This window comes from Arachis hypogaea, chromosome 4 (assembly GCF_003086295.3).
Source record: "Arachis hypogaea cultivar Tifrunner chromosome 4, arahy.Tifrunner.gnm2.J5K5, whole genome shotgun sequence".
NCBI classification, from domain to species: Eukaryota; Viridiplantae; Streptophyta; class Magnoliopsida; order Fabales; family Fabaceae; genus Arachis; species Arachis hypogaea.
The window spans coordinates 40,679,163-40,751,251 of NC_092039.1; the positions used below are offsets into that span (position 1 = coordinate 40,679,163).

Consider the following 72,089-nt stretch of genomic DNA (forward strand, 5'->3'; position numbering starts at 1 on the left):
ATAAAATTTTACAAAACCCTAATAAAAAACCCTAAGAAACTTGAGAGAAAATCTAACCTAAAACTACTCCTAAGTGTATTCTATAATGTATGGTATGTAATGGTATGATTTGGTGTTGCTTCCCCCCTTCATATATGCTTCAAAGCCTTCATAAATGGGCCAAAAAGCCCCTCAAATCGCGAGCCATGTGACCTTTTAATGAAGTCGTGCGCAAGGACTTGTGCGTACTCACAAGTATGTGCGTATGATAAACTCCAATTTTGTGGTTTATCTTGTGTTGATTTTAAGGAGATTTTATCAACTTTTCTCACATTTATTCAATGAAATAGCATGGTTTTGTGAATTTCTCCTAATTTGTGCTTAAGAGTAAAAACATGCCTTTTAGGCCCTAAAATTGATAAATTTAATTCACTTTAATTCTATTTGATGCGTTGATATTTTTGTTAAGTGATTTCAGATTTAGAAGGCAAAGATTGGGTTGAAGGAATGAAGGAAAAGCATGCAAAAATGGAGAATTCATAAAGAAATGAGGATTTGTCGAACTCAAGACCACGCGCACGCGTCACCCACACGTACGCGGGAGAAGGAGATTCGCTAGAGACACGCACGTGTCACCCACGTGCACGTGTGGAAGAGAAAGTCGCCAGCGACGCATACGCATCACCCATGCGTACGCGTGACAAGCAGCACGTGACCAACATAACAGAAAATGCTGGGGGCGATTTCTGGACTTGCTGAAGCCTAATCCAACTAATTTCTAATGCTTTTGAACCCAAGGATTGCAAGGGATTGGGGGAGAAGCCATTAGTGTAGTTTTACATCATGTTGTAGGTTAGAATTCTAGAGAAAGAAGCTCTCCCTTCTCTCTAGAATTTAGAGTAGTTTAGGTTAATTTCTCTTAGATTCAATTTCTAATTCTTGTTTTGATTTAGTTTTCCTCTTTTAATTTCTTATTGTTATATCTTTACCTTTCTAGTTTTACTTGTTAATTTCCCTATTTTGCTCTCTTTTATATTCTTGCACTCTTGTTGATTTTAATAAACTTTTAATGCAATTTTGTGTTTCTATGTTCTTTTTATGTTTATCTTAATTGCTATTATTGATTCCTTGCTTGTATTAGTTGTAGTTTTTATTAATTCTTTCATTTTGTGATGTTTACTTTTATTGCACTCTAGGTGTTTGATAAAATGTTTTCACTAGTTTTTGAGTAGTTTTCTTTACTCTTGGCCTAGGCTAAGGGAATTGAGTGACCTTGAGTCATTGGATCTCAATAAATTGATGATTTGAGAATCCTTTGTGGTCAATTTGATACCCACTGATGAGTCCATATTTGACGATATATTTTAGCTTGAATTGGATGGATTTCATCATATAAACTCACACTTATTCACTAAAATAGCATACTTTGTGTTTCATCCCTAAATTGAACCTAAATGTGAAAACATGCGCTTTTGTGCTTAAATTGAGCAACCTAATTCCACTTTTATTCTATTCGATGTCGTGATATGTTTGTTGAGTGATTTCAAGTCCTAGAGGCAAGAATGGTTTGGTAGAAGTGGAAGAAAGCAAGTAAAAAGGGAGAAAAAATGAAGAAAATAAAGGAGAAAAGCATATCAGCCTGTGCCCACGCAAAGCTTCTGTGCCCACGCACAAGGATTAAAAATAGCACCTGTGCCCACACATAGGCTGTGACCATACTCAGAACAGAATGGAAATCAGCATCTGTGCCCACGCACAGATTTGTGCCCACACACAGGTTTGTGCCCACGCACAGGTACCAGCGCGTGCCTCCATTAAAATTTAACGTGGACTCACGTTTTGGGGGCTTTTTGGCCCATTTTTTAAGGCTTTGGAGCATATTTGAAGGGGGAAGCAACTATGTATCATACCATACACTACCATACTTCATACAACACATTTTAGGAATAGTTTTAATGTAGTTTAAGTTAGGTTTTCTCTCAACTCTCTCTTAGAGTTTTCATTAGGGTTTTGTAGAACTTTAGACTTTAAGTCTTGCTTTTGGATTTTGCATCTTACATTGTAAGTATTTCTTTAATTTCTCTTTTAATTACTACACTTGTTCTACACTTTCTTATATTTTCATTTCTCTTACCAATTTATATAGTTTTGCAATTTTGGATTTCTAGTTGTTGAATTTGATGTTTGATGGCTTTTATATGTTTGTTTGAGTTGCTTTTATGGATTTTGATCATTTATGGTTCATAGTTTTTATCATTTTCCCAATTTTTCCATGTTTTGTGTTTATGCCTTCTATGTGTTTGATAAAATGGCAATTTTAGTTATGGGGTAATTTCCACCCCTTGACTTGGAAAAAATGAGTTTATGGATTACTAGAGCCATAATATCCAACATTTAGTGATAATTCTTGGGTTGTTACTTGTTATTGTTTCCACTAACGCTAATTTTTTACCAATTAATTTGGTAAGTTAGCTAGGATTTATGGATTAATTATAATTATGCTCACTTAACTTATCCTCCAATCTTAAGGGTTGACTTAGTGAATTAATCCATCATAATTATCATAGTTGTGGTTATGGCAAGAAAGGGATTCCATAACTCATCCCAAGTCAAGGTTTCGTTTATGTTTTAAATCACATTTTCATCACTTTAAAGCTTTACTTGTTCATATTACATATATAGTTCTTTTATTCCTTTATTGCTTTATTAATTGCAATTTTAAATTGTTCTTTTAATTCCTTTATTTGTTTGCCTTCAATCATTGAAAACCCCCTTTGTTCTTGCAACCAAAATTGTATACACTTATTGTCACTGGTTCCTAGGGAAGACGACCCGAGGTTTCATTACTCTCGGTTTATTAGAAATTTTAAACTTTGATGTTTGGGATTTAAATTGTCGGTTTGGTCTATACTTACAACGGAAGTTATCTTAAGTGTGAAAATCCAAATCGGTGCAAATCTCAACTCATCACCCATTAATGCCAACCCACTACTAATCTAATTAGTAGGTAGGTTGAGACTTATAGGTTGATGTTGATCAACTCTATTTGACGTACTTCAAGCTTAGGAGTAGATATTGTACGTACTTAAAGCTTTTAGAAGTAGACTTAATGGGTTGGTCCCTCATAATTGTCAATATATGGTTTGTTGACAAGGATGGTGATCTCAATCTCCCATGTCTTAGCCAAAATTTTTTTCCTTCCTTTATTATTTCTTGTTATTGACTTCTCTTGCCCATTATAAATCAAACCCCTTTGCCCCTTTTATAGCCAATAATTGAGCACTTCATTGTAATTTCTTGTGAGACGACTCGAGGTTTGAATACTTCAGTAAACTTTCCATTGGGTTTGTACATGTGACAAAACCAAACACTAAAACTTTGATTTGAGCATTACTTGTCGGTTGGGAACTATACTACCAACGAGATTATATTTTGTGTGAAAATTCCTAACCATACGAAAATGCTCTTTCAGCGTACGCACACATGTTGATTTTCCTCCTATCCGTACGCACAGGAGTTGTGCATGGGCACACTTGATGATTTTTATTCCGTGCATACGCACAGGTCTGTGCGTGGGCACAGGTGCTGATTTTGACCCTTGTGCGTAGGCACAGACGGTGTGCATGAGCACACTTTGAAATGCTTATCTCCTTTGATTTCTTCATGTTTTCTCCCAATTCCATGCTTTTCTTCCACTCTCTTCAAGTCATTCCAACCTATTACACCTGAAATCACTCATCAAAAATATCAAGGCATCGAATAGAATAAAAGTGGAATAAAATTGGTTAAATTAAGCACAAAATAGCATGTTTTCACAATTAAGCTCAATTTAGGGAGAGAACACAAAAGGATGCTATTTGCATGAATAAATGTCAGTTTATATGATGAAATCCACTCAAATCAATCCAAAATATATCGTCAAATATGGATTCATCAATTCAAAATTGTGAGTAGTCAACCGACGCATGAGCTTATGGTCTGCGTAGGACTAGACATGCATCATAATTGGTTATTGTATTTTCTTGTATTTGTAATTTCCTACTTGTACCTGTGATTTTAATTATTCTATATACTTGTGCTTGTATTTGTTTGTGAGACTTCCAATTAACTTTGCGAATTACTAGACTTAGGCTGCAGACCTCCTAAGTTTCGTATGTCGTACCCTGGTAGAAACGTTAGGTTCTCATCCCCTTATTGTTCCCATCTACAAATGGGAACAAGCGTGATATTCTTTGAATACCCGACACTTGGACGATATGTGGAAGCTACGAGGGAGGCGCAGTGTTTTTGGGCATGCCACATACTCGTACATACTACCTTCCGGATCGCCCATTCTCTCATCCCTTGTTTAGCCCAGATTTCAATCCCGACATGTCGTATGACATGCTACTATCCCAGCTTCACTTTGGCGGAGGCCAGTACCCGTTCCCAACGTATCCTCTGAAGTACCAATACACCCCCAACCAAAGTATCCTCCAGGGTTCGAGCCTGCTTAGGAGCCAATGTTCCCAGATGTACCAATACTCATCACTCCACCACCATCTCCGACAGCCGAGCCATTTGACAGTCACTGGGAAGAGGCTAACGGATTGGCGGTTCTTAAGGGATTTGGATCGTCTTCATCCTCATCAAAGGAGAACTCTCAGATGATGACAGATCTATATTCTAGTTCGCTCGAGTTAGGAGAGGCAGGAGCCGTCGGGGAAGCAAGCAGCAGCAATATTACTGTCTTGTCAGAATGACTCCTTCTACCTCAGCATAATGTTCCTTATTCCGTTAGCTATGAATGACTTATGGCTAGTAGTAGTATTCTTTGCCCCTCATTTTGTATAGACTTTTTAGACTCGTATCTTTTATATATATAAGCTAGATAAGTTCCAGCGTAGGGTCACTCTTGTGTGAGGCGGAGCCTGATAATAAGCTACAAATTCTGTACATATAAATAAGTCCGTAGTATATGGATAGGTAGTCTTTAAAGTTCCATGATGTACTAAACTAAGCCTTCGGATAATGATATGACCTTTACATGCTTTTCTGTTTATAATTGTATACTACATGTTTTGAGTTTATACCTTATATAGTGGCTAACTCATGATCTCAATAAGCGATACAAACTCATAATGATATGCTTAGTATAACTTGTCTAGAGTCCCTAAGGTAAGTTAAATAGTAGCGCCTAGCAACTATCAATGATCATCGTGCTAGGAGTTGGGTCGTTACATTACCTTTTTAATTATAAACAAACTAACAAAATAAAAAATAGCAAGGATTAAGATATAGAAAAAGAATTAGAGAAAAAATATTATTTAATACTATCACATTTTTTATGTAACATAAATATAATTTTAATATAAAAACAATTTGAAATAACATACAATACAAAACAAAAAAAAACATTATTAGAAATAACAAATAAATTAGTTGAAAATTCACATGTAGTTATCTTCATATAAAATTAATAGTTGAAAATTATTAGATGACAATTTATTCAAACCTGTCAAATCATCTAATAGTTCTTAACTTTGAACTTCACGCGAAAACGACTACATACGAGTCTCCACGAATAAATTGACGAGTTTTGTGTTTTGCATTTTGTATATAACTAACTTATGCTTTGAAGACATATTTTAAAAATATAATAATATATTTTTTAAGTTTTTAATATATTTAATGTATTAACAATATTTCAAAAAATAAATAATTTTAATAAAATATTATTTGTAATTTTTTAACACACATCTTTAAAATACATATAAAAACATATATAAATTAAACAGAATAAGAGAAAAATATAGAAGGTCAACTATAGTATAAGCCAACTCATCTAACTCCCCTTTTTAACCAAATTTTGAAATTCGAAAAATTTAGTTTTGCGCCATTTCCATATCAACCCTATGATGAGCGGATATTTTATACGCTTTTTGGGGGTAATTTCATGTAGATTTTAGCATGTTTCAGTTAGTTTTTAGTAGAATATTATTAGTTTTTAGGCAAAAATCATATTTCTGGACTTTACTATGAGTGTGTGTATTTTTCTGTGATTTCAGGTATTTTCTGGCTGAAATTGAGGGAGTTGAGCAAAAATCTGAGTTAGGCTGAAAAAGGACTGCTGATGCTGTTGGATCCTGACCTCCCTGCACTCGAAATGGATTTTCTGAAGCTACAGGAGTCCAATTGGTGCGCTCTCAACGGCCTTGGAAAGTAGACATCCAGGGCTTTCCAGCAATATATAATAGTCCATACTTTGCGCGAAGATAGACGACGTAACTTGGCGTTGAACGCCAAGTTCATGCTGCTGTCTGGAGTTAAACGCCAGAAAAACGTCATGATCCGGAGTTGAACGCCCAAAACACGTCATAACCTGGAGTTTAACGCCAAGAAAGGCCTCTACTCGTGGATAGCTTTAGTCTCAGCCCCAGCACACACCAAGTGGGCCCCAGAAGTGGATTTCTGCACCAATTATCTTAGTTTACTCATTTTCTGTAAACCTAGGTTACTAGTTTACTATTTAAACAACTTTTAGAGACTTATCTTGTACCTCATGACATTTTCAGATCTGAATTACATACTTTGTGACGGCATGAGTCTCTAAACTCCATTGTTGGGGGTGAGGAGCTCTGCAGCGTCTCGATGAATTAATGCAATTGTTTCTATTTCACTCAAACGTGTGTATGGTCCGATCTAAGATGTTTATTCGCGCTTAACTGTGAAAGAGGTGATGATCCGTGACACTCATCACCTCCCTCAATCTATGAACGTGTGTCTGACAAACACCTCCGTTCTACATCAGACTGAATGAACTTCTCTTAGATTCCCCAACAGAATCTTCGTGGTATAAGCCGGATTGATGGCGGCATTCATGAGAATCCGGAAAGTCTAAACCTTGTCTGTGGTATTCCGAGTAGGATTCTGGGATTGAATGACTGTGACGAGCTTCAAACTCCTGAAGGCTGGGCGTTAGTGACAGACGCAAAAGAATCAATGGATTCTATTCCAACCTGATTGAGAACCGACAGATGATTAGCCGTGCTGTGACAGAGCATAAGAACGTTTTCACTGAGAGGATGGGAAGTAGCCACTGACAATGGTGACGCCCTACATGCAGCTTGCCGTAGACGTGCTTTACAAACAATTGAGTTAAATATTACATTGCAGGAATTCAGAGGACAAAGCATCTCCAAAACTCCAACATATTTCTCATTACTGCTTAACAAGTAACGCTATTATTCTCTCTTATTTTTCTTACGATTTTAAATATTTTGACTTCTTAAAATTAAATCCAAATAACCTTATTGACCTCCTGACTAAGATTAATAAAATAAACATTGATTGCTTCAAACCAATAATCTCCGTGGGATCGACCCTTACTCACGTAAGGTATTACTTGGACGACCCAGTGCACTTGCTGGTTAGTTGTGCGAATCACAAATTCGTGCACCAAGTTTTTGGCGCCGTTGCCGGGGATTATTGAGTTTGAACAATTGAAGGCATATTTTATTTCTTAGATTAAGAATAATTTATTTTTATAGAGTCATTAAATTCTGGTAGGATAATTTCTTTTCAAAAATATTATTTTTCTTAATTAATTGTTAATTTTTCGTGAGTTTAGTGTCTTGTTCTAAGTTTGGTGTTGATTGCATATTTTATATTTTCCTTTAAATTTTCGAACTTGTGTTCTTTGTTCTTCATTAATCTTCAAGTTGTTCTTGTTTATTTTCCTTGTTTGATCTTGAGTTTTTCTTGTTTTGTGTCTCTTCTTGTTTTTCTTATGCTTTTTCAAAACATTAACTTTCAAAAATTATACTTTTATCCACAAAAATAATACATCTTTAAAATACATTACATTTTTTGCTCAGTTGGTTATAGCGTTGGCTTATGTTCTTGGCAATTGGGCATCTTCTTTTAAAAATCTTTTTCAAAAATAATTTTTCTTTGATTGAATCTTGTGCCAAACTCTAAGTTTGGTGTTTTCTTGTTAATTTTTCTTTAATTTTCAAAAATTTGTCTTGGTTTTCTAAAAATTTTAAGTTTGGTGTTCTTTGGTGTTTGTTCTTGGTGTTCTTGTGAATCTTCAAGGTGTTCTTGAGTTTTTCTTGTGTTTTGATCTTAAAATTTTTAAGTTTGGTGTTCCTTGGTGTTTTCCCTCCAAAAATTTTCGAAAATAAGGAGCACTAGATCTAAAAATTTTAAGTCTTGTGTCTTTTGTGTGTTTTTCTCTTTCATCATAAAATTCAAAATTCAAAAAATTTTATATTTTCTAACTAATATTGAACTACTTTTTCGAAATTTTTTTTTACATAAAATTTTTTATTTTAATTTCAATTTTTTTTCGAAAAAAAAAATTTTAACTTCTTTTTATATATTTTGTTTTTACTTATTCCATTTTTTTTAAATCAACATATAAATTATCTCTTGTAATCCAATATGGAAGCAAGTAGGAATGAACAGTCCAAGAGGACTCTGGGGTCATATGCTAACCCCACTACTGCTTCATATGGGAGTAGTATCTGCATACCCTCCATTGGAGTTAGTAGCTTTGAGCTGAATCCTCAGCTCATTATCATGGTGCAGCAAAACTGCCAGTACTCTGGTCTTCCACATGAAGAACCTACAGAATTTCTGGCACAATTTCTGCAAATTGCTGATACAGTACATGATAAGGAAGTAGATCAGGATGTCTACAGATTATTACTGTTTCCATTTGCTGTAAAAGATCAAGCTAAGAGGTGGTTAAATAACCAGCCTAAGAACAGCATAAAAACATGGAAACAGCTGTCAGAAAAATTCCTGAATCACTATTTCCCTCCAAAACGGATGACACAGCTAAGGCTAAGTATCCAAGGCTTCAAACAAGGAGATAATGAATCCCTTTATGATGCCTGGGAGAGATACAGAGAGATGCTAAGAAAATGCCCCTCTGAAATGTTTTCAGAATGGGTGCAATTGGACATCTTCTATTATGGGCTTACAGAAAAAGCTCAGATTTCTCTAGACCACTCAGCTGGTGGATCTATACATATGAGAAAAACAATTGAAGAAGCTCAAGAGCTCATTGATACAGTTGCCAGAAATCAGCATCTGTACTTGAGCAGTGAATCTTCCATGAAAGAAGAAGCTAAAACAGTAACTGCAGAACTCAGTCCGGTGGATCAGGCTAATGAAATTAATCAACAATTGGACTTTCTAACTCAGCAGCTAGCCAAATTCAAGGAAATATTACAGGAAACAAGAATGGCTAACAGGAATATGGAAGTGCAATTAAAGCAGACAGAAAAACAACTGTCAAAACAAATAGCAGAAGAATGCCAAGCAGTTCAACTAAGAAGTGGGAAAACATTAAATAACTCACTTCAAAGCAACAGGAAGCCAAGAAATGAACAGATGTCTACTCAAAATCCCTCTGAGGACAATCAGAGCCCAGAGAGGAATGATGCTGGCGCTGAACGCCCAGACCATGCTCATTCCTGGCGTTCAACGCCAGAAACAAGCATGAATCCGGCGTTGAACGCCCAAAGGGAACATGGTTCTGGCGTTCAAACGCCAGTAACAAATAAGGAAGTGGCGTCTAACGCCACTCCAGCTTCCACCCCTGGCATTCAAATCCCAGTGGGTGATCAGTCACATACAAGTGCTGATAACAACCCTTCTAAAAAGGCTTCCCAACCCACTTTTGTAGGTAGTAAACCTGCAGCAACTAAGGTTGAGGAATACAAAGCCAAAATGCCTTATCCTCAAAAACTCCGCCAAGCGGAATAGGATAAGCAATTTGCCCGCTTTGCAGACTATCTCAGGACTCTTGAAATAAAGATTCCGTTTGCAGAAGCACTTGAGCAAATACCATCTTATGCTAAGTTTATGAAAGAGATCTTAAGTCATAAGAAGGATTGGAGGGAAACTGAAAAAGTTTACCTCACTGAAGAATGCAGTGCAGTCATTCTGAAAAGCTTACCTGAGAAGCTTAAAGATCCTGGGAGCTTTATGATACCATGCACATTAGAAGGTACTTGTGCCAAGCAAGCTTTATGTGATCTTGGGGCAAGTATCAACCTAATACCTGCATCTACTATCAGAAAGCTTGGTTTAGCTGAAGAAATCAAACCAACCAGGATATATCTTCAACTTGCTGATGGCTCCATTAAATACCCATCAGGAGTGATTGAAGACATGATTGTCAAGGTAGGGCCATTCGCCTTTCCTACTGACTTTGTGGTGCTGGAAATGGAGGAGCACAAGAGTGCAACTCTCATTCTAGGAAGACCTTTCCTAGCAACTGGCCGAACCCTCATTGATGTCCAAAAAGGGGAAGTAACCTTGAGAGTCAATGAGGAGGAGTTTAAGTTGAATGTTGTCAAAGCCATGCAACATCCAGACACCCCAAATGACTGCATGAGTGTTGATATTATTGACTCTCTGGTAAGAGAGGTCAATATGGCTGAGAGTCTCGAATCAGAGCTAGAGGACATCTTTAAAGATGTTCAGCCTGATTTGGAGGAATCGGAGAAGATAATAGAACCTCTGAAAATCCCTCAAGAAGAGGAGAAACCTCCAAAACCCGAACTCAAACCATTACCACCATCCCTGAAATATGCATTTCTGGGAGAAGGTGATACTTTTCCTGTAATTATAAGCTCTACCTTAGAGCCACAGGAAGAGGAAGCACTAATTCAAGTGCTAAGAATGCACAAGACAGCTCTTGGGTGGTCCATTAGTGATCTTAAGGGCATTAGCCCAGCCAGATGCATGCACAAAATCTTGCTGGAGGATGACGCCAAGCCAGTGGTTCAACCACAAAGGCGGCTGAATCCAGCTATGAAAGAAGTGGTGCAGAAAGAGGTCACTAAATTACTAGAGGCTAGGATTATTTATCCTATTTCTGACAGCCCCTGGGTGAGCCCTGTCCAAGTTGTCCCTAAGAAGGGCGGCATGACAGTGATTCATAATGAAAAAAATGAACTGGTTCCTACAAGAACAGTTACAGGGTGGCGTATGTGCATTGATTATAGAAGGCTCAATACAGCCACCAGAAAGGATCATTTTCCTTTACCATTCATAGACCAGATGCTAGAAAGACTAGCAGGTCATGAATACTACTGCTTCTTGGATGGATATTCAGGTTATAATCAAATTGCAGTAGATCCCCAGGATCAGGAGAAAACGGCATTCACATGCCCATCTGGAGTATTTGCTTACAGAAGGATGCCATTTGGCTTGTGCAATGCACCTGCAACCATTCAGAGGTGCATGCTCTCAATTTTCTCTGATATGGTGGAAAAATTCCTGGAAGTCTTCATGGATGACTTTTCAGTATTTGGAGACTCATTCAGCTCCTGCCTTAACCATTTAGCACTTGTTCTGAAAAGATGCCAAGAGACTAACCTGGTTTTAAACTGGGAAAAATGTCACTTTATGGTGACTGAAGGAATTGTCCTTGGGCACAAAATTTCGAACAAGGGAATAGAGGTGGATCAAGCTAAGGTAGAAGTAATTGAAAAATTACCACCACCTGCTAATGTTAAGGCAATCAGAAGCTTTCTGGGGCATGCAGGATTCTATAGGAGGTTCATAAAGGATTTTTCAATAATCGCCAAACCTCTGAGCAACCTGCTAGCTGCTGACACGCCATTTATCTTTGATAAAGAGTGTCTGCAGGCATTTGAGACTCTGAAAGCTAAATTGGTTACTGCACCAATCATCTCTGCACCAGACTGGACATTACCATTTGAATTGATGTGTGATGCCAGTGACCATGCCATTGGTGCAGTGTTGGGACAAAGGCATGACAAGCTTCTGCACGTCATTTACTATGCCAGCCGTGTTCTGAATGACGCACAGAAGAATTACACAACCACAGAAAAAGAGCTACTAGTAGTGGTTTACGCCATTGACAAATTCAGATCCTATTTAGTAGGATCAAAAGTGATTGTGTACACTGATCATGCTGCTCTTAAATATCTACTCACAAAGCAAGATTCAAAACCCAGACTCATCAGATGGGTGTTGCTTCTGCAAGAGTTTGATATAGAAATAAGAGACAGAAAAGGGACAGAGAATCAAGTAGCAGATCACCTGTCCCGAATAGAACCAGTGGAAGGGGCGTCCCTCCCTCTCACTGAGATCTCTGAAACCTTTCCGGATGAGCAACTGTTTGCCATCCAGGAAGTGCCATGGTTTGCAGACATTGCAAACTACAAGGCAGTGAGATTCATACCCAAAGAGTACAGTAGGGTGCAATCAAAGAAATTAATCACAGATGCAAAGTACTATCTTTGGGATGAACCATATCTCTTTAAGAGATGTGCAGACGGAGTAATCCGTAGATGTGTGCCTAAAGAAGAAGCACAGAAGATCCTTTGGCATTGCCATGGATCACAGTATGGAGGACATTTTGGAAGTGAACGAACAGCCACAAGAGTCCTCCAAAGTGGCCTCTACTGGCCTACTCTCTATAAAGATTCCCGAGTGTTTGTGCTTAATTGTGATAGTTGCCAAAGATCAGGCAACCTACCTCACAGTTATGCCATGCCTCAACAAGAAATCTTGGAGATTGAGTTGTTTGATGTATGGGGCATTGACTTCATGGGACCTTTCCCACCATCATACTCAAACACTTATATTCTGGTGGCAGTGGATTATGTATCCAAATGGGTGGAGGCTATTGCAACACCCACTAATGACACTAAAACAGTGTTAAAATTCCTCCAGAAACATATTTTTAGCAGATTTGGTATCCCTAGAGTGTTAATCAGTGATGGGGCACTCATTTCTGTAATAAACAGCTTTACTCTGCTCTGGTACGTTATGGAGTTAACCACAGGGTAGCTACTCCATATCATCCACAAACCAATGGGCAAACTGAAGTCTCAAATAGAGAACTTAAAAGAATCCTGGAACGGACTGTAATTAACCGTAGAAAGGATTGGGCAAGAAGCTTGGATGATGCTCTGTGGGCATACAGAACAGCATTCAAAACCCCCATAGGGACCTCTCCATACCAGCTTGTGTATAGAAAGGCGTGTCACTTGCCAGTGGAACTGGAGCACAAGGCCTACTGGGCAACCAGATTCCTGAACCTTGATGCCAAGTTAGCTGGAGAAAGACGATTGCTCCAGTTAAATGAGCTAGAGGAATTTAGACTCAATGCTTTCGAGAATGCAAAAATTTACAAGGAGAAAGCAAAAAGATGGCATGATAAGAAATTGTCATCCAGAGTCTTTGAGCCAGGGCAGAAAGTTCTGTTATTTAATTCAAGGCTCAAATTATTCCCTGGGAAATTAAAATCCCGGTGGAGAGGTCCATATGTAATCACAAGTGTATCACCATATGGATACATAGAACTTCAGGATAGTGACTCTAACAAAAAGTTCATTGTTAATGGACAAAGAGTTAAACACTATCTTGAAGGTAATTTCGAGCAAGAATGCTCAAGACTGAGACTTAATTAAAGATCAGTGATAGTCCAGCTAATGACATTAAAGAAGCGCTTGCTGGGAGGCAACCCAGCCATTTCCTAAGTTTATTTACTAATTAAATAAATTTTCTTTTCTTTACAGGTTTAAGTTCAAGTATCTTCAAAGGTGAAATAGCAATTGGTTGAAGTCACAGAGTTACAGGGAAATTTGGAAGCTCACTGGCGTGAAAAAACCAGTAAGAAACACTTTGGGCGTTAAACGCCCAAAAGAAGCACCCACTGGGCGTTTAACGCCAGTAAGGGTAGCCTTCTGGGCGTTAAACGCCAGAAAGGAGCATCTTTTGGGCGTTAAACGCCAGAAAGATGCACCTTCTGGGCGTTTAACGCCAGTCTGCTAGCATCCTGGGCGTTCAGAAAAACGCCCAGTGACAAAGGACTTCCTGGCGTTCAACGCCAGAAAGAAGCACCAGATGGGCGTTGAACGCCCAGGAGAAGCAACTATTGGGCGTTAAACGCCCAAAACATGCATCGTTTGGGCGTTTAACGCCAGGATGGTGGGAGGAGGTAAAACTCGTTTTTCTTTATAATTTTTCTAAATTTTTATGTTTCAATTCATGATTTCTTGCATAAACATGTTTCAAATTGTCATCCCTCAAATCAAATTAGTTTTCTAAAAATCCTAATTTCTAAAATCCCTTTTTCATAAATATTAAATATATCTTAATCCATAAAGCCAAAGGGTTTTCCAATCCAATCCAACTCTTTTAAATTTATTTTCAAAACTCAATTATCTTTTTCAAAATTAAATATTTCAAATTTATCTTTTAAATTATGATTTATATCTTTCTCTTTTTAAAACTATATCTTTTTCTTATCATATCTATCTTTTATAAATCATATCTTCTATCTTATCTCCTTCTTATTTTCGAAAATTTCCCACCCCCCTCCCTATATATTGTATTCGGCGCCCTCCTCATCATCACCATCCAACACTTGCTCTCCTTCTATCCCTCTTCTTTCTTCTCTTTTGCTTGAGGACAAGCAAAGCTCTAAGTTTGGTGTGTTTTATCCGTGATCACAAAAAACATACCCATTAAAGATCATGGCTCCTAAAGGAAAACAACCCAACCCAAGAGGCAAGAAAGAAAGTACTCCAAAGCCACTTTGGAATCAAGGGAAGTTCTTAACTAAAGAACATTCAGACCATTACTACAAGATAATGAGTCACAGATCCGTGATCCCGGAAGTCAGATTTGATCTGAAAGAAGATGAATATCCGGAGATCCAAGAGCAAATTCGAAACACGAATTGGGAAATTCTGGCCAATCCTGAAACGAAAGTGGGAAGGAACATGGTTCAGGAATTTTATGCTAATCTATGGCAGACAGAAAGGCAAAGAATAATTGGAGCTGCTCTCTTTGACCATCGGACTGTAGTCAGAGGAAAGATCATTCATACCAATTCTGACAAGATCAGGGAGATATTTAAGCTCCCCCAACTGAAAGATGACCCAGACTCCTTTAATAGGAGAATGATGAGGGTCAAGTGGACCACCAGCACGACTGGCATCCCAGTTCAACTCAAAAGGGAAGATCTGAAACCAGTAGCCAGAGGTTGGCTGGATTTCGTAGGGCGTTCCATACTGCCCACCAGCAACCGCTCTGAGGTCACTATTAAAAGAGCAGTAATGATTCACTGCATCATGTTGGGAAAAGAAGTGGAAGTCCATCAGCTGATCTCCTGTGAGCTATATAAAATAGCAAACAGGAATTCTAAGGATGCCAAATTGGCTTATCCAAGCCTAATTTCTATGCTTTGCAAAGATGCTGGAGTAAAAATGGGAATAACTGAATATATCCTAATTGAAAAGCCCATTACGGGAATATCAATGGTCAGACAACAGCAACAAGATGATTCAACCAAGAGGAGAGCACAAGAAGCCCTCCCAGAACTGCCCCAATTCGAATATTGGGAACATCTTGAGGCTTCTATTTCCAGATTACAAGAAGCTATGGACCAAATAAAGGAAGAACAGAATAATCAAAGTAGCATGATTTGCAAACTGCTCAAGGAACAGGAGGAGCAAGGGCGTGATCTAAGGGAGCTGAAGCGCCAAAAATTAATCCTTGAACAGCACCCCACAGATTAGAGGAACATCTACTCCTCAAAACAACAGGTTGCTGAGTTCCAATTTTTCTGCTTTAGCTTAGTGATAGTATTATTATAGAAATTCACCTTAGGAGATATTTAGTAATAATTAGTATGTCTATTTTGATTTTATTTCCAATTAAGCTATAATTTATTTTTCTCATCATCATCAGGCATGAATAAAGTAGTAGATTTTTTTTAGAATAAAGAAGTAATCTATATTTTTCGAGTTCTTAATAATAAAAATTATAATTAATTATATGTGGTGGCAATACTTTTGTTCTCTGAATGAATGCTTGAACAGTGCATAATATGTACTTTGAATTTGATGAATATTGGCTCCTGAAAGGATGAGGAACACGAAAAATATTATTGATGATCTGAAAAATCATGAAATTGATTCTTGAAGCAAGAAAAAGCAGTCAAAAAAAAAAAAAACAAGCCATGAGCCCTAGGTAAGGGTAAAAAGGATCCAAGGCTTTGAGCATCAATGGATAGGAGGGCCCAAGGAAATAAAATCCAGGCCTAAGCGGCAAAACCAAGCTGTCCCTAACCATGTGCTTGTGGCATGCAGGTTCAAGTTACAAACTTGAGACTGAGTGGTTAAAGTTGTGATCCAAGGCAAACAGAGTGTGCTTAAGAGCTCTGGATACCTCTGACTGGGGACTTTAGCAAAGCTGAGTCACAATCTGAAAAGGTTCACCTAGTCATGTGTCTGTGACATTTATGTATCTGGTGGTAATACTGGAAAACAAAGTGCTTAGGGCCACAGCCAAGACTCATAAAATAATTGTGTTCAAGAATCAACATACTACACTAGGAGAGTCAATAATACTATCTGAATTCTGAGTTCCTAAGGATGCCAATCATTCTGAAATTCAAAAGATACAGGGAGATGCCAAAACTGTTCAGAAACAAAAAGCTACAAGCCCCGCTCATCTAATAAGAATCTGAGCTTCATTTAAAACTCTAAAATATTATTACTTCTTAATTTCTATTAGAACCTATTTTATTCATCTAGTTGCTTGAGGACAAGCAACAGTTTAAGTTTGGTGTTGTGATGAGCGGATATTTTATACGCTTTTTGGGGGTAATTTCATGTAGATTTTAGCATGTTTCAGTTAGTTTTTAGTAGAATATTATTAGTTTTTAGGCAAAAATCATATTTCTGGACTTTACTATGAGTGTGTGTATTTTTCTGTGATTTCAGGTATTTTCTGGCTGAAATTGAGGGAGTTGAGCAAAAATCTGAGTTAGGCTGAAAAAGGACTGCTGATGCTGTTGGATCCTGACCTCCCTGCACTCGAAATGGATTTTTTGAAGCTACAGGAGTCCAATTGGTGCGCTCTCAACGGCCTTGGAAAGTAGACATCCAGGGCTTTCCAGCAATATATAATAGTCCATACTTTGCGCGAAGATAGACGACGTAACTTGGCGTTGAACGCCAAGTTCATGCTGCTGTCTGGAGTTAAACGCCAGAAAAACGTCATGATCCGGAGTTGAACGCCCAAAACACGTCATAACCTGAAGTTTAACGCCAAGAAAGGCCTCTACTCGTGGATAGCTTTAGTCTCAGCCCCAGCACACACCAAGTGGGCCCCAGAAGTGGATTTCTGCACCAATTATCTTAGTTTACTCATTTTCTGTAAACCTAGGTTACTAGTTTACTATTTAAACAACTTTTAGAGACTTATCTTGTACCTCATGACATTTTCAGATCTGAATTACATACTTTGTGACGGCATGAGTCTCTAAACTCCATTGTTGGGGGTGAGGAGCTCTGCAGCGTCTCGATGAATTAATGCAATTGTTTCTATTTCACTCAAACGTGTGTATGGTCCGATCTAAAATGTTTATTCGCGCTTAACTGTGAAAGAGGTGATGATCCGTGACACTCATCACCTCCCTCAATCTATGAACGTGTGTCTGACAAACACCTCCGTTCTACATCAGACTGAATGAACTTCTCTTAGATTCCCCAACAGAATCTTCGTGGTATAAGTCGGATTGATGGCGGCATTCATGAGAATCCGGAAAGTCTAAACCTTGTCTGTGGTATTCCGAGTAGGATTCTGGGATTGAATGACTGTGACGAGCTTCAAACTCCTGAAGGCTGGGCGTTAGTGACAGACGCAAAAGAATCAATGGATTCTATTCCAACCTGATTGAGAACCGACAGATGATTAGCCGTGCTGTGACAGAGCATAAGAACGTTTTCACTGAGAGGATGGGAAGTAGCCACTGACAATGGTGACGCCCTACATGCAGCTTGCCGTAGACGTGCTTTACAAACAATTGAGTTAAATATTACATTGCAGGAATTCAGAGGACAAAGCATCTCCAAAACTCCAACATATTTCTCATTACTGCTTAACAAGTAACGCTATTATTCTCTCTTATTTTTCTTACGATTTTAAATATTTTGACTTCTTAAAATTAAATCCAAATAACCTTATTGACCTCCTGACTAAGATTAATAAAATAAACATTGATTGCTTCAAACCAATAATCTCCGTGGGATCGACCCTTACTCACGTAAGGTATTACTTGGACGACCCAGTGCACTTGCTGGTTAGTTGTGCGAATCACAAATTCGTGCACCACCCTAAATCACAAATCACTCACTATATGCATCTTCCGTCCTTTCTCTCCCTTTTCTCCTCCCGTTCATTGCGCCTTCGACGTCTGTCCTCCTACCTTCCGTCGCGCCATCATCATGTCTCCAGTGTGCCATCCTTGTCCACCCTCACTCGCGTGCAGTCACTTCTCCCCCTCGCTGTCTCTTGCCACCTCTCTTCACACGTCCTCCATCACAATTGCTCTGCCTTGTCTGTCGTTCACATAGGGGAGCTCATGAAGGAAGAAAGACACCACCGTGCTATCGCTGCACCGTTTGGAGTCCGCTCACCCCTCGTCCGTGAAGGTCTCAGCCACAACTACTGCTTCCAATGCCGTTCCCCCAGGGGTACTCGCGAAGGAAGAAACAACGAGGAAACGCTACCTGCGCTGTCCATCCAATGTCGTTGACCACCTCCTTGCCAGCAACCCTGCATCCAATCGCTCTCTTCCTCCTCTTTGGATCACACCCACTAAAACGGTAACCACATCCATGTAACGCCATTCAAGGGTTTTATCTCTTTTTCTTTCTGTCTTCCCCTCGCGATTCACAATGTCGCCGACCATGACAGTACCTTACCCTTCACGAACGCAGCGGTCTCTCGCAGTGCGTGCCTATTTTTTTCGGATGTCTTTTTTTTTTCAATTAAATGGATGTTTCTTTTAGAGGGTTTCAGATGTTTGTTTCCAAAGATCTTTTTTGTGGGTTATTAGATGTTTCCTTTCTAGATTTTGGAATGTTTCTTTTTGGAGCAGCATTCCGTTTTCTTTGATTTTTTCTTTTAACTATTATTTCGAATATTTCTTTCCGATTAAAAGATGTTTTTTTTACTGGATTTTAGATATTTTTTCTATGTAAATGGATGATTTTTTTGTATGGGTTATTAGATGTATTTTTCCGGGAAAAGAAGGACGCGATGGCACGCTTTTTTGATATATAAAAATTTTTTGAAATTTAAAAAGATAGCACAAATTGTCTGGTATCCTACTTGGTTAGCAAAACCAATATAATAAATATCATTCATGCTATGTGTACACTAAAATCAGTCGTCAATATAAAATATAAATACATTTTAAAATAAACTAAACTATACAATTATTTATATACAAATACATTGATTGCTGATTTTAATATCTGATTTTGGTGTACAAATAACATTTTTGAATAAGGATCCTTTGAGAAGTTTCGAACGCTACTTTTTTGAGTTTTTGACTTATGAAAAATAATAATATTAATGTCTGGTGCAATTTTCAAAACTAAGTTATAGCTTTTTAAAAAGCTATTTAAGTGCTTATAGAGAAGTTAAAAAATGACTTCTTTCATAATAAAAAAAATTTGAGTAATTACCCAACTCAGTGCCCAAAGATTTTAGAATCGAATATTTTAGTCCCTAAAGAAAATTAATACACAGATCAATCCCCAAGAATTTACTCCGGCAGACAAATTAGTCTCTAGTTCATTTTCCGACAGAATAATTACCCAAATCAATCCCCAAAGATTTTAAAAAAGGACATTTTAGTCCCCAAGAAAAACTAATGTACAAATCAATCCCCAACGTCCCTCCCTATTAGACATAATAGTCCTCCATCCAAAAATAAAAGAAAATAAAATTATTATTAATTATTAATTACACAATAATATTGTGCTATATTTTTTGGACAAAAATAATAATAAATTTATTCATTAAATTTTTATAATAATAATAATAATAATAATAATAATAATAATAATAATAATAATAAAATTATTAGAGATTATTTTACAAGAAATTCAAGGTTAAAATTATTTGATATTTTTGTATTTAATATAATCAAAAGATGTCCTATATATATATAATTTAATGAATAAATTTATCATTATTTTTGTCCTAAAATACAAAAAATATAGTACAATATTATTGTGCAATTAATAATAATAATTATTTTATTTTATTTTATTTTAAACGGAGGATATCATGTCTAGAGAGAAACGTTGGAGATTGATTTGTATATTAGTTTCTTTTGGGGACTAAAATGTCTGTTTTTAAAAATTTTGGGGATTGATCTGGGCAATTACTCTACCAGAAAATGAACTGGAGACTGATTTGTCTGTCGGAGTAAATTCTTGGAGATTGATCTGTGTATTAATTTTCCTTGGAAACTAAAATGTCCGATTCTAAAGAGACTAATTTGGATAATTACTCAAAAATTTTTTATCACATTTTTTTTAAATAAATATTTTTAAAATTAAAATACTAAATATAAAATAATATATTTATAAATTATTTTTAATTTAAACTGTTTAATCAAATTGGGCTAAACAATAACAAGACGGGGATGCAGATAGCATATCACAGATGAGACTAATCAATTCATTGCTGAATCTTAGAGAGAGAGAGAGAGAGAGAGAGAGAGAGAGAGAGAGTGTGTGTGTGTGTGTGTGTTTTAGAGAGAGGAAGAATGGGGAAGAGCCAAATCTCAGACCCTCCGAACTTGAAGAAATACGGTGTTCCCTTCTACTCCGTTGCTTGGATTCCCCACCGCGTTCTCAAATCTCGCCACAACCAAACCTCCGATGAATCCTCCGCCGCCGATCAGAGCTCAACGCCGACGAAGGAGGCAGAGCCGCCGACAGAGGAGCTTGCCTCCGGAAACTACCTCGTGTTCGCCGGTGGCGGTGGAGAAGGCCGCAGCGGTATCCCCAATACGGTGCTGCTTGCGCACTTCGATGTTGCGTCGAATTCTCTCTCCGATCAACCGGTATGTCATTAATTCCTTGTGCTTCTTGTTCGATTCTGGAATTCGTAGCAGCTTTGATTTGTTGTTCGATTTTTATTTCATGTATTAGTTTTGTGTGTTTCGAAGCTGGAGGGACCGGATCTAGTTTTTTATTCGGATATTGTTGTGTGATTCTGATGCAGTTGCTTCATTTGCTTGTGTTAGAATGCGAGGTTTTTGTTCATTTAGCTGCATGGCTGATTTATAGTGGTAGATTTTGTTTGGAATGCATGAATTGTAGAGTAGCTGGATTTTATTTTTTATTATTTTTGGTAGCAATTGATAGGATGATTGGATTGTTCTATTATTTGAGTAAACTTATGAATATTTTCAGGTGAATAAGCTAGGAACCGGTTCTGAGTTGCCTTATAGAATGGCTCTTCACCCCAATGGAGATGGCATTATTTGTGCAATGCCAAACAGTTGCAGGTCTTTTTCTTCCCACCTCTTATTTCTTTTATTGAAGTTTGGTTCTGTTTGCTGGGAAGAAAATATATGTAGGATTCATTTCTCTATTGAAATCTTCATGGCGTATATTATAGATGAAAGAACCCTGGCGGGTTTGAGCATACACGTAGTTGAAGATGAGCAGGTAGAAAATGGAAGCATTTTCATTTTTGTCTAGAATATCACTTCTAAATGCCTTTCCATTTTCTACTCACTCAACCATGCGTCAGTGAGCTAAGAAGAGGGATAAAGATAGAAAGTGACTTCATGATTCGACAGCTGTTAATTTTATATGCTAATTTATTCAAAATAAGGAATGAAACATTTCCAGAAGTATGAGGAACTGGATGAACTCTATATAGTTGCTTATGTGTAATTTATCCAAAATATAATCATTTTCATGTTGACCAAGTACGCAGGGGCATTCTTAAGTTAGACAGATCTTTCAGTGGTTATGTTAGCTGCATAAGGATTAGGATTGAAGTTATTCATACTTGATTCTTATTACCCTATGTATAGTAATTTAAACTCTGATAGGTTATCTTTCTAGTCCTGAATTTTGGATGGAAGATTAAATTGGGAATAGAATAGATACCAAGTATGCAAGATGATATTCAGTAATACCAACCATAGCATGTGAAACACAACAAATTCAAGAACTTGATTTTATCATGGCTAGCATCAATGTTGTAAGTTATGAAGTTAGATTGACAAAATGAGGCAACGAGGAACTGTTCATGAGCATACTAATTAATGGAAGAAACTTGTATATATGAGGAGTTTTATGATTTACTTTTTGTCTCATTTTTAAATTTTGTTTCTATTTGTCAGATCTTGTTATTAGAGCAATAAGCACATTGTGAAATATTAGTGTTTTGCAAGAGAAGAGAATTCAGATATTGAGAGAAGTTTCAGAAATGTGTAATGCTCATTATGACTGAGTTTAGCACTAATATATGCTTATATCCAAGGAGGAATAGCTTGCTGTGCAAACTAGTCTAAAGGACACAGTAGTCCTTTCTATCTTTAGTTATGACAGCTACAACTACCATACAGCTGTCATATCCTATCTGGCTTAGCTTATAACTAGCAGCCTCTATTCTCGCTTCTCTAGGATCTACTATCACTTATCTAACTCACTCTATTATGCCCCCTGAAACTGGCCTCTCTACCTTTCTGAAAATCCGTTACTAATAGTTTACCTCTTATATTCAAAATCTTCTCTTTAGACACAACTTTAGTAAGAATATCTGCTGTGGGAATGTGTGCAACCAGCAGCTTGCCATCCATCACTCTTTACCTTACAAAAGCGAGGTTCAATTCCATGTGTTTGGTTCTATTAAGCAAAATTGGACTGTGTGCTAATATAATAGCACTGAGATTGCCACAGTACACTACGTATCTCTCTGAGGGAACCTTAAATTGAGTGTGCAAAAATATTTGACGAACACTTGTTTTATTTTCCTAATTTTAAATTGGTTTTATTGGATTGACATCTAGCTGATTGGTGTATGGTGCTTTACAGTTCTGCTACTGATTGCTCAATGTATGAGAGATAATTGATGTTATTTTGTCAGTCTATCCTTTACAGGCTTTATTCATTCTTATTTGAAAAACAAAATTTGATTTTCTTTTGCTCTATTACATCTAGCTAAAGTTATTATACTTTGTTTATCCAGATGGTTTGACTGGGACCAAGACCAGAGTTCTGAATCTCATAAGGTGGGTCTGAAGACATCAGAGAAAGAGCTCACTCAGTTGCAGGACGTTGGACAACAGTTAGCATTGGCATTCAGCAGTGATGGAACAGAACTAGCTGTTGGTGGGGAGGTATAGTCTTCTTTTACATTGAATGATTAAAAGAAACTATCTTATATTACCAATGATAATATTTGGTAGCTTGACCAAAAATAAAATGGTTTCTGGGGAAACATCTCCACTCCTTGGGCATTATCGCACTTCTTCAACCAAGTTATGTTTACCTAGATATGATGATTCAAGCTCTTGTTAGTTGAGAAAAGATTTGATACAAGATGATATCCCAGGGTTAATTGAACACATTCACTTAATATATGAAAGGTGATGGTTATGTACTATAATGGTAAACCCAATAGAATGAGTTCTTTTCTTATAGATGTAACCATTCATCCTTGGTACAAATATTATCTCTTGTACCATGTAACATAAACCCAAAAATATTGTTCTCTAGAGACGTGTTGCAAGAGACTCACCTTGCAAGGATGACTATAACATCAAATCCAACATACCACTTGTAGCTTGAAAAGCTGTCAAAATGTAAACATTGTTTTAGCTGCATCTATTTGATTCAATTTTCCTTGTGTTACATGGCCTTGTATCCATGGTTTTTGTTTCTTACTTTTGGCAAACTAATATGTAATGGTGAAGGATTTATGTTTTTGGGACAGTAGTTGCACTTGGTAGCTATATGATGCTTTGAATTTCTAAAGTACAGGAATTTTTGCTTTAATTCATTTGCCAAATAGTCGTTAATATGTATAGAATTTCTTTTTCTTTCTGAGGGAGTGGTATGCCATATAATCTTGTAACTGTTTTGCAGTACAGGATGGCAATCTAAGGGTTTTTAAGTGGCCTAGCATGGAAATTATTCTCAATGAGTCTAAATCTCATTCTACTGTGAAGGACTTACATTTCAGGTTTGTTCCAGATAGAAGCTCATTGATGTTATTATTTGACTCTACAAATCAAAAAAGGAATAATAATTAACAAAGAAAAGACAGACAGATCTGCTCTATACCCTATTATTTCTGATGGATTGTACCTTATAGTCTGTTGTGTTTGTTGTGCAGTTCCGATGGTAAATTGCTAGTCTCTTTGGGAAGTGGTGGCCCCTGCAGGGTCTGGGATATTTCTTCGTCAATAGTATTAACTTCTCTACCAAATGAAAATGTGAGCTGCTGATTTTTTTACTTTAAAACTTTGGTTGGGCAGATATTGGTTCTTAACCAGGTTAATTGGTGATTGGTTGGTCTTTTGGGTATATGCTAATCATATTTTGTTTTCATACAGCGTGAAACTTTTAGCTGTTGTAGATTTTCTCAAATAAGCGATGGAACCCAGGTTCTATATATTGCTGTGGTCACAGGTAATTAATATCCATAACAAAGATGTTGTTCCCCCCTGTTGTTTCTGTATTTGTCTGACACAAGTATTTTGTTATTGTATATAGATAAAGGTGGAAGCATTCTGACTTGGAATACGAAGACATGGGAAAGGATGAGCTCAAAGCATATTACTCGCGATACAATCTCTGCGTTGAATGTCTCAGCTGATGGGAAATACCTTGCATGGTACATACTCTAATCTGTACCTTTTTAGTACCTAAAGGATGACACCGCTGTGCTACATGGAAACCAATGGTGGCTTTGTTTTGGGTTTTAATGCTATATATGAAACGAGAGAAAGATACATGAAGGGAAAAGAAAGCTGAGAGCAGTGTTTGCAGGGAAGGATATGACTTTTTTTTATTTGCAAGAACTTATTGCTTCTCTTTTGATGGGTTGACATGCAGTGGAACACCTTCAGGAGACATTGTCATTGTAAATTCTACAAATATGAGGATTCATACTATGGTTAAAAAGGCTCACCTTGGCATCGTAACTGCTTTAGCTTTCTCCCCTGATTCAAGGTTTGAAGTTGATGCATTTATATTTTTCTTCCTGCTACAAGAAATTTTATGCCATTTTGGAGGTAGTTGGTTCATTGTTGTGGGTTCATTTTAGGACCTTGGCTTCCATATCCTTGGATTCAAGTGCAAGAGTAACGAAAATTGAAGAGAAGAAAGAAGGTATGTATTTCATAATAATACCTGCGGCTAGCCTTAAAATTTATTGTCCAATTGAGCCACTTTTGTAATAGCTGAACTTATCAAGGAAAAAGTTGATCCAACAATTTAAGAATAATCTGGGAAAATATAGTAATTTAAAGAGTTTATATAATAAACTGAGAGACTATAAATGAAATTATGGATCTATAGTTTAGATGTATGATTTGTCATATGGACTTTGTATTTATCATCTATCTATAGTTTAGCATCTAACTTTCTTCCCCTTTTCCTTTTCCTCTTCTGCCCAGGAGGATTTAACTTGTGGATTGCAATGTTTATCATCCTGGTTGCAATAGCCATTTACTTCCTAAAGGTTCATGGAATTTTAAAGTGAAGGTTTCAAATTTCAATAGTACTTTATTTAGACATAAACCAATTTTCATCTTTTTTTCGGGGGGTGTTTTCCGTTTACCTGATCTTTCCCCCCCGCCCCACATAATGGCGTTGTTCCTTTGTCCATATAGTGCCTTGTATCATGGACTGTAATACTGTCGCATGTTGTGTACAATTTTTTACAGTATTATGAGCATATTTATTGCAATCCAGGTTTGATCCCCTCTTGCTTGGTATTATGAGCATATTTATTGTTTTACCATTGAACAACATTCTTATGCCACTACTTATGTTATTTCACTAGTAACCTTCTATATCAACACTTAACATGCCACACACACAATTTCGTTAACCACTAAAGTAAATGGGTTAACAATTAGGCTATTTTGTCAAACATCTGATATATGAAAATTTATTGTCAAAAATAAAAGTTGGAGCTCATTTCATCAAAATAAAAATCTTTCAAATACCAACATGACTATTTACTCAATAAATTTTTATTATAATTACAATAATCCTAGGTAATATAATTTCTAAATGGTTTTAAAATGGATTAACTCGCCGCTAAATCAGAAAATTGTTGGCTTTTAGATGAACCAAGTTTACTTAACCCAATGGTAGGATTTGAAACCTATTTGCCATTCGACAAGAAAAAATTGAAGTTAGGGAGTGACTTAAATTGTACTATACCGAATAATAAAATGAAGTTCAACTTAGGACGCATAAGCAGTACTTAAATATATATCTACAATATATTCTTTTTCGCGTTTGTCTATCTACATTACTTATTATTGAATAACCTGTATCTCATTTCTGCCAACAAATAATGTGCATATTAATCAATCAACACTTTTCTCACTCTTTGAAATTGACGAACCGCGTTCCATTCTAAATTGAACTAAAGGGGTTAGTGACCATTTAGTTTGCATGGACTCACCACTCAAAAAACTGAGCCCTGTTTATATTTTTAGGTTACTAGACAATAATGCCAATGCATGATCTTGAAAACTTGCAAGACCATCACTGACGCCTCCTTTGATACAGTGAAAAACCAACAAGGGCAGACATTAGAAATGTCCATAGAACCTGCCCACGGTATCAAATAAAGAGATTAACAAAAACAAGAGTTACAATGAGCTCAAAAGTCGCTAAGAACTTCGGAAACACCTTCCTTCTCAAAAAAGGGTCTTTTACTTTTTTGATTCATTGAAAGATTAATATATCTGGATAAAATGTTTGTCCAAGTATATCAATTTTTCAATGAATATAAAAAATGAAAGTGCTTATTTAGAAAAGAGGGAATAGTGTTTTGGGAGTACCGTATTTATAGCAAGCCACTTCTCAAGCCTTCTAATCCTTGATTGCATCTCCTCAATAGCCCCTTCAATTGGAGAGACTCCCCTACTTGGTGATGATTCTGAAGGAGAGCTGCACCCCTGATCATTCCAACAAAACTGACACTAAATGATAATGTGCAAAAAGAAACAAAAATTGCTTCACAAATGCAGAAAAGAGAGGTTTAGTACGACCAGGAATGCATTAACTTTTTTATCAAAGTAATCGTCCAATGTTTTAAATAGAAAAAAGATCCTAGGAAGGCTGTATTACCCCTCATGTTCCAGACACAGTATACACCTGCCTTTATTATTATTCGATACAATATTATGCATCAAATATCAAGCTTCAAGATTTTGAAGCAACAGCTATGCACCTAACCTATATATACAAAGATATACATATACATACATATAAAGACATGGATATTGGTGCACTGATAAACTAAATTACTTCAAGGCATACGTCGATCTTCATCAATTGAAATATGTGTGAATCCAATACAACTACTATAAATGAAAAACCAGACTAGTCTCTACCATGACCGAACTTTAAAATCTGAATTCCACAAGTTGCTGCATTTTAGGTACGAGGTTTATACAATGTATGCACAAAGAAAATGGGTAACATAAATGGCTAATATTAAATGGTGCCCCAAAAAGATACACTAATATCTAGCCAAAGAGGAAAGGTATACCTGAGATTGAATAAATTCAATAATCTCTAGCAGCCTTGCTGATTGCTGAGAGTTAATCCCACCAGAAGTTCTTTCTATTGTTGGTAGTCTTTCTAAAATTATTTCAAGATAACTCTACCAAAATAATGAACAAGAATAATAATAAGTTGACCACCATCCAGATATATTCAGCCCCAGCATTATGCACAAAAGGGGAAAAGGAACTAAAATAAAACAAGTTGAACCTTAGTTGTATATGAGCCATCCAATTCAAGCATTGAACCCGCTGCTGCCACTGCATCTTTATTAACACCCTTGATCTGAATATATGGGCCAGGGACATCTTGTAGATGATCAACCTCAATTAGAATCTATGGGACAAAATGAGACAAGAATTTTAACAGCAAGTTAAACTAATTAACAGAAATAAGCCTGGAGATGATCTTGACAAGTGAACATCCTTCTGTGCAATAATATAATGATATATCTTACTGCACAGAAGTACTCCGATCAGGAGAGTTTTACATTCAGGGAAGAAGGAAGTCACGAACAAACTCCTTTCAGCCTTGTAACTCATAAATAAATTAAATACTATTATTTTGGGTCAAATTTAAGCCATAAGATTTATCGTGTGACCTTTCCATCCTGATAGATGAATGCAGAGGCTTCAATGTAAGCAACTGCCTGATACCTGACAGAAAAGTGGTACCAATTAATAGATGAATAACAATAATATTACAAAGATACACAAACTTCATAAAAAATAGAAGATAAAAAGAAAATATCTACAAGAGGTAATATTGTTGGGACAAACATAGCATAAACCGAGTAAGGAATTAAATAGAGTTAAAAATTGAGAGAAGAGTAGTTCTAGTATACTCCTGAGCAATATCTATTCTAAGGAATAGCATTAATACTAAAAATCATTCTCATTTTCCCTGAATGTCACCTGTCAGTTTGTCCATGCTAATTGACAAAGAATGGTGGGCAAAACAAACACCATAGCCCATTAAAGAAACCAGCCTTCATTTTGAGGAGTTATCGCTAAATTTATCTGCTTTCTCCCCTCTTAGTATTTCATTCCCAAGTTAGTTTGTGATGCACAATAATGTGAAATGCATGCTTGAGAAACACATTTTAACTTCAAATTTTCGAAAAGGTAGGTGTTAGGGACTTGGGTATTATGGGGTGCTCAAAGTCCCACCTCGAGTAGTATGGGATGCTTGATGTTGTATATAAGGAGAGTGGTTCTTCCCCCTTAACAGCTAGCTTTTAAGGTGTGGCTTCCCACTTTCTTTAGATACTTAACAATGGTATCAGAGCGTGGTTGTCGGCGCCATGGAAAGGGCTACCTATAGGCTGGATTAAGGTGAATACCGATAGACCGTAGCAAAGTGGCTACCGTTGGGTCAGTGTCGATAGAGTGAAGCCGCCATGGACGTCGGCGCTCTCCAGGGCCGGTGTATTGTTAGGGACTTGGGTATTATGGGGTGCTCAAAGTCCCACATCGAGTAGTGTGGGATGCTTGATGTTGTATATAAGGAGAGTGGTTCTTCCCCCTTAACAGGTGTGGTTTCCCACTTTCCTTAGATATAGTACATCGAGTAGTGTGGGATGCTTGATGTTGTATATAAGGAGAGTGGTTCTTCCCCCTTAACAGGTGTGGTTTCCCACTTTCCTTAGATATAGTACAGTCTTGTATAGTTGTACACCAAAGATATATAGATAGAGAAGATTTTCTTGCATTGAAAATGTGGCTTACCCAAGATTAAGAAGACCAGCAACTGTACTAATGCCAATATCAAAATCCACTTTAGGCTGAATGATGAAGTTTCCTTCTCTAATAGGCTGCCAAGTACAAGACAATATGCTTCATTTTCAAATAAAATAAACCAGAAAAACTGCAAAAGTATCATAAATCGATATATAAATGTGTGAACTATATCAGCAAGCAAATAGAGAAGAAACAAAATATTCTCAACCTCACGTATCAGCAAGGCAAATCTTCCTTCACATATTCTGACTCGAATACAATCACTTTCTGTCAACTGCCCATTAGAAGGGATCCCAGGCAGCCTTATATAAATATCAATAAATTTCTGAACAGAACTGCAAAATTTTGCTCGGTCAAGAATTGCAAGAATATCTTGATATGCTACCTGTTGTTTGTTGTTATCTTTAGTATCCATGTTTGAACAAACCTTGTCACCCAATATAATTTTAAAGTTAAGATAAATTCTTACTTTCTTGTTACTCTTCAACACAAACAATGAACTCTCAGGAGAAAGCACAGGATCAAAGTCATTTCGAATTTTAAGCTGCAAATCAGCATTAAACGAATGTATCATCACACCATTAAGTAAAATCATCAAGCTCTATATTGCTGCTCTAGTACCAGTGATCATGCGTAGAAAAATATTACAACCATAGTATTTCTTAAGATTTTACACAAGTACATTGTAAATCAGGCATGAATAAGTAGTACAGTACTTGGCGTTAAGAGGGAAATCATTAAATAATCATTTAAACCATCATTCCTGAGAGAGAGAGAGAGAGAGAGAGAGAGAGAGAGAGAAAGAGAGAGAGAGAGAGAGAGCATGCTATCAACTAACGTGTGCATGAACGAGATGAGGTTCAATGTACTGCTGGAACATTGGAAACACCGTCATCATGATCTCATTCTGGGAAATAAAACAACCCACTCTACTCTTATCCCTTTGAACTCGTGAAAGCAAATGTGAATGAACTCCTCCTACCTGTTTTCAATAAGGAAATCAAAATGGAAGTTACTACAAATTTCTTAGCCCTAACAAATACGGATTCAAATATTAATGGATAATAGAAAAAAGATGGATGGACTCATGCTTACAACAGCAATCCAAAAATCAAGTGATACTCGGATATCAGGATGCAAAGCATAGACACCTTCAAAAATTATCTGGTAAGAAATAGATTAGCTCTCAGTAAACACAACAGAAAGGAAACTGAACAAACTAGCATAATATTGACTAGCAACTATGTTCGGAAATATTTGGACATACAAACTAAGATATATATTTTTGTTGAGTACTGGTGCATATATGTACTTCGCTTTTCAAGTGTCCTGTAGTTGTGAGAAAACAGGGAACATGTAAAAAGTGGATATGGGTTTTCAGAAGTTAAGCACAAATGTTCGAGAAAGGTAGGCGATGGCAATTCCGTGTAACATTAATCCCTTTAGCATGTCAATATTCAGACCAGCACTCATTTCAAAATCTTCTACACCATTTGTGCATATTTAAATGCATATATGTAAAAGAAAATGCAATCAAGAAATTATCAAGACGTTGGGAAACTAGTTTATGACTGACCACTCCACAATCTTCTGAAACTTCAAGTTCCTTGAAGCCACTCCGAGCACCACTTTCCAAGTCAAATATTGGTACTTTTGTTCTTCGGCCTTTTCTTATGTCACTAATATTCTGCAAGGAACTACCTATAAGTACACTATACAGTGGCTGAAAAGTATCCAGAACCCTTTACTATATAGAATTTAAATAAAATGATATCCTTTATTTTGGCAAACAGACAATCTAAATATATTACCATCTTATTTAAAGAAAGAAAAAGAGAGGAAAATTTCAAAGCTTCACAGTTATGCAAAATATAACATTCAAATAACTTTCACATTATGCATAAGTCATAACATGAATTTTATCAGCAATGTTACTTGTGCTCTGCTTGACTTTTAACTTTTTAAGGGGGAAAAAATATTTTAGTGAATTAGCAAATGAACTTTTTTCACAAACAAAATAGTTAAAAGCACAACACATAAATGGTTCAGTGAAAGATTTATATGATAACAAACATGCATAAAGTAATCACTCAAGACTAACATGAATACTCATTTACAAGAATATTCAAGACTATTTCTGATAACAATGACAACTTCTACACCCTCTCTTATGTCTGCGGCAGCTCACTGAGCTCCCACTACTCATTACAGCAGACAACTCAAAAAAAGCGGAGATTTCAGAAATCACTTCCAGTTGGCTAGTGGATCATAGGAACATTTTGACAATTCCTCTTCCTCAATCTGTGGCTTAGTTGAACCATGTTGAGTGGCTTGAAGTCCATTTGGGTACCATTCTGTCCCACTAAGCAGTGTGGACATAGATGTTTCCTCATGGGTCAATTTAGAGCAGAGTCTTGATCTAGCACCAACATTGAGATTTTTACCCAAAAAAGTACATATATCCTAAAGGTAGCAATAGAGATAATCAAAACAGAGTAGAATTCCATATTTTAGTGAACATTGAAATCATTGATATCCCATTTACAATTACAAAGGTCATTTTTCAAATCTAGATAAACATCAGAAAAAGGAAGTGACAATAAATTTACTCAATAGACTGGTATGTATTCATCAGACTTGAAAGAATGACCTCTGTAATTTTTAAATGGAATAACGGGGTTCAATGTTCTTTACAATCTGGATTTGCACAATCTTTCGATAACCAATACTACTGCTATTTCTTAGAGGTTTTAATGTCTCAGTGGTAGATCAAGACTTTGCTCCACCTGACCCATACAGACATATACATCCACACTGCTCACCTGGGACAAAATGGCAGTCCTGTGCACTTCCAGCAACTCAATGTAGTCCAATCAGATCATGAGGAGGATGAGGATCTGTCATAAGGGTCATCCAACTGAGATTCGGCTTCCGAAGTTTCCACTTTTAGGCATCTACTATTAGGAGTTTTGGGTAGTTTGGTGAGCAGCCAGACATTAGAGAGGGTGTGGAAAAGATCACAGTTATTAGAAATAAGTCTTGAATTTTAGTGTTCTTCCATTCAACTATATGTAAAAGTCCTATGAATAAACTCTTGTGAATGGTAAATTATTCATAAAAGAAGTGTGAGAATTCATGTTAGTCTTGAGTGATTACTTTATTTTTATTTGTTATTATCTTATAAGGGTGCGGCCCTTCCCCGGATCCTGCGTTAACGCAAGATGCTTGTACACCAGCCCTTTTATTATCTTATAAGGGTCCCACTAAAATCATCATTCATGGCCCATGATTTCAATTATTTTATTTGAAAACAAACTGTTAGTTACACTGATGTATTATTTTTTTTGTTAAAGGTTAAAGTCAGTGGACAATTAAATTTATTAATAAATTCATGTTATGACTTGTGCATAATCTGAAAATTATTAGGATGTTACACAAGAACAAATAACCCAATAAAATACATATTAGCTATTCAGTTACTTCACCTTTGATAGCAAAGATAAGTCAAGAGAGCTGAAGTCATCATATTTGAAATCCTTTACTTGTTTATAATAGCTTTCCAGGGATACCACTTCACATCCAATAATATTCGCCATTTTATGAGCCAAACTAGTCTTTCCAGAACCACTTGGACCTCCTGCAATGCATAACTGCCCTCAGAGTCAATAATTTTTTGAAAACAGCAGCTGTTAGATGTATGAATGGTATTTGCTCATCATCAATTGATTTGACAATGTTCAATGGAGCAGAACCAAAATATGAAGCAGAAGAAAAAGAGAAAGTTGCATTATGTGGATGAGAAGAGTACAAATGAATATGTAACCATGGAGTAATATGTGTTACTCATAATTAAAAATGAGAATACTTTAAGAACATTTCAGAAACAACAATGAAGATTTACCAACAAGTACTGTTAGAATTTCAGACAAACCATTAATGTGTTTTTTATGTTTAATAGTATAAAGAGTGAAAGGAACATAGGGTGATTGAATTACAGCAAAGGAAGGTTCTCAAACATAAAAATAGTTGTTCTCTTGCTTTATTCAGAACTCAAGATTGATTTTTGAGAAACAAGTATCCAGAGCAAGATAAAAACACATACATCATAACTTATGTAAGCTACAACATGTTACGGAACTAATGTCAGCATCTGATAAACTAACTAGGTATCGTCAATAAGATAATACCTAAATTGACCTAGATTATTTTTATCCAGAAAAACCTCAGATTATTCATTATTAACATATCACTTTCAGATTCTGAAAGCAATCACATATTTACAAGGGTTCCACGTATTCTGCATATTCCAAAATGCCTCGTCTAGATGTTTTACACAAATATATAATTTTTTATTCTGATTTTCTGAGTGCAGCTAGTTGTATGCATTGTTCCATGTGGCATGAAAGACAGCAATATATGTAGGAAGAATGTTTGCAAGGGTAAATGAACACACACACACACACACACATAAAAAGGGGAAAGGATATGGTATTAGGAAAAATTCATGTTACCAATTCCAACTATGACTGGGAAACCTTTATTTTCCAACAAAGCCTGAAACAAGATAAATAGGAAGCTAGGATTCAATCAAACATATAATATTGAATTTATAAGGAATTGTAATCTTCAGAACATAAGGCTCTAAAGTAATTCCACGCTTTCCCTTACTTGTATGGCTTGAACAGCCAAAAGCAATCCCCTATCCAGGTCACATGACTCAGGCATTGGAGCAAGCCTAATGGTATCCCTGAAAGATGAAGGATCTGTGGTTGCTTCATGAGAGAAGTCTCAATTTAAAAGAAACCTTATGTAGATATGAGGAACCAGTCAAAAGATATATAAAAAAGAGTTTAGACATTAATATCCTCCCATTTGAGGAAAAATACCTAGGACTGAGTTGTCAGGGTGGGAACAATCCGAAGATATGAAATGCCATGTTGCCATAACAGGTTCCATTTTAGATTTTGTAGGGGACCGAGTCCATGGCTGAGACAAATCCTCCAATCCCGTAACAAGGTCAGGAGTCACGCGAATTGGTTTTGGTGCAATGATTGCAGTGTCTTGACTTCCAGGCACAGATGTATTAGTCACCAGTGGTGGTGTACTAAGACGAGGAACACCTGTAAGTGGTAAAAAGAAAACAATATCAGGTTCAGAATGAGTCAGATCATCAAGGAAATTGAGCTTCTTCTTATCTTGATAATTAATATAATCTACTTTTGTTAAGCTATGCTTAGGCAATTGGCTCATTATCCTCAAAAGAATTGTCCTATTCGAGCAGTCATCAGCATATATAACAAGAAATAATATCAAACAATAAAAAATAACTCAATTAATTGAGAAGTCATAAAGTGCAAAAAGACAGTCAAAGTGCATCCAAATCCAACCTTTTTTATCAAGGATCATTTCAAGATATGATTTAGTAATCCAAGGTCCATTGATACCAAGCCTCATTGCTTCTGTTCCAACAGTCTGCAGAAAATTATTTTTCCCCCTCTTTTGTATAAGTAACTCAGCATATTATTAATAAAAAAAAGCATAATTAGATTAGGCAGCAAGGATATACATAGAAATCCCTAGCCAAACAAGGTTCTTAATGTAAAGTGAAAGAGAAGGTAAGAAACAATATAGTATGGATGATAGGGAGCTGTCCTAAAAATGACAATAGGAGAAGATATATCTGCTAGAAAGCTCTTAAGTAATTTGAAGCCTAGATGGCTAAGATTTACAAGATAAAACAAAATTAAGAGCCTCGGAAACTCTTGATAGAGCCCAGGAAAATCATGCTCAAAATGTTCAAGCTCAACAATGAACAATAAATGCAGGTTAAGAAGATTGCATTTTGAAAGGGAATATGACCAAGAGTCGTAAAGAAAAAAGGCCGAATACCTTCCTATTAGTTCCTCTCATCACCATGAATGTCTCATCAAGGGCATCAATGGTTTCAAAAGACACCAAAACCTTGCCATTATCAACAGTTGTGGATGAGCGTTTATAACTAACGACAACTGTGTATCCAAGAGCCAACAATCCACCCAATGTCATTCGTCCAACCTGCCACCATTATAATCAGAAAAGAACCCAAAAAAAATTCTAAAAGAAGAGCATTTTTATTTTCTACTCCAATAACAACACATTTTTCTGATGGAAAAGGACAAAAGAGCCATAATTTGAGGTACATTAGAAGTTTTACCTAGAGTACAAGGCATCTAAGACTAAATAAAATATTTTCTTCAGCCTTATTAGCAGGCAAAAGATTTCAAGTTTCTTTCTAGTTCAGGCAAAATATTTTACTTGAGCTTTAATAGAGTGAACTGAGTAAGAGCCTAAAAGCGATCAAAATCAGTTGAAGCTAATATGTTAGGCAGTTAAAGTAAGTGCCATCTAGGATAGAGTGATAGACTTCATAAATAACTTAAGCATGAAAAGTCTCTTTTACCCCTTGAACTAGCTTTCTGAACAAGCTACTCCTCTATGAATATAATCACTGAACTGTGCTCAAGCTCACTAGTGATTCAAAATATACAATTCATATTCTTCTCTGTTTAACACTATTAGGCTTAATAGCACAAAAAACCTTGTGGTCAAAGCTTCCAAGTTTTCTTCTAATTCCGAAAACAACCAAACACCATTACCAAAGCACATAGTTCAAGATACCTCCCAAAAACATATTTCCTATCATACCTAAAACAAATACAAAGATGCTTCCGTTGCCCCAGTCAGTTGGACTGCAGTCACTCTCACAATATACACATACACATTTATATGGGATTAGCAAGTCAATTACTAAATTTTTTTTCTCATCTTGTCTACAGGCCTTGAGGGGCACTATTATAACTTCCACAAACCTCATTGTATGTTTGAAAAGATCGACTAGGAATGAAATTCCAAACCCTCTTATTTAACACAAGCCTTCGGTAGCAATTAGCAGTTTTAAACTACAACTACACTACTCCAGAGATAGAGTCCTTTACAGATATATCTTTTAACTAAATGCTGTACATATGAGATACACCGCACTAGTGTTTATTATTGTTTTATTATAGGAAAAGCATAAGATGAGAAAAACTGAAAATAGTCATACCTCAAACTCTGCTTTAGGCCTGATAATAAAATTTTTGTCAACAATCCTCTGGTCACCAAGTGATAAATAATATCTAATTCCAGACTGCCGCACTTTGATCCAATCATTTATCCTTGCTTCTTCACTAGTGGAAGGTGGTCTAAGGTACATTTCAATACAACTGAAAGCAAGACATATACTCTAGTTTAAATTTTAAAATCTCTCGTCTAAGAAACAGTGAGATAAAAATGAAACTAATGACGAATACAATCTTTTTATTCCAACATCTGAAACACTCACTTATCTGTTTGGGCTTCATTCCCTTGAAAGGCAGTACTTGAATATCCCTCTGGAGACTGTCACAAAATATAAAATTTAGTCAAATCATAACATTCTATAGTAGCTGAAAACTATATTCAATTCGAGACAAAATTAACGGAGTGCCATTTTTTTGGTTTTTTTATAAAGAGAGAAAAGGGGGGGGGGGGGCTCAAGGAGAAATCGAAGAAGCAAACTATAAAGGGGCATGCACATAGTTAAATAAACCATGCTTGCTTTATATCAATATCAACAACCAAAAGGGAACTTAATGCCAATAAAACCTTACTCTCTCAGCTTCCATTTCTGCTCATTTATGGTAAAATAACTAAGGAACACACCATAAAATAATAGCTAATTTCTAATATGGGGCATGGACAATAGAAAAATTAGGAAATCAACAGTCTTAATTTTACGGAATCTAACAATACACAATCCAATTAGACAATTAACCAGCTAGATAAAGAACAGAAGAAAATGGCTGCACGCTTCACAAGGTTCCCGCCATTGTAGGAACGAAGTAAGGAACATTTGAACAAAAAGGCTAATGTTTTGAGCTCCCTTTCACCAGGGTCACTTGTCCCTTTTTATTTTAAAAAGTCAAAGGATGCATGTGGTGTATGATGTATGAGTACCAGCTGAAAAATTCAAGCAATTGATGGTCTTCCAATGTACATGGAAGGAAAAATGAAAATAGACAGACTGGAAATGAAGCAAAGAGAAAACTCAAAAATTCATACAGGAAGACATGCATCAGTAAAAACTTCATCAACGAAAAACATACCTCACTTCTGCATTTAACCTTGTAGATTGCCTCTCTAAATGATGATACAAAACTGTTGTTAATTCTGATCTGCCAAAAAAAGGCAGAGGAAGTAAAAGCATTAGTGGCAAAAAATGGAAGTTAGAACATGAAAGAGAACAACCTGTGCATGATGAAGATCTGGCTCAATATGCTTCCTAAATAATGGAAAAATGCTGTCTATAAGGCTATCCAGTGAACAAGAATCTCCAATGTCATAGCGAACTTTAGAAAGCAGACTAAAATGAACACCGCCAACCTGTCATATCAAAAGCAAATGGCACGCATTAATTGAAATTCATAAGCAACTTATTGCTTAACAAAGGCCATAAAGATATTATAATGCTAGAAATTACCACAGCAACTCGAATATCCAGTAAAGAACGCAGTTTTGCATGTAATGCATATGTTCCATCAACTATTATCTGAAACCAATGACAATAAATAAATAAATAAATAAATAAATAAAGGAATTCCTCAAAAGGACAAAATGAGCTTTGCCTACCACCCCAGATGCAGTACTCTTTATAGCTTTATAGCCAACACGTCTCTTTTGCTGATAATCAAACACTGGGACTAATGTATCATCACCTTTTATCAAATCCTGATTGAAATAGATAAGCCAATCAACAAAGTATCAAATGATAAAAATCTTTGAACAAAGAAAGAACAGCAGCTTTCCGGCTAGCAGCATAAGAGTATAAAATTAAATTCTAAATAATTGATGTTCAATACATACGCTAATCAGTTTCAGCACAAAAGAAAACAGCCATATAATCGCCACCAACACTCTTAACATGAAATTTGCTAAAACATTTCTATGAAATCCATTGTTTCTTATTCTTGTTCTTCTCTTTCTCTTTTCTGATTTGTCTAGTGTTGGTCAGATCTCAATAAGAATATAGCTTGAAAAGGCTAAACGTAAAGCATAAAACTCAAGGATTTAGTAGAAGGTCAGCCTTGCAAATTCATTAAAGCCATCTACAAGATAATAATTATGTAACAACAGACCAGCATTTGAGACATGCTCAAGAGAATGCATACCTCAAGATTCTTGATCAAGCTCGTGAAATCTATAAAATCCAGATCACCCCCTTCATCAACTCCATCACGATAATTCTCCATTGATATAACAGTACAACCAATAACGGATGCCACCTTTTCTGCTAAGCTTCAAGAACAATGAGAAGCAACAATTAAGAGGAAACTGAAGCAACACACACCTTAGTTCACTTCAACAGAACACATCCAAAGCAATCAATTGACAGCAATATCAATACCTTGTTTTTCCAGAGCCACTAGGACCACCAATTCCAACTGTAACAAGGCCTTCCTTTTTCTCACGTAGTTCTTGGATAGATTTTACCAGTAAATAATAGCCATGATCAAAAGACTGCACAATTTGACATCCGTATCTTAGCAACACACTCCACAATTTCATGAATCAGTAAAATTAAGAGTCCGCTTGGTTTCTACTTTCATTTCCTATTTTCACTTTCAATGTTTTCTATTTTTTTAAAGATCGTGCAAAGAGGTCCTTAAGCTGCGGAAGTTCAGCTATAGGATGATCAGCAACGATAGTTAACTTTTTCCAGCTATTACGTATAGTACCTATAAGTACAATTACCATATGCTGAAAAAAAAAATTTCACTCAACCTTTAAAATTAAACTTCGAACCCTAAAATTGAAGTGAAGAAACGGATAAATGTCAACATATTTTTGTACACACTAAGTTCAATTTCATCCAAATTGCAATCCGCAAGGCAGAGCTGCGAAGCAGAGTCAATTCACTATCGGCGAGAAACGATAAAATACAGAATTAGGTAATCAAACGCAACAAAAAATAAAAGAAATTACAAAACAACAGAAGATGAAGATGCATGTATATGTTACCACATGGAGAGGGAGAGATTGAAGGATGGAGGAAGTTGAAGGTTGCTGCTGGTAGAAATCGCGTCCTCCTTCGTGGAACACTCGCTGAATAACTTCATCATCCATTCTTCTTCGTTCTTCGTTGTTGCTTGCGAGTTGCGAGAGAGGAATCAACCAACCACTGTGTAGTGTGATGTGATGGATAGGTGCGAGGGTGTGAAAATATATATATATATTTATTTTGCGGTTGGTGCGAGAATAATCTAAATCTTAAATATTATAATTTCCTCGTTTCTTTTCTTCTTTTTTTTTTTTCTGATTATATATATGTTGAGTGTGCTTGGAATTTCAGTTTTGGGTGAGTGAGCGTGCCCGTCTCTCCCACCTTCTTCTGCACGTCTTTGCTTATTACTTGCTACATGCTTCTCATTTTCACTTAATCGCATCTTTTAAGTTCGATACATTAGTAATTAGTTAATTACATACCGGAATTCCGAATTCCGAATTCCTTCGCACTTTTGTTTAGTTCGTCCAGCCTTTCTTCTATAGCACGGTTTAGGTGGGGAAGAAAAGAATGGACAGAGAAGGAGATGGAAAAATAGGAATTCACTTTTGTTCTTTTTTTTTTTTCCGGGAAAAGGTGTTGCAGTGTTGCATTGCCCTAAATAATGAACCAACGGCCAAAAATCACCAAAATTGAATTATGAAAAAGAAAAAACTATTGTTTATAAAAAATTTTACATGTATACCAAATATTTATCATGTATTTGTATATATTTATATTTTTTATAATTTTTAATATATATTATATATAAATAATTATATTTTTATACGGAACATGGTTATAATTTAAAATACATATTAAAAGATACATATATTTATATCAATTATTTTTCACATACAAGCTATTTTATCATACAATTCCACACAAGTTGTTCTTGTGTGAGTAACCTGGGCATAACTTGGATTTTGGGAGTTGATGCCGAGCTGTTGCTTCCAATGCCGAGCTTATAGGCTAGGAAGATCCAAGCTCTTCGTTCAAAGAGATATCACGTCACGGAGAGTATAAATAAAAGGGGAGTGTACCTGCAAAAGGCACTTTGATGCTTAAGTTAGTATTGTGAACTCAGTATATCCTTCGAGGATAAAATATCATACCTTTATAGGTGGAGTATAATAGGTCGGTTATGCTTCTACTAATCATCTGAATTAAAGAGCGGTTATTAGATTTTAGTAGGTGATAGTGCCTGGTCGGACGTTTTTATTTCAAGATGTAGTCTGTTGAGTCTGGTTATAACACATGATGTCGAGTTGTAACGTATAATGCCGAGTTATGACGCATAATGCTGAATTATTGCTTTGGATTTGTAACAGTCATATCATATTGCCTAAACTTGGCCTGGAAATGCATTTTAATGAAGCAGGTTGAGCTTTTGATGCGTCATAACTCGACCATTGAGTTAGCCTTGGAGCCTCCAGTTCAAGATGCTTTATTAAACATTATTTAATTGGTATGAGTAGGAGAGAGAAGAAGTTTAAATAGCCATTTAATGAACATGCGTGTTTCCAGTGCACGCCATTCCCTTCAATGTAACTGATGGGATGGTTTAGTGGAATTCAAAGCAGTTTTTGTAGTGTTAATTAAAAACTTTTGGAATCCAAAAAGGTTGTGTTGATTGCACAAGGTTTTCTTTGTTATCAGAGGCATTTTGAGAAATCATGACTAAAAGAGGTACATTGCATTTTCTCTCTAGTATTTGTAATTTCTGTTCTCCTTCTTCTTCGTTTGGGTCCTTCTAATGGGTTTTGAAAAAGATAAAAAAGAGAGAGTTGAGTGGTCATATGATTGGGTAAATGACAACGTTAGGAAGCGTTCCTCACTATTCTTAGATTAGGAAGCTATGAAGGAGATAGATAGAAGTAAGATTGTGAGGATCGGGTCTGGCCTCCGATTGGAGCTACTTCCCTGTGTTCCTAGTGACCGTGTGTTTCATAAGAGGGAAGGGTTTGAGTTTTTTTATATGTATAGTTGTGTGTTAGAGGAGTTGAGGGTGAAGCTTCCCTTCACGGATTTTGAATGTGAGGTGATGAGGCAATTGAACTGTGCACCTTCCCAACTCCACCCTAATGGGTGGGCATTTCTGCGTAGTTTTGAAATTCTGATGGAGTTTTTGGAAGAGATCCCTTCTGCGAAGCTGTTCTTTTCCTTATTCTAGGCCAAAGGTGTCTAAAAGGGGGGTTGGGTGAACTTGAATAGTTCGCCTGGGTTTGCTATTTTTAAATTGTATAAGTCGTCGTTTAAAGACGTCAAGGAGATGTATGTGAAGGTTTCTAATGCTGAAGGTGATTTTCCTTTTCATGTGGATGAGCATTTGGGGGAAAAATTTTTCCTTTGGTGGTGTTCGAAGCCTCGGAATATTCTCGGGCCAGAAACCATTAGTGCAAGAGATGAATGCATCATAGAGTACTTAGTTGAAGTTGTTGATCGAAAGGAGTTGATTTCAGTTTTTTATTTACTTCAATGGGAAGAAAATAGGTAGGCCGTTATAGAATATTTAGGTGAGATTTTTTTTGAAGTGTTGAGGATATTTCTTTTGAACTTGTATTTTGCTAACTTGGTGTTTTTATTTCAGGGGGAAAGTATCCCAGGGTATTTGCTGCCACTTTGAGAGCTCGAATGAAAAGCAAGAATCTCGAAAAGAAGGGATCGATGTTAAAAGCTGAAAGAGTTGCTGGTGCTGGTGAGGTTAACCAGCCTAAGCCGAGAAGGAAAAAGGTCATATTGAAAAAGAGGATGATTGATGTGGTGGATTTATCGAATGGTTCTGAGGAAGAGAGGGAGGAGATTCCGATTGAGGAAATTCGAAGTTTTTTCGAGAACCAAAAGAAATTGCATGACGTTGCCGATCAAAGTGACGGCTCGTCTTTATGGTGTAAGGATTTTCCTTTTATGGTCGTGGCCGACAAAGTTTGCCAATCGTCGGCAAATGTATCTTTGGCGAACGAGGTTGGGGATATCGCCATTGATCAATATATGCAGGTATTTATTTAACTGTGGTTTGGCTTTTAAGTTTTTTTTATGGTTGTCTATTTGGTTGTGCCAGGTACTTGGTTTATCGCTGGCGAGCTTAGGGCGAAGCCAAGAAACTAAGCATCGCAAACTTGCCGAGCAAAAGGAAGACCCTAAATTGAAGGAGGAGTTGGCCTTAAAGAATTCCAGGGTAACCGAGTTAGAAACCAAATTGTCCGAGACTGAGAAGGAGTTGAAGCTGATGAAAGATAATTATGCTAATGAGGTAGAGGATCTCAAGAAAAAGGAAGTCGACCTTTCTAGCATGAGTGCTCAGATGATTGAGGTGACGGCAAAATTAAAGGAGATGGAGAAAAGCAAGGAGGCAGAGATTCTCGATTCCTTTGTTGAAGGTTTTGAACAAGCCTTATTACAAGCGAAGATTTTTGCTCCTGAATTCGACTTTTCCCAGATGGATCCAGGGAAGATAATCCAAGATGGATCTATGGTGGAGGATGATGGCGCAGCTGAAGAAGAGGATTAGAATGTTGAGTAGTTTGAGTTTTTTGGATCTGTATATTTCTTGACCTTGGCTTTTTGTTTGTTTAGAAGTTGGTGTACTCTTTATTGAGCCATTTTGGACTTTATATTATTTTGATGTCTAAAAACCAAATAAATGTTTAGATGCGTTTGTCGAAGTTTGGTGCAGAATTTAAAGTCTACAAACTAACTGGCAAGTGCATCGGGTCGTACCAAGTAATACCTCAGGTGAGTGAGGGTCGATCCCACAAGGATTGATAAACTAAGCAATAATGATTGAGTGATTTACTTAGTTAGACAAGCAGAAAATAGTGTTTTAGTGTTGTAAAGCTAAAACAGTAATTCAGAGAAATAAAAGACAACAATAAATTGATGTAAAGAATATGGGAGAAAACAGTTAAGGTTTCAGAGATGTTTATCTTTCAGATTAACTTTTCTTACCAACTATTTTAATCATGCAAGATTCAATTCATGGCAAATTATATGTGACTAAATCCTAATTTCTTAGACCTTTTTAGTCTCCTCTAACTTTCATCAACTGCCAATTCCTTGGTCACTTGATTCTGATTAGAGGGTTAAGTTCAAAACTAATTTGTGTACCACAGAAACCCTAATTGCCCAAATATAAGAGGATTATATATCACGTATCCCGTTAAGTCCAGATAATTAGTTATTTAGGAGAAATTACTTTTAAGTTGTTGTTCAAGTAAATTGCTTTTCCAAGGTTTACAAGAACTCAATTAGAATAGGGGTTATTCTTCCGATCTACCCAAATCCTTAAGATGAAGAACGAAAACAAATTCTTGAAATTGAAATCAAAATATTAATTAAAAAAGAAGAGTAATAGTATCAATCCATACAATAAACATAGGTCCTAACCTTAACAGTGGAGGTTTAGTTGCTCATGGCTCAGAGAAAATAAGGATTTAGAAAAACTGTAAATTGTAGAATGAGGTGCGTAAAAAAAGAAGTTAGCCCGAAGGGCTAAATCTTTTTCCTTTTATATCTAATTCTAATTAATGTAAAATATATTTTCTAAAACTAACTAATATCTTTTCCTATTTGTAATTAAAATAAAATTTTTAATAAAAAATTAAATAAAATCTTCGTGCCAATGCTTGATGGATGTGGGGACCAGCGTTCCCTTTGAATTGGCACCTAACTTCAAGAAAGTGAAGTTAAGTGCTACCTTGGCCAAACGGAACTTGAAGCTTCTCCTTTTCATATGGCACCTAACTTGGGAAATTCCAAGTTAGGCGCCATCTTGGCTGAATGAACTTTGAGCATTTTATGATCATGGCGCCTAACTTAGGAAATTCCAAGTTAGGCGCCACCATGTCCGTGTGTCCTTGAAGGAAGTGTAAACTATTATATATCTTTGGAAAACTCTGAAAGTTAGCTTTCTAATTCCACTAAAACTGCGTTAAATGGACCTCTATAGCTCAATTTATTCTTATTAGAGTGCAAGGAGGTCAGGAGTTGACAGCACCATTTATTTTCTCCCTTTTTTGCTACACAAACTTGTCCAATCCATCTGGATGCTACTTGAAATAAATAAAATTGCACACAACTCAAAGTAGAATTTATAGTGGCTCAAAGGTACTTAAATCTTGATTAAACTTACAAATTCAAATGCAAATTCACTAGGAAAAGATACTCACGCATCAAAGTTGCTTTTTATTGATGTTTGTTTGGTAACGGCGTTTACATTGTTTGCCTGATAGTAGTACATTTGATTATATTTGTGTTTGCCTGACCTTAGTCAATAGTATGTTTGATTGTTATACCTTAGAATGATATAATGAGGATAATAAGACTGCTTAGCAAAGATCAGAGTTGTGTTAATTTAATCGTTGATATCCGATTAATCTGATTCTGAGTAGAAGTCGGTAGGATAACAGTTTGAATTCAAAAAAATTTAAAAGTATTAAAGGAATATGGAGTAGACTAAAATATATTATTATATATCTATTGATAGACATTTGCTTACAAAGGTGCAGGTAGGCGAGCCTCGTTAAAACCTCTCCAAGCAAAACCCTTTTCGGGAAAAATCATGTAAGGAGGAAAAAGAGTACTCGCCTGGCCCAAATTTTAACTATAATATAACTTTAAAGATGATGCATTCCATATATTTGGTAGAGTGTTACCATTGAGCGATTGTAACTGGTAGGCCCCATTGCAGGGCACTTCAATAATTCAGAATGGACCTTCCCAATTTGCTGCTAACTTTCCCTAATTTGGGGGTCATCGTGCCTGTTCGGTTCTTCTGAGCACCAAGTCATTTATTTGGAAAGATCTCGAGTGGAGCTTCTGGTTGTATCACCAAGCTATATGCTGTTGCACAGCTCGGTGTGTGATAGCTGCCAAAGATCGAGTTTCTTCAATGGTGTCTAGGTCATGCTGGCAAGCTGTATCTGTTGTGTTATGATCGGCAAGTTGTGTCCAGAGTGACGCTTGGGAGATCTCGATAGGTATCATTGCATCTGAACCATATACTAGACGAAAAGGTGTTTCCTTTATTGTAGAATGGATGGTTGTGTTGTACCCTTAGAAGACTTCTGGTATTAATTCGGCCTAGAGACCCTTGGCATCATCAAGCTTCTTTCGCAGAGCATGTAAGATAACTTTGTTTGCAGCCTCGGCTAAGCCATTTGTTTGTGGGTGTTCGACCGATGAAAAATGTTGTCTGATCATTAAATCTTGCAAAAGGAAGTAAATTTATGATCGGCAAACTGGCTACTATTATCGGTGATAATGTGCGAGGTATGCCGAATCTACAGATAACTTTTTTCCATACAAAGGAGACCATTTGTTGTGATGTAATTTTTGCTAGGGGTTGTGCCTCTATCCATTTGGAGAAGTAATCAATGGCCAATATTAAAAATTTTACCTGGTCTGCCGCCAAAGGAAAAGGGACGACAATGTCGAGCCCCCACTGATTGAAGGGCCAACTTACCTTGGAATTATGAAGAGATTCGGCTAGTAAGTGTGTAATTGGGCTATGCCTTTGGCAATTGTCTTAGCTTTTTACCTTTATTTTACAGTCTTATTGTAATGTCAACCAAAAGAAACTAGCCTGGAGTATCTTTGAGGACAAACTTCGGGCTCTGAGGTGTGTTCCACATATTCCTTCATGCACCTTTGTAAGGGCAATTTTGGCTTCTGACCTGGAATGACATTTAAGCAGAGGCTGAGAGAATCATTTTCTATATAGGCAGTTGTTATATATGGTAAAAAGGGAGGCTTGTCAGCAAAATTGCCGAGCATTATCAATGTTGTCTGGTATAATTCCAGTTTTGAGATATTTTATATAGGGTGTCCGCCAATCCTCATCCTGTGTTACACTTAAAACTTCGGTTAGATCTATGCTTGGTTTGAGCAGTGTAAATTGGAATAGGGAAGAGGCTAGTGTTTATGTACTGGCGAGCTTAGATAGGGTATTAGCTCGGCTATTATGTTCACGAGGTATATGTAAAATTTCAAATTTTAAAAAATTAGAGATAAGGGTTTTGACAACTTCCAAATATTTTGCCAATAACGGTTCTTTTACTTGAAAAAGATTATTTACCTGTTGCACAACAAGCAAGGAGTCACAGTATACCTGTAAGTCCAAGATCTTTAGATCGACTGCAAGTCTTAGCCCGGCGATTAGAGCTTCGTATTCAGTTTGATTGTTGCTCGCTTTGAAAGAAAGGTGTAAGGATTGCTCTATGACATAACCATTGCCATCTTCGAGTAAGACCCCAGCATCGCATCCATGAGGGTTGCATGCCCCGTCCACATACAAAGTCCATTGAGTTGGATTATCCATGGAAATTGGCGGGATCATGAATTCAGCAATGAAATTTGCCAAATATTGAGACTTTATTGGACCTTAGCTCTAGTATCTGATGTCAAATTTGGAGAGTTCAATCGACCATTTTACTAGTTGGCCAGCTGATAAACCCCATTTTTAGGGTTTATCTTGTGCTTAATTTATAGGATTTTATAAACTTTTTCCATATTTATTAAATGAAATGGCATGGTTTCATGATTTTCTCCCAATTTGTGATTGAGAGTGAAAACATGCTTTTTAGGCCCTTAATTGCTAATTTTAATCCACCTTTGATTCCACTAGATGCCTTGATGTGTTTGTTAGTGAATTCAAGTTGAAAAGGCTAGCCATGGATCAAAGGAGTGAAGAGAAAAGCATGCAAAGTGGAGAATTCATAGAAAATCAAGGATTTGGAGTGCATACATCGATGCGCACGCGTGATAGACGCGCACACGTGCATATTGGTGCACGAAATTGTGATCATCAACAATTGCGCCAAAAACTTGGTAGCGCTCTCAAACATGAATCACACTTTGTCACAACTCCGCACAACTAACCAGCAAGTGCACTGGGTCGTCCAAGTAATAAACCTTACGTGAGTAAGGGTCGATCCGACGGAGATTGTTGGTATGAAGCAAGCTATGGTCATCTTGTAAATCTCAGTTAGGCGGATTAATAAATGGTTATGGAGTTTTCGAAAATAATAATAAATAAAGCATATAATAAAGATAGAGTTACTTATGTAAATCATTGGCGGGAATTTTAGATAAGTGTATGGAGATGCTTTGTCCCTGTTGAATCTCTGCAACATACTGCTTCTTACTTTCAATCCTTCATACTCCTTTCCATGGCAAGCTGTATGTAGGGCATCACTGTTGTCAATGGCTACTTCCCATCCTCTCAGTGAAAAAGGTCCAAATGCTCTTGTCACAGCACGGCTAATCATCTGTTAGTTCTCGATCATGTCGGAATAGAATCCATTAATTCTTTTGCGTTTGTCATCACGCCCAACAATCGCGAGTTTGAAGCTCATCACAGTCATTCAATCCCTGAATCCTACTCGGAATATGAAGAACTGAAGATTGATGGTTTAGAAGTTATAGTAAACTCTCGTTGTAAGTATAGTTACTAAACCAAGTAATCAACCTTTCTTACAAACGTTTTGGTTGTCACAAGTAACAAACCCCTAAATAAATTGATAACCGAAGTATTTAAACCTCGGGTCGTTTTCTCAAGGAATTGCAGGGAGGTATGTTCTTATTATTGGTTATGAAGATTTGTAAATCGGGGTTTTGAAGATGAGGAACAAGTAATTTAAATGGCAGATAAAATAAATAATTAACTATAAAATAAACTCTTGGCAAGATATGAAAATTCGGAAGTCCTATCCTAGTTAATCCTATAAGAATGGAAGTTAATCCCACTTAGTTAACCTTTGCATAAGCAAGGGAAAATCAAGTGAACCAATTGGTTAGATTTCCCAAGTCCTAGCCAAATCCTAAGGAAAGACTAGAGTTAGTGGAATTCCAGTTAATTAGCCGACATAACAATCAATCATGAATAGTTGGTAACTCAAGAGCTTCCAGTTAATCAATTAAAGCCAATAATATAAAAAGCTAAATAAGAATCATAAATATCTAGAATACCTCAAATAACATACATTCAAAGCAATAAAATCTAACATGGACAATATTCATAAGCCAATTGGGCAACATAAATCAAACATAAATAAAAGCATTAAAGTATCTCAAAGTAGAAGAGAAGTCAAAATAAAGGAATATTGAACCTGATGTGAAGATGAGATAAATCCCTAATTTCTAAAAATCCTAATCCTAAATCCTAAGAGAGAAGAGAGAGCATCTCTCTCTAAAAAACTACATCTAAATCCTAAAAAGTGAATTATGAAAGCCTGATGAGTCTCTACATGTTCCCTGACTTTAATCTGTGTTTCTGGGCCAAAAACTGGGTTGAAATCCGGCCCAGAATCTCTGCCAGTGACTTTTGTAATTCTGCAGATCGCGCACGTCACGCGGACGCGTCATTCGGTGTTTTTTCTTTTCCATGCGGGCGCGTCGTCCATGCCTCCGCGTCGCTTATGCTTTTCCAATCCGCGCGTCTGCATCACTCATGCGGCCGCGTCACTGCGAATTCCTTTCTTCCGTGCGGTGGCGTCGCTGACGCGTCCGCGTCACTTTCCGCTGGTCATCTCCTCAATTTCTTGTGTTCCTTCCATTTTTGCAAGCTTCTCTCCCAATCTCTCACTCATTCATGCCCTATAAAGCCTGAAACACTTAACACACAGATCAAGGCATCGAATGGTAATAAGAGAGTATTAAGATTAGCTAAATTAAGACCAAAGAAGCATGTTTCCAATCATGTAATAATTTTAGGAAGGAAATATAAATGCATGCTAATTATATGAATAAGTGGGTAAAGACCATGATAAAACCACACAATTAAACACATTGTAAACCATAAAATAGTGGTTTATCAACCTCCCCACACTTAAACATTAGCATGTCCTCATGCTGAACTCAAGGAGACCAAATAAATGATTAGGGAAAGGCAAGACTTATACAATGCAACCTATGAATGTGAATGCAACTACATGCAAAGATGATTCTACCTACTTGGTGAAAAAGTAAATAAATCTTTCAAGAACAAATACGAACTGGATTTTAGTAATTCAAATCACAAAATACAATATGAATAACTTGCAAGAAGAAGATAGCTCATGAAGGCAGGGGACATAGAATCAAGCATTAAACCCTTACTGGTAGTGTATATCGCTCTAGTCTATCAAGTGTCTAAGGTTAATCACTCTACTCTTCCCTATTCATGCTTTCTAAACTTTGTTCTTTACCTAACCAATCAACAATATTTAATGTACCAATGCAAACATCATGAGGTCTTTTCCAAGGTTGTAATGGGGCTAAGGTGAAGGTAAGGGTATATATAAGGCTAAGTGAGCTAGTAAAGTGAATCCTTGAGTACTCTAAGATCTCTCCTAACAAATACATACTCTATACAAATTTTAAAATTATACTTAGCCTCCCATAATTTCCACTTTTGTATGATTCTCATACTCATGTACCAAATTTTTTATATTTCTTTACTTTTATCACATGTGCATTGATCTTTCAACTTGACATTGGGGTAATTCTGTCCCCTTATTTGTTTACTTATTTATTGAAATTTTTATTTTTATTTTTATTTTTATTTTTTTTGAATCATAAAAGCAAACATAACTTATCAATGCACATGGATTTTCCATTATTTTTCTATTTTGGTTTTTCATGAGTAGGTTTCCGAATTCCCAATATTCAAATAAATTAGAAATATGATACATTCCCTTATTAACCCATGTTCCCACAGTTTCCCCACACTTATTTGATGCATAATTTCTATCTTAAGCTAACCAAAGATTCACTTGAGATTTTTAATTTATTTTTCTGCTTAAGGCTAGTAATGTGGTTATAGAACAAGAGGGGATTTAAAAAAACTCAAGGGGGCTAACAAGGGTGATGTAAAAGGTAGGCCAATTTGGGATAAGTGAGGAATTTAAACAATGGCCTCAATCATATGTAGGCATATAAATACACTAAATAATGGACATATAGAATGGAGCAAAGCAAAGATTGCAATTATAGAGAAGAAAACACACAAGAATAAAATATCATGGTTAAATAATGTAACCATATAAATAAGCTCAAAATCTCACGGGTTGTGTGTTCTTTGACTCAAAAACCATGTTCCAAATACAACTTCAAAAAAATTTAACAAAAAAATTTCAATTTAAATTAGTGAAATACTATAAAAATTTCTTGAAAAAGAAAATATTACTTCAACCAAGTAGTGGCTAAATGCATAAAATCAAACAAACATGCAAATGAAACAATTAACAAATTAACATTGGTGTTGAGAAGGGACTAACTAACCCGTGGAGATCGGTATCGACCTCCCCACACTTAAAAATTGCACCGTCTTCGGTGCATGCCGAGATGTGCAGGTGGATGGGGGTTGTGATTCCTCAGCTGGGGCTCTTTTGGTTCCTTTCCTTGCCGGTGGTTTGGAAGTAGCTTTCTCTTTACCCTTCTTGGTGGCCATCCTGAAAAGGGAAAAAGAAAGTAACTTTGAAAGCGAAGGGTTAGAGCAAGGAAGAGAGCGGAAAAAGTGGTAATCAATGCACAATAAAGAGGAATGACGTTACCACATGGTCATGACTACATGTGAAAAGTTAATCAATGGAAATATAGCAAGTGCATGTAATAATAATTAAATGCAAGATGTTGATTGGCATGCTGGCAAAGACATGAGTAGCATAGATCAAGCATTCAATGTCCAAGTTAGATTACCAAGTCTTTCAAACTAACAATATGTTTGTAATGACAATTATAAATAATTAATAAAATATAAAAAGGGTTTTGTGAAAAACAGGCATGAAAGTAGGATAACAGAAAAGTAGTGCGTGATGCCATACGGGCTTTTTCACAAACACATAGCATGCATGGTAAATAAGTTATTGAAAGTGTTAAATTAAACATGCAAGAAACCCTATAAAAATAATATATAATTGTCAAACAGTTCCTTTTAATAATTCACAAGCAAAATGTGGAAAATAATGATCCAAATAAATTTCCAACACCAACATAAAAATGCATGAAAATAAAAAAAGAAAGGAGAAAGAAGGAAGAAGAAAGAAGAAAGGATAGAAGAGATTAGGATTAGAGAAGAAAAAAAAAAGATAATTGGCGCTGATCTGGATAAGTTGTGCGGCGCAGGTGATGCGGACGCGTGGTGCACGCGAACGCGTGGGGTGTGATGAATTCAAGTGACGCGGACGCGTGGGGCACGCGGATGCGTGACTCGAATTGTGCTAGTGGCACGAGAGTAGCCGCGCGCTCGCGTAACTTTCTGTTTGAAACTCATTTTACCAAAATTTAGAGTGACGCGATCGCATGATTGACGCGATCCCGTGGATGAACTGAATGTGAAAATGGCGCGGACGCGTGGGGCACGCGTTCGCGTGGTAAGGCTTGTGCTTCAAGCACGGCGCCAGCCCAGGTTCAGCGCGACTTTCGGCCATACATCCCTTTTTACGTCGATTTTGAGGGCACGCGTTCGCGTGGGTGACGCGGACGCGTGGGAGGCATTTTTCCCTCATGACGCGGATGCGTTAGCGACGCGGTCGCGTGGGTCAGTTTGTGCCAAAGGCACGCCTCCAGCCACACTCTCGCGTGACTCTCTGTTCAAATCTTTTTTCTTCAAAACGCACTAGTGACGCGGACGCGTCAGCAACGCTGCCGCGTCGCGTGCGTGCTATTTTTTTTATGCAGTATGCAGAATGAAAAATGCAATGAATGTCATGCAAAAATTGCAGGTTCAATAAAAATTCAAAAACAGACTAAAATTAAAACTAAAAAGAGAACGATCATACCATGGTGGGTTGTCTCCCACCTAGCACTTTTAGTTAAAGTCCTTAAGTTGGACATTTGATGAGCTTCCTGTCATGGTGGTTTATGCTTGTACTGATCCAGGAATCTCCACCAATGTTTGGAATTCCAACAGCCTCCAAGTAAGCTAAAGCAGGTGACAAGGCCCCAAGAGTATTAATTTCTAGATTGAATTCCGGGGTCCCAAACCTTGCTTTTGCACCCGTCTTCTTGTTGAGCAATATTGTTTCATCCAGGTGGCAAGCAGTCTGAATTCTCACTAAAGCAGCTAAACAACTTCCTAGATCCATTCAGCTGAGCTCTATACCAACCTTTGCATTTAAACTTTGAGCTTCCAACCATAATGAACTTTGCAGGATAATTCTTACCACTGATCATCTTCCTCTTGCTCTTAATGCCACAAAGAGCTCTAAGTTGACCATCCGTCTCCAGTAGCCCATATTCAAGTGGAATTAGAAAGCTAAGGGATATGAATTTTACCCACTTGAATGTTGTGAAGGATGATGGCAACTTAGGGGGAGGTGTTTGGAATGAACGTGGAAGCTCCACTCCCTTGTGCTCTTCTCTGAATTCCTCCACTTCCTTGCAAACCTTTTCCATTCCAGCCATGTCCTGGTCAAAGTCTTCCATATCTTCCTCATCACTTGAGTCATAATTAGGAGGTTGAGAAAAGTCGACCTCTGCATCATCTTCGTATTCACTTGGGGAAGATTCTTCTGTCTAAAAAAATTCACTTGCGGGTGCAAGTTCATCACTAGGAGGACTTGACTGGTGACTATCATCATCAAGGAAACTTGCTTCTTGGGTTATTCCGTCCAGTTCTTCATAAGATATCTACATTGGAGGCTGCGCAACATCCTCTTGAGCATCAATTGTAACATTGATGGGAGCAGAAATTGTTGAATTAAAAATTATTAAAATATATATGTTGCAAGTATAGTTCTTAACTCACCAGAAATCCACTTATCAATTTAGAAAGGTGTCACAGAAATTTAAAATTAAAATACTGGGAGTATGAATCTCAGGTCGTCTCCCAACGAGTTGTAGAAAAGTGTGCCATTTTATTAATCAGATGTTTTTTTAAAAGGTTTGAGTTGAGTAAACAGGAAATAAAATTGGAGAATTTGAATAATGTAAATAAAAGCCTTGACTGGGAAGTGATTAGTTGGAAGTCTCGCTGTTGTTGGATTACTCTCTAGATTAATTGATAATTAAAGGTTATCCTGTTTAGTTATCTCTTACTAGGTAAGGGAAAGTCAAACAAGTTGGGATGCTATGCCTGTTCACAAGTTGTAACCCACTTAATTAAAAGGGATTGGTGTTAGTGACTAGAGGGCAAGCCAACAATAACCCAATTATAATCTTTCTTTCAAGCCTTCCAACTCAAGGGTTCCTTTCAATCAACTCCCCATCAAGTTAGGGAACTACTCGCTCATTGTGAATGTAAAATTCATAACATATGAAAGGGAATTGAAGAAAGACATTGTAAATAAAGATCAAAATAATCAATTAAAAATAAAAGTAATCCTTGTATTAAATAATCCTAAAAATATTCCAATGGTAAAATTAAACAAAGCAAAGGACATGGAAGAGTAAAGCCAAGAAAAGAAAACGAACTAGAATGACGAAGTCTTGATGAGGTAATAACTCTTCTCAGTATCCCAATGCAAAAATTGGTAGAAAAATAAAATCCTAAGAACTTTGAATGTCTAGAGAGAAAACCTAGAGGAGGAGTAAAAACTAGATCTAAAACTAAAACTCTGTAGAATGAATGTTGTCTCTGGTTTCTGCATGTTTTCTGGCTCTAGTCTGCTGTTTTGGGACGAAAACTGGGTCAAAATAGGGCCCAAAATCGCCCCCAGCGAATCCTGCAGATTATGCAGATCGCGCACGTCTCGCGATCGCGTCTTCCATGCGGACGTGTCATTCGCGTTTTTCCCTGCCACGCGTTCGCGTCATCCACGCCTCCGCGTCACTTGTGCTTTTCCATTCTACACGGTCGCGTGAGCCATGTGGCCGCGTCACTGCAATTTCTCCTCTTTCGCGCGAACGCGTGAGCTATGCGGCCGCGTCACTTCTCGCTGGTTATCTCGTCAATTTCTTGTGTTCCTTCCATTTTTGCTAGCTTCCCTTCCATTCTCCAACTCATCCATGCCCTATAAAGCCTGAAATACTTAACACACAGATTACGGCATCGAATGGGATAAAGAAGAACTAAAATGCATAATTAAAAAGTCTCTAGGAAGCAGTTTTCAACCATGTAGTAATTTCAGGAAGGAAATATAAATGCATGCTAAATTAATGAATAAGTGGGTAAGGATCATGATAAAACCACATAATTAAACACAATATAAACCTTAAAATAGTGGTTTATCAACCTCCCCACACTTAAACATTAGTATGTCCTCATGCTTAATTGAAGGAGATAAGATAAATAAGTGTGAACATGTAGAAACTCATGCAATGCAATGCACAATATATATATATATATATATATATATATATATATATATATATATATATATATATATATATGAATGCAACTATATGATTCTTGCCCACTTGATCAAAAATAAATAAGCTCTTCAAAATAATTACAAATCAAATTCCACTAATTCTATCATTATATAGTAAAATAGATAAAAGTGCAAGAAGATAGCTCATGAAAGCAGGGAACATGGAAATTCAAGTATTGAACCCTCACTGATGATGTATGTACGCTCTAATCTCTCTAGTGTATAGGGTAATCACTCTATCCTTCTCCAATCATGCTCTCTAACTTTTGTTTTTCTCCTAACCAATCAACAACAGTTAATATGCCAATGCAAACATCATGAGGTCTTTTCAAGGTTGTAATGGGGCTAAGGTAAGGATAGGGATACATATATGGTTAAGTGAGCTTATAAATTGAATCTTTAATTAACCCAACTTTAACCCAACCTATGTATTTTATATAACTTTAGAATTCATACCTAACTACCCAGAATTCCCTTTTACATTCCATACTCATGTATTAATTTTATCATATGTGCATTGATCTTTGAATTTTTAATTCAGCATTGGGGTAATTTTGTCCCCTTATTTATTTATTGATTTTTTTTATTTTATAAAAATAAACATAGCTTATCAATGCACATAGATTTTTAATTCTTATAGTTTCACATGAGTAGGTATCCAAATTCCCATTGTATTACCATGACACATTCCCTTAATAACTTTTGTTCCCACAAATTCTCATACTTAACTAGCATACACAATTCTATCTTAAGCTAACCAAAGATTCAATTTGGGATATACAATTATTTTTCCGCTTAAGGTTAGTAATGTGGTAAAATATAGAACAAATGGGATTTAAACGCTCAAAGTGGTTAACAAAGGTAATTAAAAAGGCTAGGTTTAATTTGGATAAGTGAGTTTAAATAAATAATGGCCTCAATCACATGCAAGCATATAAACATAATAAATATTGGACATATAGGATGAAACAAAATATAGATTACAATCATAGAGAAGTAAACACACAAGAATAAAATAATTATGGTTAAATAATGTAACCATGCATAAAGGCTCAAATTTTCACCGGTTGTGTGTTCTTTAGCTCAAAAATCATGTTCCAAATACAACTTCAAGCAATTTTAACATAAGAGTTTTGATTAAAATTAGTGAAATTTTGTTCCAAAGATAGCTTTTTAGAAGAAACTTATTGTCTTTTCAATCAAGTAGAACATGCATGCAACTAACCTATTTCTATGCAATTTATCCTATTCTATAAAAGAAAGAAAATCTAACTAAAATATCATAATTTATTGGTGCTAGGGAAGAGAAATTACCTCTGAAAGTCAGGTACTGACCGACCTCCCCACACTTAAGGCTTTGCACCGTCCTCGGTGCCATCTGTCAGGAACAATGGTGGGCTGGTAGCAGTGTCTCCCCAGTCGGGGCCGTCATGGCTCCCTGTGCTGGTGAAGGTAGTGGAGTCCGGGGTGTTTGAGTCTTTGCAATCTCCTCTAAGCAGCTCTCTGAGGTGTTTGAAACGGCGTTGGTTGCGGCGCTCTCGGATCTTTGCTTTCTTTTCATGTAGGTCCAACTGCTTCAGTATGCAGCAGTTGACTAGTAGATAGTGGAGGAGCTGTAGCATCCTCTGTGGACTGGCTGGTAGTGGCAAGCTGTGGCCGGAGATATCTCTCGTTAGGGACATACTAATCATCCTATGGAAGAATGGCTTTGGTGTCTCCAACTCTGTAGGATACTCCGGCTGCTGAGATAAGATCAGAGACCAATGCGGGGAAAGGTAGGTTGCCCGCGATCTGCACATGTTCCATAGCATTCCGGATATGTCTCGGTAAATTAAGAGGCTGGTCTGTGAGGATGCACCATAGTAGAACGGCCATGTCTGCTGTGAAGGAGGACTCATGAGTACTCGGTAAGACGTAATGGGACATAATCTGGGCCCATACGTGAGCCTCTAAGGTGAGTGCAGAAGCCGAGATTCCCTTAGGACGGGAACGATGGTATCCAAAGATCCATTTACTGCCAGGTCAAGCAATAACTCTGAGAACAACGTCCCAGTCAAAGGTGTATGCCTAGCGCTTGATTGCGGCTTTCTGAAAGGCGTCCAATCCTTCTGGAGCAGGTGGGAGATCTAAGGCTTGCTGTATGGCCTCTTCTGTAATGGGGACTTGCTTCTAGCATAAATAGACGGACTGCAAAGTCGGCAGGTGGAAGTTGGAGTAGAACTCAACAACCCAAGAAAGATTAACCTGTCGTGGCTGTCTTTGTAAGAATCCCCAATGTCTTTGTGCAATTTGTGGCTCAACAAATTCAGCGATACGAGGCGGAAGGATAAGAAGCTGTTCATTGTTGTTATTTCGAGCTGCCAGAATAGGAAACATCTGCTCACAGTAGCGATTTGGGAATCGTGCAGTGTCCTTGGATGGGAAGGCTTGCTCCTTTTCATCAACCTTGATAATCCTTTTAATTCTTTTTGTTGAGGGCTTGACTGCAGTTGAAGAAGGCTCTGCCACTAATGCTCTCTTCGTTCCTTTTCTTGCTGTGGGTTTAGGGGTAGCTTTCTCTTTGCCTTTCTTGGTGGCCATTCTGAAAAAGGAAAGAGAAAGTAAGTTAAATCCAAAGAATTAAAGCAAGGAGGGGGATGGAGTGAGTGATAATCAGTGCATGGTAAAGATGAATGAAATAAACACATGGTCATGACAACATGTGAACAGATCAAGAAAGGGAATAGAATAAGTACACAATAGGGAAGTAGATGCAAGATGTTTATTGGCATGTCGGCAAGGGCATGAGTAGCATAGATCAAGCATCACTTCGTAACAAACTATCACGTTTGTATTGGCAATTAAATTCAGTTAATTAAATAGTAAAGGGAATTTGTGAAAAATATGCTTTGAATAGTAGGAAGTGTAATAGAGAAATGCATAATGCCATATGGGCTTTTTCACAAACACATAGCATGCATGGTAAATAAGGTATAGAAAGTATTAAAGCAAACATGCAAGCAACCTTTAAAGAAAATAATATATAATTGTCAAATAATTTGCAATAATCCACAAGCATATAATGAGGAATGATGACTCAAATAAATTTCTAGCACCATGTAAAAAGGAAAGAAGAAGAAAGAAAATATGGATAATGAAAAAAAAGAAAAGAAAAGAAAATAACATATAAAATAAGAAGAATGATAGAAAAGGAAGGAGGGAAGAAGAAAATAAAACCTTGTTAATGGAGGTGAGAAAGAGAGAGTGAAAGGTGAGATAGAAGGAAGAAGGGAGAAGGAAGAAATAAGGAGAGAAAAGAAAAATCAGGATTTGGAGGAGAGAAAGATAAGATATTTTTGCAATTTTGGTTGAGCTGTGCGGCGCAAGCGACGCGACCGCGTGAGGCATGCGTTCGCGTGATTGCGCTTTAATTTAGTTGACGCGATCGTGTTATTGTGCTTCTGGCACGAGTGCAGCCTTGCGCCTGCACAACTCTTTGTTCAAATTGATATATTTGCCAAATTTGGGGTGACGCGATCGCATGGGGCAAGCGATCGCGTGAGTGGGCTTCAGAAGGGATGACGCGGGCGCGTCAGCGACGCGCTCACGTGATAGGGTTGGTGTGTCCAGCACCACCCTCGCACAATATTTCGTTGTGCACCCCTTTTTACGTCAAAAATTAGAGCACGCGGCCGCGTGGGGCACGCAGTCGCGTGGGAGGTCATGATTCCCATATGACGCGGATGCGTCAGCGACACGGTCGCGTGGGACACTTTGTGCCATTGGCACGCCTCCAGCCAAGCTCCAGCGTGACTCTCTGTTCGTTTTTTTTATTTTCTCCCCTTTCCTTGCGACGCGGACGCGTCGCTGATGCGGTCGCGTCGCGGGCATTTTTTTTGTATGCAAATGCAGATGCACGAAATGTGTTGATAAAGAGAAGAGTTATTAAATAGAAAAACTAAAAATAAAGAAAAGAATGATCATACCATGGTGGGTTGTCTCCCACCTAGCACTTTACTTTAACGTCCGTAAGTTGGACGCTCCACAAGCTCAATCTTCTGCCATGTGGGGATCTTCCAAGAGGAAGATCTCAAGCTCCTTGTTTTTCTGCATCTTCTCGCCATGGTGCAGCTTCAGACGTTGTCCATTAACTTTGATAAGTTTAGAGCTTGAAGGATGGCTTAGGTGATAAACTCCGTATGGTTCGGCCTTCTCTACTCTGTATGGACCTTCCCATCTTGATCTCAACTTGCCTGGCATGAGCCTCAGTCGAGACTTGTAGAGGAGGACTAAATCCCCAGGCTGGAACTTTTTTCTCTTGATGTGCTGATCATGTACAGCCTTCATCTTCTCCTTGTATATTCTCGAGTTCTCATAAGCTTCTAGGCGAAGGCTCTCCAGTTCTTGCAGTTGCAACTTCCTTTCAGCTCCGGCGTCCTCAATTCCCATGTTGCACTCCTTGACTGCCTAATAGGCTCTGTGCTCTACTTCAACTGAGAGATGATAAACTTTTCCATAAACTAAGCGGAAAGGGCTCATCCCAATAGGTGTTTTATATGCTGTCCTGTATGCCCATAGTGCATCTTATAGCCTGGTGCTCCAGTCTTTTCTATGAGGTTTGACTATCTTCTGCAAGACATGCTTTATCTCTCTATTTGACACCTCGACTTGCCCAATGGTCTGAGGATGGTATGCTGTTGCAACCTTATGAATTATCCCATGCTTCTTCATTAATCCTGTGAGTCTCCTGTTACAAAAATGGGTGTCTTGATCGCTCACGATTGCTCATGGTGATCCAAAGCGGCAAATAATATGGTTTCTCACAAAGGAAACAACATTGTTAGCATCATCAGTGCGGGTAGGAATTGCTTCCACCCATTTGGAAACGTAATCCACAGCTAACAATATATAAAAATAACCATTAGAATTTGGAAACGGACCAATGAAGTCAATGCCCCAAACATAAAAAATTTCACAAAAAAGCATAATTTGTTGAGGCATCTCATCCCTCCTGGATATATTACCAAATTTTTGGCATGGGTGACAAGATTTACAAAACTCAGCAGCATCTCTAAAAGGAGTAGGCCACCAGAATCCATAGTCTAAGATCTTTCTAGCTGTTCTTTGAGGGCCAAAATGTCCTCCACTCTCAGATGAGTGACAGGCCTCTAAAATGGACTGGAATTCTGATTGAGGCACACAACGTCTAATTACCTGATCAGCGCCACATCTCCATAAATATGGGTCATCCCATATATAATATTTAGACTCGCTCTTCAGCTTGTCTCTTTGATGCTTAGAAAAGTGTGGAGGAAATGTGCGGCTAATTAGATAATTAGCTACAGGTGCGTACCAAGGGACTACTTCAGATACTGCTTGCAGGTTATCCAGTGGAAAATTATCATCTATAGGAGTAGAATCATCCTTGATGTGCTCAAGGCGACTCAAGTGGTCTGCCACTAGATTCTGGTTACCACTCCTATCCTTTATTTCTAAATCAAATTCTTGTAATAGCAGTATCCAACGTATGAGCCTTGGTTTGGACTCCTTTTTAGCTAATAAATACTTTAAAGCTGCATGGTCTGAATACACTACTACTCTAGTACTAAGTAAATAAGCTCAGAATTTATCCAGAGCAAAAATAATAGCAAGAAGCTCTTTCTCAGTAGTAGTATAATTGGATTGGGCAGCGTCTAAAGTCTTAGACGCATAAGCAATAACAAAAGGATCCTTACCTTCACGCTGAGCCAGCGCTACTCCTACTGCATGGTTGGAAGTATCGCACATGATTTCAAATGGCTGGCTCCAGTCTGGTGCTCTCACAATCGGAGCTTGAGTCAGGTCGGTCTTCAGCTTATCAAACGCTTGTTTGCAATCTTTACTGAACTCGAACTCAATATCCTTCTGCAGTAATCTGGATAAGAGAAGTGCTACCTTACTGAAGTCCTTAATAAATCTCCTGTAAAAACCTGCATGGCCAAGGAACGAACGGACTTCCCTCACAGAGGAGGGGTAAGGTAAACTAGAAATAACATTCACCTTTGCTGGGTCTATAGAAATGCCAGTATTAGATACAACATGTCCTAGTACAATCCCTTGTTTTACCATAAAGTGACATTTCTCAAAATTTAATACAAGGTTTGTATTGACACATCTATCTAATACTCTAGATAGTCCATCTAAGCAAAGGCTAAAAGAATCATCATAAACGCTAAAATCATCCATAAAAACCTCCATACAGTCCTCAATAAGATCAGAGAAAATGCTCATCATGCACCTCTGGAAAGTAGCTGGTGCATTGCACAAGCCAAAGGACATTCTCTTGTAAGCATAAGTCCCAAAAGGACATGTAAAGGTAGTCTTTTCCTGATCCTCAGGAGCTACATGAATCTGGAAATAACCTGTGTAAGCATCTAAAAAGCAATAATGTGATTTACCTGACAGGCGATCTAGCATTTGATCAATGAATGGGAGTGGGTAGTGATCCTTACGAGTAGCTTGGTTGAGACGCCTGTAATCAATGCAGACTCTCCAAGCGTTCTGTACTCTGGTTGCTATGAGCTCTCCATGCTCATTCTTCACTGTAGTTACTCCAGACTTCTTGGGTACCACTTGTACTAGGCTGACCCATTCACTGTTTGAAATGGGATAGATGATACCTGCTTCCAATAGTCTGGTCACTTCCTTTTTGACAACTTCCAAAATAGTGGGATTCAGTCTTCTTTGGGGTTGGCGGACAGGTCTTACTCCCTCTTCTAAAAATATTCTATGCTCATATACTTGAGGGTTGATGCCTACTATGTCTGCCAAACTCCACCCAATTGCTTTCTTGTGCTTCCTCAGCTCACTAAGTAACTGCTCTTCTTGTTCAGGAGTGAGGTCCTGTGCAATAATAACTGGAAACTTTTGCTGGTCCTCAAGGTAAGCATATTTGAGGTGTGGAGGGAGAGGTTTCAATTCCAACTTCTGGTTATGGTTTGGCTTTGACTTCCCCACACTTAGACCTTGTCCTATGTACCTATCCTCGAACTCTTCCTGGTGAACTTCAGCTACGGTTTCATCTATGATGTCACACTGGAAGATAGAACGATCTTCTGGAGGGTTGTTTATGACTCCATTCAGATTGAAGATTACCATTCGGCCATCTATCTCAAAGGAGTATGTTCCTGAAAAAGCATCTAATTTGAATTTTGATGTCTTCAGGAATAGTCTCCCAAGTAGGATTGATGATGGCTTATCTGAGTCATTATGGGGCATCTCCAAGATATAGAAATCAGTGGAAAATGTGAGCCCTTTAATGTTCACTAAAACATCTTCAGCAACCCCAGCTACTGTAATAATGCTTTTATCTGCTAACACAAAACGAGCTGCCGACCTTTTTAAGGGAAGGAGCCTCAAAACATCATATATAGATAAAGGCATTATGCTAACACATGCTCCTAAATCACACATGCAATCATAAATTACTACACCACCAATAGTACAACTAACTATACAAGGACCTGGCTCACTACATTTTTCAGGTAAATTTTCTATTAAAGCAGATATAGAGCTTCCTAAAGGAATAGTTTCTAATTCATTAATTTTGTCTTTATGTATGCACAAATCTTTTAGAAACTTTACATATTTAGGTACCTATTGAATGACATCAAAAAGGGAAACAGTTACCTCAACCTTTTTGAAGATTTCTACCATTTTGGGGTCAGGTTCCAACTGCTTCCTGGGCTTCCTTGCAAGTTGTGGAAATGGAATGGGAGTGGTGTTTTCTGTAGTGTCTGCACCTTTTGGTGCTTCCTCTTGTGGTTGAGCTTCTTCTTCATCAGCTATGTCCTGTATGTCCTCTTCCTCTTCAACATCTTCTATTTCTACTACCTCTTCAGCTGAGGCGTGTTCTGGCGGGCTTGGCTCCTCCTGATTCCTCTCCTGCAATGTGGTTCCGGACCTTAGAGTGATGGCATTAATACCACTCTTTGGGTTAGGTAATGGTTGAGAGGGGAGTCCACCAGAGCTTGAGGACTGATTGTTGGAGTTATTCATTGATCCAATCTGTGAGACAAGGGTTTGCAAAGTAGAATTCAAACCATTCAGAGTAGAAGTAAGGTTGTTTTCCATGGCCTGTTGCCTCTGATCAATGGATTGTAGTAATTCATCATTAGGAGATGAAGAGGGATAAGTGATCTGAGAGGTCTGCTGAGATGCTTGAGACTGTCTTAAATGAGGTGCTCTGTAGGACTGAGTCTGATTCTGCTGCCTGAAGTTGTTATTGTTATTCTACCTCTGATTTCCATTGTTATCTCTGCCTCCTCTGTTATGATTATCTCTCCAACCCTGATTAGAATTATCTCTCCAGCCTTGGTTAGAATTATCCTGCCATCCTTGGTTATAGTTGCCACCTTGATTGTACCCTTGATTGGGACGGTCATAAAAGTTATAAGTGGCTGCTATAGTGTTGTCTTCTTGTTGGAGCTGTGGACACTCATCGGTATAGTGACTGTAATCTGCACAGATTCCGCACACTCTTTGTGGAACTAACTGCTGGCTGTGCTATGGTGGAGAGGGCTGAACTTGCTGAGGTTGTTGGTGATTCAGTTGCATCTGCTTCAGCAAGTTAGTCAATTCACATAAGCTCTGGGCTATAGCAGTAGTCTCTTTATTAGTGGATACCTCCGCAATAGCTCTTGACCGATTTTGTCTCTGCCTATAATTCCTAGTAGAGTCAGCTAAGTCCCTGATCAATTGCCATGCTTCTTCCGTAGTCTTGTACTTTTTCATAGAACCATTGCTAGCACCTTCCAGTGTGGTCCTATCTTGAGATTTTAAACCCTGTGTAAAGTAACCGAGCAAAACTATCTTGTCAATCATATGATGGGGACATGCATCTCGAAGAGTATTGAAGTGTTCCAGGTATTCATAGAGGGTCTCAGATTCATCCTGAACGATCATAGACATGTCCTTCCTCAGCTTATCGGCAACTTCAGTTGGAAAGAATTTATCCAGAAACTCTCTCCTAAGTGCATCCCAGTTGGAAACAGTTGCTCCGGGTTGAGTGTAGTACCACTCTCTTGCCTTTTCCTCCAGAGAAAACGGGAAGGCTTTAAATAGAATAGAGATTTCAACAGTGCCATCACGCTTAACAGTAGAACAAGCGGTCTGAAAATCCCTAAGATGCTTGATAGGCTCTTGAGCAGGTAAGCCATGAAACTTGGACATCAAGTTGAGTAGTGAAGACTTTATTTCAAAATCTACAGCTACTGCTGGGTGGTGCGCCTGGAATGGTTAGAGCATAAAATCAGGGGTTCCTTCCTCCTGGATAGTGACTCTTCTGAGCACTGCCATGTCACCTGCACGTAAATGTACTGGATCAGGAGAGAGGGAGCTTGTTTCTTTTTTAGATGACGGTTCCGGTTCGTCCTCAAAGAGGAGTCGCCAACGCCTAGCTTGCCTTATATGTGAAAGAGTTCTTTCAATCTCAGGGTCAAATGCTGGCAAGCTTGGATCAGGAAGTGAACGCGTCATTTAACGAAAGAAACGTACAGCTGATAGTGATAGAATGAGAAGAAAAATTGCAATAAAAAATAAATACCAATCAATAAATTAACACACTGTTGCAGCTCCCCGGCAACGGTGCCAAAAATTGATGGGAGCAGAAATTGGTGAATTAAAAATTATTAAAATATATATATTGCAAGTATAGTTACTAACTCACCAGAAATTCACTTATCAATTTAGAAAGGTGTCACAGAAATTTAAAATTAAAATATTGGGAGTATGAATCCCAAGTCGTCTCCCAACGAGTTGCAGAAAAGTGTGCTATTTTATTAATCAGATGTTTTTTTAAAAGGTTTGAGTTGAGTAAACAGGAAATAAAATTGGAGAATTTGAATAATGTAAATAAAAGCCTTGACTGGGAGTTGATTAGTTGGAAGTCCCACTGTTGTTGGATTACTCTCTAGATTAATTGATAATTAAAGGTTATCATGTTTAGTTATCTCTTACTAGGTAAGGGAAAGTCAAACAAGTTGGGATGCTATGCCCATTCACAAGTTGCAACCCACTTAATTAAAAGGGATTGGTGTTAGTGACTAGAGGGCAAGCCAACAATAACCCAATTATAATCTTTCTTTCAAGCCTTCCAACTCAAGGGTTCCTTTCAATCAACTCCCCATCAAGTTAGGGAATTACTCGCTCATTGTGAATGTAAAATTCATAACATATGAAAGGGAATTGAAGAAAGACATTGTAAATAAAGATCAAAATAATCAATTAAAAATAAAAGTAATCCTTGTATTAAATAATCCTAAAAATATTCCAATGGTAAAATTAAACAAAGCAAAGGACATGGAAGAGTAAAGTCAAGTAAAGAAAACGAACTAGAATGACAAAGTATTGATGAGGTAATAACTCTTCTCAGTATCCCAATGCAAAAAGTGGTAGAAAAATAAAATCCTAAGAACTATGAATGTCTAGAGAGAAAACCTAGAGGAGGAGTAAAAACTAGATCTAAAACTAAAACTCTGTAGAATGAATGTTGTTTCTGGTTTCTGCATGTTCTCTGGCTCTAGTCGGCTGTTCTGGGCCGAAAACTGGGTCAAAATAGGGCCCAAAATCACCCCCAGCGAATCCTGCAGATTATGCAGATCGCGCACGTCACGCGATCACGTCTTCCATGCGGACGCGTCATTCGCGTTTTTCCCGGCCACGCATTTGCGTCATCCACGCCTCCGCGTCACTTGTGCTTTTCCTTCCGCGCGGTCACGTGAGCCATGCGGCCGCGTCACTGTGATTTCTCCTCTTTCGTGCAAACGCGTGAGCCATGCGGCCGTGTCACTTCTCGCTGGTTATCTCCTCAATTTCTTGTGTTCCTTCCAATTTTGCTAGCTTCCCTTCCATTCTCCAACTCATCCATGCCCTATAAAGCCTGAAATACTTAACACACAGATTACAGCATCGAATGGGATAAAGGAGAACTAAAATGCATAATTAAAAAGTCTCTAGGAAGCAGTTTTCAACCATGTAGTAATTTCAGGAAGGAAATATAAATGCATGCTAAATTAATGAATAAGTGGGTAAGGATCATGATAAAACCACATAATTAAACACAATATAAACCATAAAATAGTGGTTTATCAAACATCCTTGACGGAATTCTCCACAACTCTGGATTCAGGTGGCGGTTCGACATCTCCTAAATCTTCAACCAACTCTTCTTCTTCTACCATGATAGCTTCCTCTATTTGTACCAGTACGAAGTTATGCTCTATGCTATCCACTGGAGCTTCTAGCGTCTTCTTCGTGCTGCGTTCTTCATTAGATTCTCCACATGAAGCCATGGGAGTCTGTTGAATGTCCGAACGTTATAAAGGTAATCGATTTCTTGCTTGATCCAGGTATTTAAGGATGGAATCGTATTCATCCTTAATGATTTCCTGTTTAACCATTTCTTCACCTTCAAGTACAAAATCCTTCTTGATGGCTTCTTTTCTATGATAACTCTCTTCAACTACTCCTTCATCTGCAAAGGTCTCTACTACCTTTACCTTTAGTGCCTCCTCTAGCTCCTTATGAAGTATGGATTCGCGAAGATGATCCTTTCTCTCTTGTTCCATATCAATAGTATCATTGGGATCATGTTGCTCTTGGGTTGATGGATGTGGGTGCTCTTCCATGGATGGTGGTGATGGGATGGGTGGATCATTATATGGTTGAGATGGAAGTGCAGTGGAGCTTGAGGGTTGAATATTGGGTGTAGGGGGTTGGCCCAAGCAGGATATAAGTTCTTGAAGAGTAGAGGCAAGACTAGTGATAGAGGCAAGTTTGCTTTCCATGGAGGTTTGGGGTGGATAGGAGGGTTCATTTGTTGGGAGAAATGGTTCATATGGTGGTTGGTGTGGTGAATAAGGATTGGGATCATATGGAGGTGAATGGTGGAAAGGGGCTTGTGAGTGTGGTGGTTTAAAATTATGTTGTGAGGATTGTCTCTGAGCATACGGTGGGACTTGTTGGTAGCTACTAGGCGGTCCACCATATCTATCAGCTTGGTATGCATTGTAGGATGGTCTTTGTCTGTGATATCTTGGAAGGTGTTGTTGCCTAAAGGGTTGATCAGATCCTCTTGGCTCTGTCCCTCTTTGATTGGTTTGACCTTGATGCATATTCCTCTTATAACTTCCTCTTCCTGCAACATAGTTGTAACCATACTCATAGCCAAAGGGGTGAGAGTTCATAGTAGTAGGAGAAAATAAAAACAAAAATTAATAAAAAGAAAATATTTTGAAAAAGATTTGAATTCTCTTTTTTTTTGAAAAATATTTACAATAACCAATAATAAGGCACACGTTTGCAATTCCCCGGCAACGGCGCCATTTTGAAGAACTGAAGATTGATGGTTTAGAAGTTATAGTAAACTCTCGTTGTAAGTATAGTTACAAAACCAAGCAATCAACCTTTCTTACAAATGTTTTGGTTGTCACAAGTAACAAACCCCTAAATAAATTGATAACCAAAGTATTTAAACCTCGGGTCGTCTTCTCAAGGAATTGCAGGGAGGTATGTTCTTATTATTGGTTATGAAGATTTGTAAATCGGGGTTTTGAAGATGAGGAACAAGTAATTTAAATGGCAGATAAAATAAATAATTAACTATAAAATAAACTCTTGGTAAGATATGAAAACTCGGAAGTCCTATCCTAGTTACTCCTATAAGAATGGAAGTTAATCCCACTTAGTTAACCTTTGCATAAGCAAGGGAAAATCAAGTGAACCAATTGGTTAGATTTCCCAAGTCCTAGCCAAATCCTAAGGAAAGACTAGAGTTAGTGGAATTCCAGTTAATTAGCCGACATAACAATCAATCATGAATAGTTGGTAACTCAAGAGCTTCCAGTTAATCAATTAAAGCCAATAATATAAAAAGCTAAATAAGAATCATAAATATCTGGAATACCTCAAATAACATACATTCAAAGTAATAAAATCTAACATGGACAATATTCATAAGCCAATTGGGCAACATACATCAAACATAAATAAAAGCATTAAAGTATCTCAAAGTAGAAGAGAAGTCAAAATAAAGGAATATTGAACTTGATGTGAAGATGAGATAAATCCCTAATTTCTAAAAATCCTAATCCTAAATCCTAAGAGAGAGGAGAGAGCCTCTCTCTCTAAAAAACTACATCTAAATCCGAAAAAGTGAATTATGAATGCCTGATGAGTCTCTACATGTTCCCTGACTTTAATCTGTGTTTCTGGGCCAAAAACTGGGTTGAAATCCGGCCCAGAATCTCTGCCAGCGACTTTTGTAATTCTGCAGATCACGCACATCACGCGGATGCGTCATTCACGCGGCGTCATTCGGCACTTTTTCTTTTCCATGTGGGTGCGTCGTCCATGCCTCCGCGTCGCTTCTGCTTTTCCAATCCGCGCGTCCGCATCACTCATGCGGTTGCGTCACTGCAAATTCTTTTCTTCCGCGCGGTCGCGTCGCTGATGTGTACGCGTCACATCCCGCTGGTCATCTCCTCAATTTCTTGTGTTCCTTCCATTTTTGCAAGCTTCCTTCCCAATCTCTCACTCATTCATGCCCTATAAAGCCTGAAACACTTAACACACAGATCAAGTCATCGAATGGTAATAAGAGAGGATTAAGATTAGCTAAATTAAGACCAAAGAAGCATGTTTCCAATCATGTAATAATTTTAGGAAGGAAATATAAATGCATGCTAATTATATGAATAAGTGGGTAAAGACCATGATAAAACCACACAATTAAACACATTGTAAACCATAAAATAGTGGTTTATCAGAATACCACAGACAAGGTTTAGACCTTCCGGATTCTCAAGAATGGCCGCCAATACTTCTAGCTTATACCACGAAGATTCTGATCAAGGAATCCAAGAGATATGCGCTCGTTCTAAGGTAGAACGGAAGTGGCTGTCAATCACGCATTCATAAGGATGGATGATGATGAGTGTCACGGATCATCACATCCATCAGGTTGAAGTGCAACGGATATCTTGGAACAAGAATAAGCTGAACTGAATAGAAAATAGTAGTAATTGCATTAAAACTCGAGGTACAGCAGAACTCCACACCCTTAATCTATGGTGTTTAGAAACTCCACCGTTGAAAATACATAAGTGATGAAGGTTCAGGCATGGCCGAATGGCCAGCCCCCATGAATGATCAAAAGACCGAATGGTCAAGAGACTATACTGTCAAAAGACACCTAGTACAATAGTAAAAAGTTCTATTTATATTAAAACTAGTTACTAGGGTTTACAGAAATAAGTAATTGATGCAGAAATCTACTTCCGGGGCCCACTTGGTGTGTGCTTGGGCTGAGCTTGAGCTTTACACGTGCAGAGGCTTCTCTTGGAGTTAAACACCAAGTTGTAACGTGTTTTTGGCGTTTGACTCCAGAATGCAGCATGGAACTGGCGTTGAACGCCAGTTTGCGTCGTCTTGATTCAAATAAAGTATGAACTATTATATATTGCTGAAAAGCTCTAGATGTCTACTTTCCAACGCCATTGAGGGCGCGCCATTTGAAGTTCAGTAGCTCCAGAAAATCTATTTCGAGTGCAGGGAGGTCAGAATCCAACAGCATCAGCAGTCCTTTGTCAGCCTCCTTATCAGAGTTTTGCCCAGGTCCCTAAATTTCAGCCAGAAAATACCTGAAATCACAGAAAAATACACAAACTCATAGTAAAGTCTAGAAATGTGAATTTTACATAAAAACTAACGAAAACATCCCTAAAAGTAGCTAGATCCTACTAAAAACTACCTAAAAACAATGCCAAAAAGCGTATAAATTATCCACTCATCACAATACCAAACGTAAATTGTTGCTTGTCCCCAAGCAACTGAAAATAAATTAGGATAAAAAGAAGAGAATATAATATAAATCTCAAAACATCAATGAATATTAGTTCTAACTAGATGAGCGAAACTTGTAGCTTTTTGCTTCTGAACAGTTTTGGCATCTCACTTTATTCTTTGAAGTTTAGAATGATTGACATCTATAGGAACTCAGAGTTCAGATAGTGTTAATGATTCTCCAAGTTAAGTATTTTGATTCTTGAACACAGCTACTTTTCTGAGTCTTGGCTGTGGCCCTAAGCACTTTGTTTTCCAGTATTACCACCGGATACATAAATGCCACAGACACCTGACTGTGTGAACCTTTTCAGATTGTGACTCAGCTTTGCTAAAGTCCCCAGTTAGAGGTGTCCAGAGCTCTTAAGCACACTCTTTTTGCTTTGGATCATGACTTTAACCACTCAGTCTCAAACTTTTCACTTGGACCTGCATGCCACAAGCACATGGTTAGGGACAGCTTGATTTAGCCGCTTAGGCCTGGATTTTATTTTCTTGGGCCCTCCTATCCATTAATGCTCAAAGCCTTGGATCCTTTTTACCCTTGCCTTTTGGTTTTAAGGGCTATTGGCTTTTTCTGCTTGTTTTTTCTTTTTCTTTCTATAATTTTTTTTGCCACTTTTTTTTTCGCAAGCTTTGTTCTTCACTGCTTTTTCTTGCTTCAAGAATCAATTTTATGATTTTTCAGATCATCAATAACATTTCTCTTATTCATCATTCTTTCAAGAGCCAACAATTTTAACATTCATAAACAACAAGATAAAAAATATGCACTGTTCAAGTATTCATTCAGAAAACAAAAAGTATTGTCACCACATCAATATAATTAAACTAAATTCAAGTATGAATTCGAAACTCATGTACTTCTTGTTCTTTTGTATTAGAAACATTTTTCATTTAAGAGAGGTGAAGGATTCATGGAATTATTCATAGCTTTAAGACATAGTTACTAATGATCATGAAGTAAAGACATAAAACATAGATAAACATGAAGCTTAAAAACCAAAAATAGAGAAATAAGAACAAGGAATGAGTCCACCTTAGTGATGGTGGCACCTTCTTCTTGAATGACTAATGATGTCCTTGAACTCTTCTATGTCTCTTCCTTGCCTTTGTTGCTCCGCCCTCAATGCTCTTTGATCTTCTCTAATCTCATGAAGAATGATGGAGTGCTCTTGGTGTTCCACCCTTAGTTGGTCCATGTTATAACTCAAGTCTTCTAGAGAAGTGTTGAGTTGTTCCCAATAGTTGTTGGGAGGAAAGTGCATCCCTTGAGGCATCTCAGGGATTCCTTGATGATGAGCTTCCTCATGCATCTCTTGAGATCCATGGATGGCCTCTCTTGTTTGCTCCATTCTTTTCTTGGTGATGGGCTTGTCCTCTTCAATGAGGATGTCTCCTTCTATGATAACTCCAGCTGAGTAGCATAGATGGCAAATAAGATGAGAAAAAGCTAGCCTTGCCATGGTGGAGGACTTTTTGGCTATTTTGTAGAATTTAAGAGAGATGACTTCATGAACTTCTACTTCCTCTCCAATCATGATACTATGGATCATGATGGCCCGATCCACAGTAACTTCAGATCGGTTGCTAGTGGGGATGATGGAGCGATGGATGAACTCCAACCATCCTCTAGCCATAGGCTTAAGGTCCAGTCTTCTCAATTGAACCGGCTTGCCTCTTGAGTCTCTTTTCCATTGAGCTCCTTCCACACATATGTCCATAAGGACTTGGTCCAACCTTTGATCAAAGTTGACCCTTCTAGTGTAGGGACGTGCATCTTCTTACATCATAGGCAAGTTGAATGCCAACCTCACATTTTTCGAACTGAAATCTAAGTATTTCCCCCGAACCATTGTAAGATAATTCTTTGGATTCGGGTTCATACTTTGATCATGGTTCCTAGTGATCCATGTATTGGCATAGAACTCTTGAACCATTAAGATTCTGACTTGTTGAATGGGGTTGGTAAGAACTTCCCAACCTCTTCTTTGAATCTCATGTCGGATCTCCGGATACTCATTTTTCTTGAACTTGAAAGGAACCTCAGGGATCACCTTCTTCTTGGCCACAACTTCATAGAAGTGGTCTTGATGGGCTTTAGAGATGAATCTCTCCATCTTCCATGACTCGGACGTGGAAGCTTTTGTCTTCCCTTTCCCTTTTCTAGAGGTTTCTCTGGCCTTAGGTGCCATAAGTGGTTATGGAAAAACAAAAAAGCTATGCTTTTACCACACCAAACTTAGAATATTGCTCGCCCTTGAGCAAAAGAAGAAAGAAGAAGAAGAAGAAGAAGAAAATATGGAGGTAAGGGAGAGGTGTGTGGTTTCGGCCAAGGTTAAGAAGAGAGGGTTGTGGTGTGTGATGAAGAGGGATAGAGGGGTTTATATAGTGAAGGGAGATGGAGTAGTTTCGGCCATTTAGGGTGGGTTTGGGTGGGAAAGAGATTTTGAATTTTGAAGGTAGGTGGGGTTTATGGGGAAGAGTGGATGGATATGAGTGG

At 37.5% G+C, this 72,089-nt stretch overlaps 2 protein-coding genes and 1 long non-coding RNA gene across 4 annotated transcripts; 1 reads left to right on the forward strand and 2 right to left on the reverse strand.

The window, feature by feature from the left end:
- The first annotated feature begins 20,420 nt into the window (after window positions 1-20,420).
- LOC112796719 (SEC12-like protein 2) lies at window positions 20,421-25,775 on the forward strand. Its single transcript, XM_025839302.3, has 10 exons — window positions 20,421-20,890; window positions 21,243-21,337; window positions 23,035-23,185; window positions 23,939-24,030; window positions 24,184-24,283; window positions 24,404-24,479; window positions 24,564-24,684; window positions 24,906-25,022; window positions 25,117-25,181; window positions 25,469-25,775. Exons 1-10 carry the CDS (start codon window positions 20,591-20,593, stop codon window positions 25,552-25,554), a joined length of 1,203 nt encoding a protein of 400 aa, XP_025695087.1. The 5' UTR covers window positions 20,421-20,590; the 3' UTR covers window positions 25,555-25,775.
- On the reverse strand, window positions 22,905-24,457 carry LOC140184433 (uncharacterized). The gene is made up of 3 exons (XR_011881079.1): window positions 24,156-24,457; window positions 23,587-24,071; window positions 22,905-23,337 (listed from the first exon to the last, which is right to left on the reverse strand). It is a non-coding gene; the product is annotated as an uncharacterized lncRNA (long non-coding RNA).
- A 448-nt stretch (window positions 25,776-26,223) lies between the features above and the next one.
- LOC112796718 (uncharacterized) lies at window positions 26,224-40,029 on the reverse strand. Of its 2 annotated transcripts, none has more exons than XM_025839299.3 (26): window positions 39,416-40,029; window positions 38,802-38,914; window positions 38,566-38,692; window positions 38,027-38,125; window positions 37,878-37,946; window positions 37,646-37,780; window positions 37,504-37,572; window positions 36,702-36,757; window positions 36,423-36,582; window positions 35,228-35,392; window positions 34,726-34,810; window positions 34,225-34,458; window positions 34,007-34,101; window positions 33,850-33,892; window positions 32,824-32,975; window positions 30,915-31,025; window positions 30,434-30,502; window positions 30,177-30,320; window positions 29,808-29,882; window positions 29,547-29,723; window positions 29,327-29,412; window positions 28,201-28,255; window positions 27,810-27,935; window positions 27,586-27,699; window positions 26,873-26,989; window positions 26,224-26,639 (listed from the first exon to the last, which is right to left on the reverse strand). In XM_025839299.3, the coding sequence occupies exons 1-26, from the start codon at window positions 39,518-39,520 to the stop codon at window positions 26,574-26,576; spliced, it is 2,847 nt and encodes a 948-aa protein (XP_025695084.1). In that variant the 5' UTR covers window positions 39,521-40,029; the 3' UTR covers window positions 26,224-26,573. The 2 variants fall into 2 exon arrangements, with proteins under 2 accessions (XP_025695084.1, XP_072091622.1); XM_072235521.1 differs by having other exon boundaries at window positions 38,566-38,684; window positions 39,416-39,955.
- Window positions 40,030-72,089: the final 32,060 nt, after the last annotated feature.

Coding starts and splice junctions, on each gene's coding strand:
- LOC112796719 (XM_025839302.3), top strand. CDS start 20,591: ATGGGGAAGAGCCAAATCTCAGACCCTCCGAACTTGAAGAAATACGGT. Junction 21,338..23,034: donor GCAATGCCAAACAGTTGCAG/GTCTTTTTCTTC, acceptor TTGTTTATCCAG/ATGGTTTGACTGGGACCAAG. Junction 25,182..25,468: donor AATTGAAGAGAAGAAAGAAG/GTATGTATTTCA, acceptor TCTTCTGCCCAG/GAGGATTTAACTTGTGGATT.
- LOC112796718 (XM_025839299.3), bottom strand. CDS start 39,520: ATGGATGATGAAGTTATTCAGCGAGTGTTCCACGAAGGAGGACGCGAT. Junction 36,583..36,701: donor AATGAAGCCCAAACAGATAA/GTGAGTGTTTCA, acceptor TCTTGCTTTCAG/TTGTATTGAAATGTACCTTA. Junction 34,459..34,725: donor AATGATCCTTGATAAAAAAG/GTTGGATTTGGA, acceptor TACCACTTACAG/GTGTTCCTCGTCTTAGTACA.